At 56.9% G+C, this 65,244-nt stretch overlaps 7 protein-coding genes and 2 long non-coding RNA genes across 13 annotated transcripts in view; 6 read left to right on the top strand and 3 right to left on the bottom strand.

Moving 5' to 3' along the window:
• The window catches only part of LOC121023773 (aldehyde dehydrogenase family 3 member B2-like), an 8,106-nt gene extending 5,461 nt beyond the window's left edge, over positions 1-2,645 (top strand). Inside the window, exons 7-10 of the mRNA XM_040465855.1 lie at positions 1-55; positions 615-781; positions 1,360-1,459; positions 1,732-2,645. The exon at positions 1-55 is cut by the window's left edge and continues 332 nt beyond it. Coding sequence (XP_040321789.1) covers positions 1-55; positions 615-781; positions 1,360-1,459; positions 1,732-1,916 — 507 coding nt within the window. The 3' untranslated portion in view covers positions 1,917-2,645. The remainder of the gene's footprint in view (positions 56-614; positions 782-1,359; positions 1,460-1,731) is intronic.
• LOC121023774 (uncharacterized) lies at positions 41-607 on the bottom strand. The gene is made up of 3 exons (XR_005787499.1): positions 379-607; positions 241-312; positions 41-115 (listed from the first exon to the last, which is right to left on the bottom strand). It is a non-coding gene; the product is annotated as an uncharacterized LOC121023774 (long non-coding RNA).
• Positions 2,646-8,947: 6,302 nt separating the features above from the next.
• ACY3 (aminoacylase 3) lies at positions 8,948-14,028 on the top strand. The gene is given in 9 exon segments (XM_040465797.1): positions 8,948-9,184; positions 9,945-10,097; positions 10,099-10,131; positions 10,388-10,472; positions 10,613-10,648; positions 10,651-10,707; positions 11,408-11,499; positions 12,849-12,986; positions 13,804-14,028. Coding segments are annotated over 9 exon segments (1,056 nt in total).
• A 2,154-nt stretch (positions 14,029-16,182) lies between these two features.
• Positions 16,183-22,550, top strand: TBX10 (T-box transcription factor 10). The gene is made up of 8 exons (XM_040465795.1): positions 16,183-16,189; positions 19,157-19,409; positions 19,494-19,595; positions 19,994-20,165; positions 21,003-21,158; positions 21,459-21,526; positions 21,725-21,819; positions 22,261-22,550. The coding sequence occupies exons 1-8, from the start codon at positions 16,183-16,185 to the stop codon at positions 22,548-22,550; spliced, it is 1,143 nt and encodes a 380-aa protein (XP_040321729.1).
• Positions 22,551-23,909: 1,359 nt separating this feature from the next.
• On the top strand, positions 23,910-26,484 carry NUDT8 (nudix hydrolase 8). 3 transcript variants are annotated; one of them, XM_040466257.1, is made up of 5 exons: positions 23,910-24,298; positions 24,934-25,066; positions 25,593-25,670; positions 25,768-26,005; positions 26,379-26,484. In XM_040466257.1, the coding sequence occupies exons 1-4, from the start codon at positions 24,105-24,107 to the stop codon at positions 25,993-25,995; spliced, it is 633 nt and encodes a 210-aa protein (XP_040322191.1). In that variant the 5' UTR covers positions 23,910-24,104; the 3' UTR covers positions 25,996-26,005; positions 26,379-26,484. The 3 variants fall into 3 exon arrangements, with proteins under 3 accessions (XP_040322191.1, XP_040322190.1, XP_040322193.1); XM_040466256.1 differs by lacking the exon at positions 26,379-26,484 and having other exon boundaries at positions 23,911-24,298; positions 25,768-26,077; XM_040466259.1 differs by lacking the exons at positions 23,910-24,298; positions 26,379-26,484 and adding an exon at positions 24,325-24,550 and having other exon boundaries at positions 25,768-26,077.
• Positions 26,481-31,803, top strand: LOC121023970 (double C2-like domain-containing protein gamma). The gene is made up of 13 exons (XM_040466254.1): positions 26,481-26,594; positions 26,826-27,165; positions 27,884-27,954; positions 28,072-28,457; positions 28,630-28,709; positions 28,786-28,857; positions 29,073-29,182; positions 29,277-29,412; positions 29,539-29,592; positions 30,792-30,943; positions 31,038-31,119; positions 31,294-31,390; positions 31,491-31,803. The coding sequence occupies exons 2-13, from the start codon at positions 26,977-26,979 to the stop codon at positions 31,619-31,621; spliced, it is 1,560 nt and encodes a 519-aa protein (XP_040322188.1). The 5' UTR covers positions 26,481-26,594; positions 26,826-26,976; the 3' UTR covers positions 31,622-31,803.
• A 381-nt stretch (positions 31,804-32,184) lies between these two features.
• NDUFV1 (NADH:ubiquinone oxidoreductase core subunit V1) lies at positions 32,185-37,670 on the bottom strand. Its single transcript, XM_040466255.1, has 10 exons — positions 37,506-37,670; positions 36,340-36,422; positions 36,097-36,267; positions 35,187-35,370; positions 34,171-34,360; positions 33,559-33,771; positions 33,221-33,387; positions 32,820-32,901; positions 32,446-32,591; positions 32,185-32,342 (listed from the first exon to the last, which is right to left on the bottom strand). The coding sequence occupies exons 1-10, from the start codon at positions 37,575-37,577 to the stop codon at positions 32,256-32,258; spliced, it is 1,395 nt and encodes a 464-aa protein (XP_040322189.1). The 5' UTR covers positions 37,578-37,670; the 3' UTR covers positions 32,185-32,255.
• A 129-nt stretch (positions 37,671-37,799) lies between these two features.
• Positions 37,800-40,260, top strand: LOC121023819 (uncharacterized). The gene is made up of 2 exons (XR_005787507.1): positions 37,800-37,953; positions 38,874-40,260. It is a non-coding gene; the product is annotated as an uncharacterized LOC121023819 (long non-coding RNA).
• A 9,774-nt stretch (positions 40,261-50,034) lies between these two features.
• Positions 50,035-53,107, bottom strand: LOC121023699 (glutathione S-transferase P). 3 transcript variants are annotated; one of them, XM_040465739.1, is made up of 8 exons: positions 53,023-53,107; positions 52,605-52,640; positions 52,189-52,295; positions 51,990-52,077; positions 51,553-51,656; positions 50,797-50,904; positions 50,406-50,619; positions 50,035-50,045 (listed from the first exon to the last, which is right to left on the bottom strand). In XM_040465739.1, coding segments are annotated over exons 1-7 (633 nt in total). In that variant the 5' UTR covers positions 53,024-53,107; the 3' UTR covers positions 50,035-50,045; positions 50,406-50,430. The 3 variants fall into 3 exon arrangements, with proteins under 3 accessions (XP_040321673.1, XP_040321671.1, XP_040321672.1); XM_040465737.1 differs by lacking the exon at positions 50,035-50,045 and adding an exon at positions 50,153-50,331 and having other exon boundaries at positions 50,386-50,619; positions 53,023-53,106; XM_040465738.1 differs by lacking the exon at positions 50,035-50,045 and adding an exon at positions 50,159-50,225.
• Positions 53,108-65,244: the final 12,137 nt, after the last annotated feature.

Here is a 65,244-nt window from a genome sequence, read left to right as displayed (position 1 = left end):
GGCTGTGGCCGCGTGGCCATTGGCGGCCAGAGCGACGAGAGCGAGCGCTACATCGGTGAGCCTGCCATCCTGCCATGACCCCCGTGGGAAGGCCCGTCCATGAGGCGGGTCCTGCCTGGGCCGTGAGTCTGGGCCAGGAGGCTCCCACCTGGGCCACGAGTCTGGGCCGCGAGTCTGGGCCAGGAGGCTCCCACCTGGGCCGTGAGTCTGGGCCGCGAGTCTGGGCCAGGAGGCTCCCACCTGGGCCGCGAGTCTGGGCCGCGAGTCTGGGCCGCGAGGCTCCCACCTGGGCCGCGAGTCTGGGCTGCGAGTCTGGGCCAGGAGGCTCCCACCTGGGCCGTGAGTCTGGGCCGCGAGTCTGGGCCAGGAGGCTCCCACCTGGGCCGCGAGTCTGGGCTGCGAGTCTCCCACGGCTGCACTGGCTGCGCCCAGCCTGGACCCCGGCTCTGGGAAGACCGTTGGGAGACACAGGCGCTCCGCCTCAGCCCTGGCCAGGCTGGAGAACCCCTCACGGTCCTTCCTGGGGGCCGTGGGGACACCGTCTTCCCCAGAAGGTCCCTGAGCCCTGCCCGAGGCCCCCCTCCCCAGGGCTGAGCCGCCCCCTGTGCCCGCAGCCCCCACGGTGCTGGTGGACGTGGAGGAGACGGAACCCGTGATGCAGGAGGAGATCTTCGGACCCATCCTGCCCATCGTGAACGTGAGGAGCCTGGACGAGGCCATCGACTTCATCAACCGTCGGGAGAAGCCCCTGGCCCTGTACGCCTTCTCCAACAACAAACAGGTGGGGGCTCGGGTGGGGCTGGGACAAGAAAGGGGTTTAAAAAAGGTGCAGACTGGTGACCTCCCCCCATCACAGCCCACCCTGGGAGGGTTAGGGCAGCACCACTTGGCCAACGGTTCCCTGCACAAGGTTCCTGGCAGGGAGGGCTTGGGCAGGGCCGAAAACCTGCCAGATGCATGGCTGGCCAGCCGTCTGCCCTGGCCGGGTGAGCCTCCAGCTAGACGATGGGGTGCCTTTTTCTATCTGGCCTGCTCAGAGAGCCCCTTCTTCCTAAAGTGCACGAAGGCTCTGTGTGGGCAAGCAGAGGCCCTGAAGGGGGAACGGGGCAGAGCTCCGGGGGACCTGACAGGCAGAGGGACATGCCTGCCGGCGCATGGCTGGTGCTTCCTACCCTTCCGGCCGCCCCTCACGGTCACGGGCCCCCTCCACGTGGAAGGGGCTCAGAGGCTCAGAGGGGAGATGTCTCAGCAGAGGACGGGAACAAAGGGGGCTCCTCTGCTCCCAGTGGAACGGTTGAGGGCCCAAGCCCTCTTCCCGGATCACAAGCCCACCGCCGGCCGCCCCCCTCCTCCCCCCAGGTAGTGAACCAGATACTGGATCGGACCAGCAGCGGGAGTTTCGGAGGCAATGAAGGCTTTGTCTACCTGACTCTGACGTCCCTGCCGCTGGGGGGAGTCGGTGAGCCCTGCCCTCCTCTACCCTCCGGCCCCCACTCCCAGGGAAGCCCGGGTTGGAACTCCGAGCCCCGGAAGGCCCAGTTTCGCCTTCACTCTCTTGCTCCTGGCCCCGGGTCTCTCAAGGCCTCAGTTTCCCTATCCGCACAATGGCTTTTTGAGTGGCTCAGCTTTCCCTGAGCTCCGTGCCAGCTCTGGGCTCCCACTTGGGCAGGAGGCTGCTGCTGAGGCTGGGTGGGCTGCCGGCCTCAGCCCCTCCCCTCCACGCCCACGCAGGGAACAGCGGGATGGGAAGATACCACGGCAAGTTCTCCTTCGACACCTTCTCCCACCACCGCGCCTGTCTGCTCTCCCACCCCGGCCTGGAGAAGCTCAATGAAATCCGCTACCCTCCCTACACTAACAGCAAAGAGCAGCTGGTCAGCTGGGCCTTGGGGTCCCAAAGCTGCACCCTTCTGTGAACACCCTGTACCCCTCCAGGGCCTTACCCCCACGATCCCTCTGTCCTGCCGCTGCCCAGGTGTTCAGTGTGGGGCTCGGAAGGAGGGGATCCTGTCCAGGAGTGCAAAGATCGTCTTCTTGGGCCTTTGTCTCAACAGACCCCTGGCTGGGCAGGACCTCTGGGCCTTTGGTCTGGCTGTTTTCAGGGCCAAAGTCCTTGCCTGTGGTCTCCTGATTCAGCTTGGCTATGCCTGGTGATGGAATTCTTGTGGTTAGAAAGGACTCCCTTGTATCAGATCTATAATTAGGCCCCCCAAATACAGGGCGATTTCTAACAGCGCCACTCACACCTGGTTTGGGGAGCTGACATAATCTGATCTTGAGCCCGGACCTGGCTAGTTGCCGAAGTCACCCGAAAGGGTGTCCCTGGCAAGGACTCTGATGCTGTGGGTAGGTGGAATCAACAGGAAAGAGTACAAGGGGTGATTAGTCACATCTCCTCTGGGCACAGGAGGGGGTGTGCACATTCTGGACATGTCTATCATCCGGCCGCAGACTCCCAGGAGGAGATCGTGGTCGGCAGAGTCTAAACCTAGCCACTCCATCCGACACATGGGGAAACTGAGGTCTAGAGACAGCAGGGCGCCGAACCGAGTTTATACAGGAAAGCAGGGCAGAGCTGAATGATGGCGGGTTTCTGGAGAAATTTGGAGGGGGGGGGGGCGTCAGTAAACAGAATATATCTAGTGCATCGTGACCTGCCTCTTACTCTTCCCCAAATCCTCATCCTGGGAGCTCACTTCCAACCCCCACCCCACTCTTCATGGGGCTCCTCACCCCTCAGAGCCATGGGCAGACAGGGGGTGTGGCCTCCGGTTGAGGGAAAAGGAGGAGGATGGCCGTCTTGCACACCACGATCTCTGAAATGTGGCCCCCAGTGACCATGGTGTTCAGATTCTCTAGTCCCCTGATGATGGCAGCCTGGTCTGCACGGTGGCGGGGGACAGCTTGGCTTAGGCCACATGCCGTGTCCACACATATTTAGAAGCCTCGCCCAGAGGAAGGGACTGATACAATCAAGTTGCTGGTCCCTCCGCGGCCGGGAGCTCCAGTGGGTGGCCCCAGCTTCTTTCGCAATTGTCTTGGGTATTGTTTAGAACACACAGGACGTGGAATTATGTCACTGACCGAGTCACTGTACTCGGAGGGCAGTCCGGCCTCCTTGGCAAGATGCCATCCTGCTGGGGCACTGGGGTGGCCCCGCTCTCTACGCACCCGATCTAGTCAGTATCTCGGGCTCGGGTTCCAGGGAGGGCATCAGCTTCCCAACTGCCCGGGGTTGTGCCATGTGAACGGAGATGAAAACCGGGGAGGGAGGAGTAGCTCAGGCTCTTGCAGGTGAATCCAAAGGTCTTTCCACATCCGCTGCCCCCACAGAGGCGTGGGCACGAGCTTCCACCCCTCAGCTTCCCCTGCTCAGAGCTGCCAGGTTAATCCCTTTAAAACAGCCCAGCTGTCGTTGCCAAGGGCTAAAGGCCACGGCTCGCTCACGAGCAATCACTGGCCAGATGACTTAGAGCTCAGCCCGCTGGTTGCTGCACTGGCCGCCGTGCGAGAGGTCGTACCCGGACTATGCCAGGTGAGTATTAGAAGTCATCCCAAACCCCCAAATCCCTACAAAGGCTCACACTTCTCTCACCTTCTTAAGGGTTGCACCTTATCAATCACGGCTTTGGGGACAGCGCGAGTCTTACCAGACAATCCCCCAAACCTCCCAACGGCGCCTGGGCTTCGGGTTTTCTGTAGATAAATCCGTCTTTTCCTTTGCAGGTGCGTCAGGAAAGCCCATGCAGCAGAGGCAGACCTTTGCTTGTTAACATTGTATCAGCAATGCCTTGGGTCCGGGTCACTGATGTGGGGAAGGAGAACGGGGACAGGTCCCCAGCCACCACCCCACGACAGAGGGAGGGCGGGGCTGCGCAGGTAGCTTTGGGGGAGCCCTTGACACGTTCATCGCCGTCCCTCCCACACGAAGGCAAATCGATCTTAGCTGTCAGAAACCCGTATTGTCGGTCTTTTCTTCGAATCTCCTGGCGATGAGGTGCTTTTGTAGGCATGCATTTTTGCCAAACCACTAGGGTAAAACAGTAACTCTCTGTAAATGACGATAGACTTGACAATGGTCAGGGTTAGAGATCTGATGACAGTTTGTTATAGCACACGGGGCAAGGGAGCCTCTCCGGCAGTCCGTATTTTATTTGTTTTTATTTTTTTAAGTTTATTTATTTATTCTGAGAGAGAGGGAGAGAGGGGGAGAGAGAGAGAGAGAGAGAGAGAGAGAGAGAGAGAGAGAGATCGAGCCAGAGGGAGAGGGGCGGAGAATCCCAAGCTGTCAGCTCAGAGCCTGACGTGGGCTCGAACCCACGAGCCGTGAAATCATGACCTGAGCCGGTCACTCAACTGACCGAGCCACCCAGGCGCCCCCGCCAGTCTGTATTTTAAAAGTCTCTTGGGGGGCGCCTGGGTGGCGCAGTCGGTTAAGCGTCCGACTTCAGCCAGGTCACGATCTCGCGGTCCGTGGGTCCGAGCCCCGCGTCGGGCTCTGGGCTGATGGCTCAGAGCCTGGAGCCTGTTTCCGATTCTGTGTCTCCCTCTCTCTCTGCCCCTCGCCCGTTCATGCTCTGTCTCTCTCTGTCCCAAAAATAAATAAAAAACGTTGAAAAAAAAAATTTTTAAAGTCTCTTGGGGCGCCTGGGTGGCTCAGTCTGTTAAGCCTCCGACTTCAGCTCAGGTCACGATCTCACAGTCCGTGAGTTCGAGCCCTGCGTCGGGCTCTGGGCTGATGGCTCGGAGCCCGGAGCCTGCTTCCGATTCTGTGTCCCCCTCTCTCTCTCTGCCCCTCCCCTGTTCATGCTCTGTCTCTGTCTCAAAAATAAATAAACGTTAAAAAAAAAATTTAAAAAGTCTCTTGCCTCCTTTTTGCCTTCAGTCTCTGTGGGCAACGTTTGGGTTATCTCCCGGGATGTTTTACATTTACAGACCAGACTTAACAACCTCCAGGGACAAAGAAAGAACGCAAGTTGTCTCTTAGGACTTTTGGGGTAACTGCTATTTAAAAATTTTCCGTAAAGGGGCACCTGAGTGGCTCAGTCGGTAAAGCGGCCGACTTCAGCTCAGGTCACGATCTCGCGGTCTGTGAGTTCGAGCCCCGCGTCGGGCTCTGGGCTGACCGCTCAGAGCCTGGAGCCTGTTTCAGATTCTGTGTCTCCCTCTCTCTCTGCCCCTCCCCTGTTCATGCTTTGTCTCTCTCTGCCTCAAAAATAAATAAATGTTTGGAAAATAAAATAAAATAAATTAAAAAATAAAAATAAAAAATAAAAATTTTCCGTAAGTTAGGGGTCAGAAAGCAGGGCGCATTTTGTCTGTTTCCTCATCATTTGCTGCAGCATCACCCTCTCCAACTTCATCGGTTTCTCAGAGATTCCGCCTCTTAGTGTCCCAGTCCGGCTGTGTCACAGTGCCGGGGTCTTAACCTTAACCAGCTTGCACCCTCCCTGGGTTGCAGACGGCAGGCCGAGGCCTCTAGTTCATCACCCTGGTCTCCCTCCCAGCTCGTCTGCCAGCCTGAGGCCGACAGAGCAATGGACACCACGCATCTTTCTCTAACCTCGGCAATTCTAACTTGCTTCCCTTTTTTTTTTTTCTTTAGTTTACTTATCTTGAGTGTGAGCTTTAGTTTACTTATTTGAGTGTGAGACACTATGAGCAGGGGAGGGGCGGGGAGCAAGAGAGAAAGAGAGCGAGAATCCGAAGCAGGCTCCACGCTTAGCGCAGAGCCCCCCACGCGGGGCTCGATCCCACGCCCCGGCGATCATGACCTGAGCCGAAGTCAAGAGTCTGACGCTTAACCGACTGAGCCACCCAGGCGCCCAGGCCATTCTAACTTTCTAACTGGAGCTGCAGCCTCGGGGCCCGCGGAACTGCTCGCGGCAGAGGTCGGCCCACCGGGGCCCCCGTGGCTTCCCTCCTCTTCCGCAGGGCACCACGTGCCGCTCTGCCGAGGAGCACGGACGACGGCTGGCGTCTTAAGGTGTCCCCTGTGTTCACACGGCAGTCCGCAGTCATCTGACACAGGCCGCCGCTCCTCTCACAGAGGCTGATGGCCAAGTTGGGATATCCGCACCCACCCACCCCCACCCTGAAGATGCCTCCTTCCCAAGGTCCATTTCTTTGGTCTCCTGGCTGGCTCACCAGGGGTTGGTCTGAACCCCTCTCGGGAGCTTCCCAGGTGTTACCTAAAACCGGCCCCCATCTGCAGAGGGCGGGGACTGATCAAGGAAGAGGCAGGTCATTCTAGGTTGGTAAGTGGCAGTGTTAATAAGCCAAAGGAACTTACATACGAGGCCCGGCCCGTCTGGGGCAGCAGCAAGACGAGTGGGTCCCCTCGCTGCCCGCCAGATCTTATAAGTTTACACAGAAAGAGGCCTTAACCGGGTACAGTCACGTATACCGCGCAGGGCTACAGCTTTGGAGCAGCCTCCGGGAGCGGGAAAGGCACGCTTCAGAGAGCCTTGAACTCCTCCAGGCCCCGGCTCAGCCCTTCTCTCTTCCCGGGACGCCCTCCCTCTACCTCTCACCCACCCCTGCCTCCCCTCGGGCACTGCCTGTCTCGCCCTCTTGCAGTAGCCGGGGTCCCCGTCACTCCGCTGCCACACCGGTACCGGGTCCCTCAGCGTGTCTGGGCCTCCGCTCCCTTATCTTGCAGAACGGGGCTCCCACTTCTGTCTTAGAATCGCTGTCGGGGTTAAAAGGGACCACGCGTGTCCGAGGCGCAGGGGCCCCCAGACTCCTACAGAAGCTGTGCCCTCCCAGAGCTTCCCGGGGCTCTGTCACAACCGTGAGGTTTGTGCCAGAAGCCTCTCCTTGTCCTGCTGCCCTGAGGCTTGGGTGTGGCCCAGGTGTAGGAGTGCACACGACAGGGATCCAGCTGTGGCCCTCCGTCTCGCTCACGTTCGCTCGACGACCCCTCATGGGGTCGCGCGTTCGGGGCCCCTTGGAGACCAGTATGCGTGCCTGAGAGATACCCACCAAGGCCCGGATCCCCGGGAGACTTGCCCCGGCCTCCCGGGAACCTGTCAGAGATAACACAGTCTTCCCCCTCCTGCCGCACAGGCGACTGAGCCACAAGATCTAATTAAAGGCTAGCTGTCGGGGCGCCTGGTGGCTCAGTGGGTGTCGGGCTCTTGATTTCAGCTCAGGTCGTGACCTCGCGGTTCGCAGGCTGGGGACCCGAGGTGCAGAACCTGCTTGGGATCCTCTCCCTCTCTCTCTCTGCCCCTCCCCTGCTTCTGCTCTCTCTCTCTCTCAAAATAAATAAACATGAAAAAAAAGAAGAGGTTAGCTGTCAGGTGCACGCAAGCCCTTTGATGGCACTGATCACCTCGCTGTGTAAGTAAGGTCTGCAGACGAAAGTTCCCGACTTCACGGAGAATAACCACCCAGTTAGGTCATCGTCAGCTCCACCCGCCGTCAGTGGGTCGCCCTGAGCAGAGCTGCGTAAAGCTTATGGAGTGGCCTCCTTCGCTTCCCGGTCTGAAAGGGCCTTCTCAGCCCGGGGGATACTTTACTGTCCCTCCTCCACCTTCCAAACCGGGGTGTGGGAGGCCCAAACTCAGGGCCCTGGAGTCTCGCCCAGTGTAGGTGACTCACTGCCTGGTTCTGCCTCTCTCCTCGGTGACCTCCGGACTGTCCTTAGCTCTTCCCTGACAGCTCGACCTGGAGGCCGCCAGGGCCGGGTGTGGGGGAACTTCCCCCTCATCCTAGCCCCCTTGACCCTTGAGAGCAGCAAGGAAGGGTGGGCTCAGATCGGACCCCCCCCCCTCCGGGTTCCGACTCCAGCTCTGCCCCTAATGCCCTGTGTTCCCTTGGCATTTTGTCTGAGCCTCGGTTTCCACATCCGTAAAATGGGTCTGAGGGTCATTTCCCAAAACAGAGCAAACCGATTCCTTTGCGTCACGCCTGTCCCTGAAAATGACCGAAAATACTGGACAAAACATTCCGAAACTTTGTTTAAGGCATCAAAAAGCTGGAAAAGTGGGACCGCACAGATCATAGCCCTTTAGGGTAAAGGTGACCTGGGAGAGACGCTGGCCCTCTGGGGTTACAAGCACAGAAGCATGTGGCTGAGGGGGTAAAGGCAGGGGGGGGTGTTCCTCATCTGGGCATCTGCCAAAGCACAGACCTCTTGGGTGGGGGGGGAGGTTGTCTTTATCTCAGGCCTTAGAGAGTCCTCGCAAGTAATCTTCCAAGTGTGCGTGCAGCTTCCCTTCCTGGCCCTGGGAGGGAGGGCTGGCCCCACTCCCAGAGGAGGGATAGAGGGCACGGACAGGAGCCTGGCCACGGGACCTGGGCTCTATGTGGCCGCAGCAAGTAAGAGTGTGGGGTGGAGCCAGGTGAGGAAACAGCAGCTCTGACCCCTGGGGGGACCTGGGCCAGCTCTCGGCAGGCTCGGCACAAACACTGCCCTGGGGATCTCTGGGCCCATAAACATCCGCTGGCCCAGCAGGCGCACACCCAGCCCCGGAGGCCCTGGAAACCCAGACCACCTCTGCACGTAATCACCCCCTCCCTGAGGCCTCTGCACCGGCCCAGAGGGGACGGCAGGAGCTGCCTGGAACCCAGACACCCCCCAGCTAATCAGGTGACACTCCCCATGCTGCGCCCTGGTTCCCCCACCTACAAAATGGGAGCGTAGTCCTCTTGCTAAAGGGAGCCTGCCTTGGGGTCCATCTCCCCCACGGGAACGGGCCCCTCTTCCCAACATAGGCACCGGGCGAGAGAAGCCCTGAGCTGCACCCCCAGAGGCACAAACGGGGCGGGGCTGAGCTGCGTCCCACCACAACTTTTGACACACAACCTCCTTGCCCAGCTGGGATCCCTCGGGCCTCAGGGAGCTCACCACTCTGCCACTCCAGCTCTGACCACTGGGCCCCGTGTCCGTGCCGGGGTCACCTAAGCAGGTCCGCCACCAGGTTCTCCACCCCACATGTGGATGTGCTTGCTGCCTGTGCCCCGAGGGCCCCTGCGCCACGCGGCAGTGACTGGGGGCACCCAGTGCCGTGACACGTCTGGTGTCTACCTGGCCCAGCACCGGCTGCGGGCCCCGGGGGAGCTACAGAGACCCAGCTTCGCCACACCTGGGCTGGCCAAGCCGGTGGCCACAGCTGCCGGCCGTCGCTGCATGGGCCGGGACCCCAACCGCACCTTCACCAGCGACTTCCTCACACGAGTGTCCTCCAGGCTGGCCCAGCCCCTCGGCCTGGCACTGAGTCCCCGCCTCAGACGGTCGCGGTAGACTTCAAGCTGATCAGGGCTTCCTCTGCGTTCCCCAGACCCACGGTTTGCCTCCGACCAGCCCCATAGGCTGCGTTTACCAGTCCAGCACCCCAACAGCTCTTCCTCCTCCAGTAGATGCTCGCTGGGCCCCATCTCCGAGCTGGGCTTTGGTCAGCTCAGGTGAAAAAATGGGGAATAAGACTGAGGTGTTGTCCTTAGCCCACTGGGGGACACAGAGGAAACCCGCAGCAACCACAACCCAAGAGGCTAAATGTAGGGGAGGGGGCAACATGAAGCATCTAACATGGCCAAGGGCAGCCATGGAGGGCTTCCTGGAGGAGGTTATATCTCAGCCGAGCCCCAAAGGGTGAGTAGAGGTTAACTAGGAAAAGAGAGGAGAGGAGATCCCGGGAAAGGGTCCGGCAGGTGCAAAGGCCTGGAGGTGCGGCTGCAGTGAAAACTGATGAAGCAGGTGGGGCCGGGCTGAGGGTTTGGATTTTATGGGGCCAGTGGGGAGCCGGTGGGGGTCCTAAGCAGGGCAGGGACGGCCACAGTGGCACAGAGAAGAGGCTTTGAGCTGCTCTGTCTCTCCTGCAGGATCTCGGAGGCCTCACCCTTCCTTGCAGCATGAGGCCGTCATCCCATTAAGCCTCTGATCACTGACTGAGACTGTTAGGGGGCTGACACCCCATTCCTGCTCCTGCAGTGCCAAGGCCAACCTGGATGACCCGTGCAAGGTGACAAGGGCCCCAGAACTGAACCAGCTGCCGGGGCCCCAGGCCCCAGGCCGGGCCTTCGGCTTTGTCCTTGACCTGCACAGCAGCACGGCCAACACGGGCACCTGCCGCCTCGCAGAAGCTGCCCACAGAGGGTCTTGCCATGCACCTGTGCCACCACCAGGTGGCCCTGGCCCCTCGGGGACAGTGGGGAAGGGGACAGCTGGGATGGTGCCAGTGCCTCCCCTGGCCCTCTCCTTGGGCTCCAGTCAGGGCCTGCCACCCTCTGGTCCCTTCCTTCCCCCCTTCCTGCCAGAGGGTGGAGGGAGGCTGGGCTGGGGTGGGTAGTGCCCCGTGCTCCCTCCATGCTCTCCCCACGCCTCAGTTTCCCCTTCTTGGGGGTCTGACCCACCCCTCCTTTCCCTCCACCCCCACTGCAGAGCCCCAAGGTGCCCTGCCCAGCCCTGTACCAGCTGCCGGGGTGGGGGAGTTATAGCCTGGACCCCTTGGCCAAGAACGGAATGGGTAAGCTGCCACCTCAGGAGAAATGGGTGAGGGGGCGGGGCTTGGAAGGGCGGGGCCGCGTGATAGGCAGGGTCAAGGACCTGGGGTTAGAGCACTCCTCTCTGGGGCACCCGCCTGACCCCTCTCCTCCTGGTCCCCAGTCCTGGAGCTGGGCCTCCAGCCTCAGGATGTGCTGCGAGCAGGATGAGGACCCTGGTGGCCAAAGTCCTGGACTTCATCAAGCTCTTCACCCAGGGTGAGATCTGCAAGGACTTGCTGGGAAACTGAGACCCAGAGAGGCGAGGGCCCGACCCGGGGACCCTGGAGCCAGGCTCACGGGTGGGCTGGGGACCAGCCTTGGGTGGCCCCCACGGCCCACTGTGTCCTGGGCCTGGAGGAAGGGACAGGCTCACACACCCAGCCTTTGGCCCAGGCACAGCCTCTCCTGCTTTAAGCACATGGAACGGGCAGCGTGGACCGGCCACGCACGGAGGCCGGGGCCTGGGCATCCTCAGCTGCAGGTGCGTGTGTGTTGTTGTGGGGAGATTCCTGGGTCACAGCTTTGGTGGCAGAGGCAACTGAGGCCCAGAGGCAGGGACCACGGGTGCCTCCCACAGGGTCATCAGGACCTCAGAATCAGGATCAGAACACGAGGCTGCCCCCTCCCCCCACCAATGCCCTGCCCCTACAGCCTCCCTGGAACCCCACGGACAGGCCTGGCATTCAGGGCCGCAGTGATCTGCCCGGCGCCTGCAGAGGCCAGGAGGGGCTCCTCACAGCCTGGCCACAGAAGGCAGAGGGAGGTGATACGGAGCGGGCACCACCCAATCCACCTGCTTGCAGGTGCAAACACGGAGCCTGTCTTTATTTTCCAAGTACTTCCCCAAGCGTCCCTCTGCACGTTAGGAGGGAATCCGGCATTCCTTCGGCAGGCCTTCCCTTCCTGAATGTCACAGGAGTCTGGCCTCCCCGCTTCTGCGCCTGGCCTGGCGGGGAGGAGATTGGGAAGATTGCGCCGCTCACCGGCTACCGCTCTGCCCGCTGCCACGTGGGGTCGCTGTCACACTAGGTGCACGCCCTCCGTGGCCTTCGAGTCCTGCCGTGTCCAGGCCACAGGCCTCCCCACGCTGGGTGCCCAGCCCTAGCCTCCTTAGTAACCGTTCTCCAAGTGTCCCAACTGGCCTTCGGGGGGCGGGACGGGCTTCAGAGGGGGCCACATGCTCTGTTGGCACCAGCCCTCCCCCTGCCACGGCAAAGATCTGTCCCCCAGCCCAGTAAGCAGCCACAGCCCCCTCCTTCAGTGGTGAGTCCCAGCGGGACAGCATCAGAGTGGCCCAGCAGACAGACCTGGTACGCACCGGGGGCGCAGCAGAGGCTGGGCACAAAAAAGAAAGAAATATCGGAAAGAATTTGACATTTCAAAAATTGTTTAAAGAACCAGAGTAACAGGGCACCTGGGTGGCTCAGTCAGTTGAATGTCTGACTTCAGTTCAGGTCATGATCTCGCGGTTTGTGAGTTCGAGCCCCGCGTCCGGCTCTGTGCTGACAGCTCCGAGCCTGGAGCCTGCTTCAGATTCTGTGTCTCCCTCTCTCCCTGCCCCTCCTCTGCTCATGCTCTCTCTCTCTCGCTCAAAAACAAATAAACATTAAAACATTTTTTTTAAAAGAACCAAAGTAACAATTGTAGGAAAAATCAGCCATTGGTTGGGGTTTTTTTGCTGTTGTTAAAGCTTCATGTTTGATTTTGAGGTGTTCTCTTACTTATAACAACACCATAGTGGAGGGGCAACATCTTTTCGGCGTTTAGGGCCGGGGGCCCATCCATTGTCCTTACAGATGCGGAGCCATGACAGTTATTTCGAGTGATTTCTCCCACAATTTAAAAATTTATTTGATAGGCCATTATATTATGTTTCCTCTGTGTCAGACGCTGTTAAGCACTATTAGCCATTTAACTTAAACCTCAGGAGGATAGGAGAAGACACCATAATTCCTATTTTACAGAGGAGGAAGCTGAGCTCAAGGTCACCCGGCTAGCAAGGATTTGAACCTCTACTATCTGTGCCCTTAACCACGAGGCTACACTTCCACAATGACAACTGTCTTTCTAAGGCAACTTGTGTCTCCATTCTAAACACAGAGCCAGGGGCATCTCGGCACACACCCTGTCACATTGGTTGAGAAAGTGAAGCAGTGACTGGATGAGGCCATCGGTGAAGGGCATCTCTTGGGCACTGCCTGCTGGGGTTGCCCCCACAGGGGCCAGGGCAGAGGTCGGCCCCAGCAACCTTGGCCAGAGGCTCTCTTCCCAGGACTGAGGCTTCCAGACCCTACAGCCCGGTATAGCCATCCTCCAGGGGGCGGGGGTGAGGGTGTGCGCGGGGGGGGGGGGGGGGGTCTGCCGTGTACCCCATGGTCATCAACAAGGCCGCCTACTATGAAAAGGGCATTGCCTCCATTCAGGCGGAGAAGCTCACGTTCTCCGTGCCTGCCCTACCGCGCTGGCCCTCACCCCCACCCCAGCCCCTGACCCAGGTCAGACCCGCACAGCCTCAGCCCTCCCATCTGAACAATGGGTCCCGAGCCACAGTCTTGCTCCCAGGGCACCCCTTTGCCTTCTGCTGTATACCATGTTTCTGGCCACACCCCCATGCCTCCGTACCTCAGTTTCCCATCTATAAAATGGAAGATGTCCAGGGGTTAATGGTTCGTGTCCTCTGTCCTTCATGGTCCCTCTCTGTGACCTCAGGATCTGGCGCAGGTCTGGCCCAGGGTGGTCTTGGACATGCTGTGTGTCCTGGGGCCAGTGATGGCTGTCTCTGTACAGCCTATCGGTGCCCAGGGGGAAGGTCCCACTTGGAGTCAACAGAGGGCCTTCCAGAAGAGGCCACGACCCAGAGGGGTTCTCCCAACCTGCCTACACTCCTGGGGCTGGAGAATCAGTCTGAGACAGCAGAAGCCCATGCACGTGCCTACCCAGGCACTGTGTGTGTGTGTGTGTGTGTGTGAGTGCACACACATGTGTTTCCAAGAACTTCAATACCTTGGGTGTCCTTCTGAGGAGGTCTTTATGTGGCTGGGCACATAGCCCAGATGTGCATTTCCAATGTATAATGAGCCTGGTGCCCATGGGGACTCAGGGGGAGTCAGGGCTGGGGAAGGGGTGCAGTTCGACAAGGCTGTCCCCACCCAGGACAGCCGCCCGGGGGCAGGGACGCAGGGAAGAGGTACCTTGGCCTGGGGTAGGGGGAGTCTTACCAGGGGGGCTGGAGTTCCTCAGCACCCCAAGAGGGAGCGGGCGCGGGGTCTGCTGCTGGGGTCCCCTCGGTCCTGACCCAGGCCCTCTCTGCAGGGCGTCCACACAGGCCAGACTGGACACAGCCCGCAGCTTCTGCGCCCACGTGAGCCTGACAGGCCGCGGCTCCTGCCTGACAGCGGGGCCGGGGGGCCCAGAGCGCCATCCTCGGGAGGCGTCTCCCCCCGGCCCCTCTGCACCCTCGCCTGGCCCATCCATCTCCCCGCGGCCACAGCTGCCACGCGGCCTCCTGCTATTGAGCAGCGAGATGAGAAGGTGTGAAGGATACGGGGGCGCCAGGGACGGGCTGGCAGGCGAGATGGATGAGGGGGCAGGGGGGCCAGCAGGCGCCTCCGGCGGGAAGGGCAGGCCGGCCGGGGAGGAGGCTGTGCAGAGAGGCGCGCCTGTGTGCGAGGCGTGTGTGAGAGAGAGCGCGCGTGCACCCATGCACACGGCAGCTTGTGCACGTGTGCACACGAGTGGGTGTGGGGCGTGGGGCCTGGGGTTCATCTGTGTGCAAGTGGGCTGGCCCATCAGTGTCCTCACCTACATGCGTGGAGGGGGCGTTTCCCATCACACAGAGCAGAGCTGCGTGCAGGTGCACGCGCACCTGTGCGCGCGCACACACACACACACACACACACACACCAGTGGCCAACAGGACCCTGGGCTGGCCCACTCCTGGGAGTCCAGGCTGAGGGGGAGCCAGGAGGTTTGGTGGGAATCTCCCAAGACCATCATCTCTCCCCTCTCCCTCCTCCCCACCCCCCCCGCCCCACTGTGGATCCTGGGACAGCGTGGCGTGGCCGGTCACACACCTCACTGGGTGGCCCCTGATAGCCGCTGGGACCCCCCCAAGCATGGAGAACCGCCCCCCTCATCCTGCCCCACAGCAAACCCCAGAGCTGGGCATGGGCCTACCTCTCCCAGCTTGGCAGGCAGGGATCTGGGTTACAGGAGACCAAAGCAGGAGGCACCCCTAAGCGGAGGGAGGAGAGGTCTGCCCCCGGGCATCAGGCTCTGGGAGGAGTTGGGTGTCATTCTTGGAGAGAAGCAGTCCTTCCGTCCCGCGGTCCCTCCATGCCCACTGCCAGGCATGGGCCTCCGCCTCCCCCACGTCCCCAGTGCCACACTCTGGAGGAGGTGTGTTGGGGTGGGGGGGGTCTAGTCTGCCTTGGGGACCCCAGTCAAGCGGGCCCAGCCCAGCCTGAGGTGCTGTCCCCTAGTGCCGGCCTGGGGGCTGGCCTGGAACACTCCCTCCCAGAGTGAGCTCTCCTGGGGTCTAGCCCGATGACCCTCCCTGGGCAATCGGGCGGCAACGAGATGGCCAAGCAGCACTCTCATCTGACAGCAACCAGCTTTGTGCCTTCCTGTGCCTTCCTGACCGGTGATCCAGGTGTCCCTGAATGCCGGGCCTGGATGGACGTGGGCAGCCTGGAGAAGGCGCCTGATCGGGCTGGAGAGAACAGGCTGACCTGTGTGCAGAGCAGACACACGCCCCAGAGACCTGTGACCTGGGCCAGCCTCCCACCCCGTGGGGACTACTTAGGCACCGTCAATCAGGATGGGAACAGTTTACTGCTGTCCATCCCAGAGAGAAGAGATTATGCGCGCAGTTGGGGAAACTGAGGCACGGGGGCTGTCGGGAATCCACCAGCATCGCACAGCTCCTCGGGCCCCAGCCATCAGCCAGACCCGGCTTCCTGCCATCCGGTCCAGGAGCTCTGCCTCTTCCAGCACTTGCTGAGGCTGCCCCCTTGTGATTCCCAGTTTCCCAGGCGATGCCACACCAGCAGCAGCCCCAGGTCAGGGGTCGAGGTCCTGGTGAGAGGGCATCACCTCTGCCATCAGCCCTCACGCTCCTGCGGCTACTGCGGCCTCCCCGGCCTCCGCCAGGCCTTTTCAGTGCCCAGCCCTCCAGTCACCGGGCCTGGGCCCCTGTGGACCGCCCAGCCGGGTCCTCCAAAAGGGCCCCCACTCTGCGCCTGGGTCCATTGATCAGGAGTGGCTGAGGGGCTCCTAGCTGGGAAAGGGAGGGAGCCGGGAGGGGCGATCGGGGAGGGGGGGAGGAGGCTTTGCAACGTCAGAGCCTTCCCACCTGCCCTCCTCCCACACAGCACCACTCCTGGAGCTGGACAAGCCCGGCCAGCAGCCTGGTGCAGTCTGAGGGTGGTTTGGAGACGGGGGCCCTGCGTACCACAGGGCCAGAGTAGCCTGCCTGCAGAGACCAGGTGCCTGACTCCGGTGGAGAACCAAGACGTGAGTGATCGCTTGGAGGGAAGGACGGTCCCGCAGAGCTGAGCTGTGCCGCTGAATGGGCCGGGAGACCAGGAGCGTCTGACCACCAACCCAGCAGGCAGGGACTCCTCAGGTGACAGCTGCAGCTGGCCCGCACTGAGCAGGACTTCTCCAGGAGCCAACGTCCAGGCCGTCCCCATGGCAGGTACGGTGTAGGCAGCCGAGGTGGCCCCATGACTGGGCTCAGGCTCCAGGGTGAATGGGGCGGGGCAGGGACTGGGTGGGGGGACCAAAGAAACCCTTCTGGATCCAGGTCTTGGGCAAGAGGGTGGGGCAGGGGCACCCCACGCTAAGGCCTCAGATCCCACCAAGGCAAGGTTGATGGGCTCACAGCCGCCCATGTACAAATATGGGGGTGCTGATGGGCCGGGGTACAGAACCATTTCTGGGAAGGGAGAGCCTTCTCAGGCATGAGTGACCTTGGACCTGTCCCTTCCTCTCTCTGGGCCTCACCCATTGAGTATCAAGGTCTAACTTCCCCTCCAGACCTGGCTCCATGCTTGTGGGAAATTGTCAACTCCTGACCCCAAGGGATGCCAGCTTTTAGAGGAACCAGACAGAGAAGGGGCCCCTCCTGAGTTTCTGAGAGCACTCAGGGGTGGCACTTTGACCAAGATGGGCAGGGGGTGAGCTCATAGAAGACTTGGGAGCCAGTGACCAGCCCGTGAAGGCCCCAGACCCAGGGAAGCCATGAGCCTCTCCCCTGGGGACCCATGGACCCTTGGGGTTGTCATCAGTTACCCAGACGATAGACCTGCCTCAGCAGGGCAGCTGAACAACGGGCAGTGGCCCATGTGGTGGCCTGGTCCAGGTGGTGGGGACATCAGCCCGTCTACGCTTCATGCCCCTCTGGGAGATGCAGACCTGATGCGGTCCATCCCTCTCGGAAAGACCCCCACCCACTCCCGGGGCTTTTCATACGTGGCCCTCGGGGCTGAGAAATATGGGACCACAGGCCCTGAGCCCCACACTCCAATGAAGCACCTACTATGTGCCAGCTCTGGCCAGGCGCTGCCCACCTGTTAGCTCATTACACGTAGACCACCCCGGGAACCTCCCTCCACCCATCCCTCTATCCGTCCGTCCATCCATCCATCCAACACCAAAATCCACCTCTGCCCAGGGGATCTCAGTTCCACCAGGCTCTTGGCCACTTAGGGGGCTGCTAGAAACTAATAGTCCATTTTTCAGGATTTTTTTTTCTAGTTTTAATGTTTAACTTGTAAAACATACATAACATAAAAATTACCATTTGGGCCATTAAAAAAATATTTTTTTGTCTATTTATTTTTGAGAGAGAGAGAGAGACAGACAGCACGTGCAAGGGAGGGGCAGAGAGAGAAGGAGACACAGAATCTGAAGCAATCTCTAGGCTCCGAGCCCAACGCGGGGCTCGAACCCACGAACCGCGAGATCACGACCCGAGCCAAAGACGGATGCCTAACCAACTGAGCCACCCAGGGCCCCCACCCCCCATTTGAGCCATTTTTAAGTGTACAATTCGGTGACGTTAGGTACGTTCACAAGGCAGCCGTCGCCACCATCCGTCTCCAGAACTTTTGCATCTGGCAAAACTGAACCTCTGTCTCCATTAGACGCTCACTCCCTGTCCCCCTCCCTCCATCCCTGGCACCCACCGTTCTTCTTTCTGTCTCTGAAGCTGACTGTCGTAGGGACCTCTCACCCACGGAAGCACACGGGATTTGTCCTTTTGTGTCCGCCTGGCTTATTTCACTTAGCGTGACGTCCTCAAGGTCCACCCAAGTCACAGCACGCTGCAGAAGCCCCTTCGTGTTTGAAGCCGAAGACGGTTCCATTGTCTGGCTAGACCACGCCTTGCTTATCCATTCCTCCATCAGTAGACGCTTGGGTTGCTGTCACCTTCGGGCTGTCGGGAATCGTGCTGCTGTGAACACTCACGCACATGTCCCTGTTCAGGTTCCTGCTCTCGGTTCCTTTAGTGCATTTCTCCAGTTCTAGGTAACTCCCCAGAAGTGGCCTGGCCGGATCCTACACTCATTGTGTTTTTCACAGCAGAGGCTCCGTCTTGTACCCCATCAGCGATGCAGAGGGTTCCAATTTCCACACGCCTCCACCAACACTTGTAATTCCTTTCCTTTCCTTTCCGTTTCCCTTTTCTTTTTGGTAATAGCCATCCTCATGGGCGTAAGGTAGTGTCTTATTTTAGGTAGAATTTGCTTATTTTTATTTTTTATTACAAAAAATTTTTTTATATTTATTTATTTTTGAGACAGAGAGAGAGAGAGAGAGAGAGAGAGACAGAGCAGGAGTGGGGGAGGGGCAGAGAGAGAAGGAGACGTAGAATCCGAAGCCGGCTCCAGGCCTCGAGCGGTCAGCACAGAGCCCGATGTGGGGCTCCAACCCATAACCGTGAGATCACGACCCGAGCCGAAGTCGGATGTTCAACCGACTAAGCCATCCAGGCCCCCCAGGGTTTGTGGTTTGTTGTTTTTTTTTTTTTTTAAGGAGGGGAGAGGGTGGCAACATTTTTGGTCAAGGCTCGTGCCAGGATGGCACGTCAAGAAATGGAATGTTTATGGGGCGCAAGGTCAGACATGGGTGGGAGTCCTTGGTGGTGATTCGAGGATGGCCTCTCAGCTCAACTCTCCCAGAGCAGGACCAGGCACCAGGGTCTCTGCGGAGTGAAGACGCTCATTCCCGAACCCCCACGACCTCACATGTCCTACCATCGTAACAGGTGTCGTTTTTGAAGGGTGTGCCGGGCACCGTGTATGTCCTCGCAAATCCTCCCATCAGCCCTGCGAAGCGCGTATCAAGAACCCCTTGGGGCAGATATAGAAACTGAGGCTCTGAGAGACGGAACAATTTTGTTGCTCAAGGCCACAAGGCCACGTGACTTGATGGCTCGAAGATTCCCTGAGGAGCCAGGCAGTTCCTGTCTCTGGCCTCCAGGAGACTTAAGTCGGCATTTGCCTCGTGAAGTGATGCCCCGTCAGGGATACTATGGGAACACAGGCCTGGCAGTCAGGGAGGGCTCCCTGGAGGAAGAGGCACCTAGGTGCAGCCGGAAGGACGAGAGCCGGCTTGGTGGCACGGGGGTGAGGCTCACGCTTTCCTCCTCTCTCCCCAGCCTTCCTCTCTGCCGGCCTCGGGGTACTCGCAACCTCGGAGCCCTACACCCTGACCAGCTCCAGCTGGGAGCCCCGGCTGGACTCCCCATTCCCGTCAGACCCTCCCACCGGGGCCCAAGTCGTGGCCGAGCCCGGCAAGCAGGGCCCCAAGAACCCGCGTGTGTCCAGCGTGACGGTTCAGCTGGAGATGAAGGCTCTGTGGGAGGAATTCTACCAGCTGGGCACGGAGATGATTGTCACCAAGGCAGGCCGGTGCGAGCAGCGGGCGTGTGCGTGGGGGGGACAGGGGGCCACGGTGGGGCCGCCCTTGGGCTGCTGAGCGCCGCCCTCCTGCAGGAGGATGTTTCCCACCTTCCAGGTGAAGATTCTGGGCATGGACACGCTGGCTGACTATGCACTGCTCATGGACTTCGTGCCTCTGGACGACAAAAGATACAGGTCTGGGGGCCGGCCAGGGGAGGCAGTTGGGACAGCGGGGCGGGGGGGGGGGGGGGGGCGGGGCCAGGAAGTCGACCCCTACCTGCACCCTGGGGTGAGCCAGGGGCCCGTCGGAGCCGTGAGCGGGGAGGCCTCCCCTGGGGCAACGGCGGAAGCCTGAGGCGGGCAGTGGGCTAGCCTGGGCAGGGAGAGCGGGCTAGCCCACTGCGGCCACCGGGCGCTCGAGGCCAGACAGCGTCCTTGGGGTCTCTGGTTCCTCGCGTGTGAGATGGGGGTGGAGCAAGGGCCGCGATGGAGACGGCGAGAGCCCCTTGGCCCCGCCGGTCTTCAGGGCAGGGGCAGCAGATGCGGGGCCGTGGGGGCGGACGGGGCGCCCTTCCCACTCGCTCTGTCCCCAGGTACGCCTTTCACAGCTCAGCCTGGCTGGTGGCGGGCAGAGCAGACCCGGCCACGCCCGGCCGGGTGCACTTCCACCCGGACTCGCCGGCCAAAGGGGCACAGTGGATGCGCCAGATTGTGTCCTTTGACAAGCTCAAGCTGACCAACAATCTGCTGGACGACAATGGCCACGTGAGGCCCCGGCCACAGCGGGGAGGGGGCAGGGCAGGGCTGGGGACACTGGGGCCTGATTATAACGAAGCCTGGAGCCAGGGCCGGCTGTGACTTTGGCGCCCAGCGTCCCCACCTGCTACTGGCGGCTAACGCTGGGGGCCAAGTTCACCCGGCCAGGGGTTGGGCAGCAGAGGGGACTGCCCGAGCAGGGGGCGGGAAGTGAGAATGTTCCAGCAAACACTATCCTCCTCGTAGACAGTGTGTATGGAACGCCGTTGCAGGGGAAGGAACAAGTGCAAAGGCCCTGGGGCTGCAGAATGTTAGGCCCGTTGGGAGAAGTGCAAGGAGGCTCCCCACGTGGCGGAAGTGGGGTGTGTAGGGGAGATGGGAGGAGAGAGACCCTAGAGGCTGCCAGGGCTGGTCTGCGGGGCCAGTCGGCTGCGGAGAGAGTTCCGGCTTCTACTCTGTGTGGTGGCCACAGGAGGGTTTTGAGCAGGGGGTGGCACGCCGCAGCTCGCTGGGGCTGCGGTGTGGAGAATAGACAGCACAGCTGGACGGGAGCAGGGACGCTGGCCAGGAGGCAGTGGGGTGGGAGAGGTGATCAGATTCTGGATATTTCTGAAGGCGGAGCTGACGGCGGGATGTGGGTGTGAGAGAAGGCAAAGTGGCAAAATGCTCAGACGCCACAGGGCCTTTGATGCAGAACCGTGGGCCCTCGGGACCAGACTCTGCGCCCCCGTTATAAGAAAGACAGCTGTTCTGCCCCGGAGAGAAAGGCTTAGCCCAAGGGAAGGTTTGCTGCTGCTCCGCCACACCCCCGAACACTGCCTTCCGCACCCCGCCCCCCCCCCCCAGATCATTCTCAACTCCATGCACCGCTACCAGCCCCGATTCCATGTGGTCTTTGTGGACCCACGCAAGGACAGCGAGCGCTACGCCCAGGAGAACTTCAAGTCCTTCGTCTTCACGGAGACCCAGTTCACGGCCGTGACAGCCTATCAGAACCACCGGGTGGGTTGGGACCACAGCTCACGAGGCAGCTGCCAGCCCATTTCACAGGGATGGAGACTGAGGCCCAAAGCTCTGAGCTCAGAGCCTTGCCCTTCTCTCCTTCCCTACGACTCAGCAGACTTCTGCCCTCGGTCATTCCCCTGCCTTCACGCCCACTGACTCTGTGGCTCCTGGGCTGAGGGCCCGGGTCCCAGGGCCTCCTGACTGGGGGGTTCAGGGAAGACAGGGTGGCTGAACCTGGGACCCCACAGCCTCGCCCTGGCTCAGGGTTGGCCCATAACTGCACTTTCTCCTCTGCAGATCACCCAGCTGAAAATCGCCAGCAACCCTTTTGCCAAGGGCTTTAGGGAGAGTGACTCAGACTCCTGGTACTGTGTGAGCCCAGCTGCCCCAACCCAGCCCCTCACCCCCATCTGCACTGTCTCCTAAGGCCTCGGGTCCTGCCCTTCTCTCTGCTTCCTGCCCACTGACTGGTCCTGGGGTCCCACGGCCTGACTGATCATGATCCTTGACCTGGGCTCTCCCCTGTGACCCTCTGCCTCCATTCCTGTTCGTCCCGTCTCCAGGACTGTCCCTCCACGAGCCCTGCTCAGCATCCCGACCCGGAGTCACAGCGGCCTCGGCCCCTGCCTGCTGAAGGGCTCCACAGAGGAGGGAGCAGGTCAGCCTCCAGGCTTACAGACACAGTGGGACCAGAGCCTGCATGATGGGCAGGAAGCGAGGACACAGGGCCACACGGCCTCCGGGAAGGGGCTTCAGCACGTCCAGCAAGCCCACTGGGCACCTGTGTGGACAAAGAGGAGGAGGCAGAGAATTCTGAGGCAGTTTGGGGCCAAGGGCACAGAGAACAGGATGGGGACAAGGTGCTAAGAGCAGGGGTGGGAGGTGTCAGACGGGCTTCCTGGAGGAAGTGGCTCCTGAGCTGGGCCTTGAAGAACTGGGAAGGGTTTGGACGGCAAGAGATGGCAGGGAAGAGCGAACGAAGAGAGAACAAGAGTGAAGGCTGAGGGGGGGCAGCTTGGGATGGGAGCAGGGGAGGAGGAGGGGAGGCTGAGGCTGTGAGGGAAGGTCCGGGGTCCACGCAGACCATGTCCTCCCTCAGACTCCCACAAAGCTCCAGTCTCCAACTCCAGGACCTCCGCCCGGCTGCAACATCAGCTGCTGGCCCCCCCTGAGGCTCTGCTGGCCCCAGCCACCTACCAGCCCCTCGCCTACCAGGGCCTGTACCCTGGAGCCTCAAGCCCCCTCAGAATCCCAAGGGCCCGACCAACACCATACCCCCTCCCCAATGTCCAGAACGACAGAGATCGGGAGAGCCTGCCCCTCCCAGCTAGGCTGGGGCTCCTGTCCCCCACGGCCATGTGCTTGGGGACTGTCCAGGACCCTCAGTGATGATGACGGCCCTGTGCACAGACTCCTCTTACCCTGAATACTACCCCTGCTGCCTCACCTCTGCGGAGGCCCTCTTCCCTCAAGGATAGAAGGGCAGGTGGAAGCCCAGAGAGACAGGCTACCTGCCCAGAGTCACAGCAAGGCCGAGAAGATGCCAGGCTTGGAACCAGCCGCCCCCCCCCCCCCATACATGTCCCCTTCTGCCTTGGGGGTAACTCCTCTCAACCCTGCTTTACCTCTCCTTTTCCCCCAACATTAAACCATTTGGCATGAGTAGTCAGAGCACTTCTGTCCTCGGGGGTCGGGGTGGAAGGACTCAGGAACACCCAGACCCCAGAGACGGCTGCAGACATTCCAGAGCTCTGCCCGGTGCCGGTGGTATCGCTGGGAGCACAGTGATGGTAAAGATGCCAACACCGGCCAAGGGGCAGCGCTGTGAGTGAGGCTGCAGGCTCTGCTCCCGGCCTTAGCGTGCCCAGCTGAGGACTGAAACTGCAGCTCGAAGAGGCACCTGCTCAAAGTCAATGCAAAGCATTGGCGACACCGGCCATTCCACTATAGGTGCTGTGCACAACTGGGGTGGTCTGGTCCGCGAGAAGCCAGGGTCTGGAGGGATGCAGAATCGTGATGGGCAGTGACCACACGGGCCAGGCCAAGTGGGGGGTAGAGGGAGGGGCTTGAGCATCCAATCAAGACTCGACGCAGGACAGCTTCCACAGAAGAGTGACATTTAAACCTACACCTAAAGGAGTAGAAATTGAGAGCGAGAGGGAAGGGGAGGAGGGAAGACAAGCTCCCAGCGGTGGGAAAAGCAGGGCAAAGGCCTGGGGCTGGAGTGGGTCCCTTGGAGCGGGAGGGCACGGCGCGCGCCACCCAGAAGAACCAGGAGAGGGGCCCAGAGCGGGGCCGGGCTAGGCACTCCTCCCGCAGCCCCTGATGTCCCCGGCCTCCGGGAGGCGCGCTCCGTGGACCCCCTAAATGCCGACTCCGAACATCCTGGAGCACTGCGCGTGAGGTGCTTAGGAAAGGGACGGGCACACGCGGGCGTGGAGGGACGCGGGGTCCGGCGAAGCCTCGAAGCCTGACGCCCGGGATCTCGAACCCAGCTGTCACAGAGCTGGGTCCGGAAGCCGCCGAGACTCGAGTACCGCGAGCTACCGACTCCAGGCTCTCTGACACCCTCCCTCGAAACCACCAATGCCAGCTCCGCCCTCGGCCCAGGCCCGCCCCTTCTGCCGGAAGCCCGAGACAGGGGGCCCCGCCCCTTCCGGACCCGCCCCACCAACTCGCGTCGAGGCCGCTCCCTCGGGCCCCGCCCACGGCCCTCTGGCCCCCAGAGCCCCGCCCCCTCCCGCCGAGGCCCCGCCTCTTGTGCGGGTCTCGCCCCCAAGGGCACAGCTGACGCCGCTTCGGAGCCCCGCGGGGCGGGGCGGGGCGACTCCTCCCGCGGCCCCGCCCAGCTTCCCCGGAGACCCCGAGGGCGAGTGCTGCCTGCCCCGCCCCTTCCTTCGCCCGGCGTGGCGCCCTCGGTGTCCCGGGTGCGCCCGGCCCGACATGCCGCCCCACTGCCTGTCAGCGGAGGACGAGCAGCGCTGCCGGCGGCTGCTGGCAGGGGCCACTGCCCGACTCCGCGCGCGGCCCGCGGCGGCCGCCGTGCTCGTGCCGCTGTGCTCGGTGCGCGGGATCCCAGCGCTGCTCTACACGCTGCGGTCCAGCCGCCTGGCCGGGAGGCACAAGGGCGACGTCAGGTACACGGCCGGGAGCTCCTCGCTCTACTGAGAGGAGGCCGCCGAGTCCCGGAGACCGCAGGGACCTGAGCGAGGCGCTTCGCCTGTCCGAGTCTGGGTTTCCGCCTCTATGGAATGGGTCTGGGGAGAGCCGCGCCCCGAGTCTGGCGCCGTGGGTGCCAGCCCGGACGCCACGCCGGACCCCTCGAAGCGCGTCCCGCACCAGCTCAGGACGGGGACACTTCTCGGAGCTGTGCCCGTGTTTCTAAAAAGGCGGGACCCCGCCCCCTGCCGGCGACTCTGGGGAGATTCGGGTCCCGGAGCCGACGAAGCTCGCGGGTGGGGTGAACTGCCTGGCTTCCCGCCCTGGCCCCGCCCCTGTCCCGTCGGGAATTAGGGACACGCTAGGGTCATAGCGCCACTGGGGCCACCATAAGCAAAATTGGCGTGTGTGAGCCCCAGGGCCTCTCCCTTACCCCTATCGTTTAGGGAGGTAAACCGAACCTGGAGAGGTCACGTGGCTTGCGGGAGGCCCACGACAAACTAGGGGCAGAGACAAAAGATGCTTAGGTGGGTGATCAGCTCTCCGCACAGCCGTCACCCTCACCCGCCATGGCCCCAACAGACCAAGGACCGGGCCACCTGTGCTTGTTCAGTTTCCCAGGTGGCAAGTGGGACCCCACTGACCAGGACGTGGTGCACACAGCCCTGAGGGAGACCCGTGAGGAGCTGGGCCTTACTGTGCCTGAAGAGCATGTGTGGGGCATCCTGCAGCCTGTGTATGACCAGGTAAGGCTGCCAGGCCCTGAGGCCACCGCCAGGGGCAAGGAGAGCGGGCCTGGCCTCTGGTGGAGCTCCAGACACCTGCATCCCCGCACAACCTTTCAGAGAGGGGTATCTTAGCCCCTTATCGTGGGAGATACTGAGGCTCAGGTCCTGGGCCGGAGGTGGCCCCAGGATAAGCCAGCTCTGCCCAGCTTGCTGGAGGAGGGTGGGGGAAGGCTTCACAGGGTAGGCAGGGATTGAATGACAAGTGGGAGATTTCAGGGTAGTAAAGGTCAGGGAAGGTTATTCTAAGCAGAGGGAACAGTCTGCAAAGGCCCAGAGGACTGAATGGCTCCAGTGAGTTTGAGGGGCCAGTAGCTAGTCGGCGTGGCTGGAGTGAGCTCGAGGGCAGGGGCCAGGTGCACCCGACCTCCAATACTGAAGGCCTCTGGATGGCGAGGTGGAGTCTTCCTCTCGGGCTCCCCTCCCCCGCCCCAGAGCCCCGCCAAGGCCGCGCCTCCCCTGACTGCCTGCCACCTTCCTGCCCCAGCAAAAGACCACCGTGGTGCCAGTGCTTGCCGGTGTGGGCCCCCTGGATCCCCAGAGCCTCAGGCCCAACCCCGAGGAGGTGAGTGGGGAGAGACGGTGGGGGCCAGGTTGTTCCACGCAGGGGAGGCTGCGGCAGCAGGTCCCGGGTCTACCCTCTCGCTGCCTCCCGCCCACAGGTGGACAAGGTGTTTGCCCTACCCCTGGCCCACCTGCTGCAGGAGCAGAACCAAGGCTATACCCACTTCTGCCAGCGTGGCCACTTCCGCTACACTCTGCCCGTCTTCCTGCACGGGCCACACCGTGTCTGGGGTCTCACGGCCATCATCACAGAGTTCACCCTGCAGCTGCTGGCGCCCGGTGCCTACCAGCCCCGCCTGGCCCTCCCTAAGTGGTCCACGGGCTGAAGGCCTGGCCGTAAGCAGCACCCTTCCTCCCCCCTGCTAGGCCAGCTCCATTCCGGGACTGAATAAAGAGCCTTGACCCATTCTGTGGCCACTGCATCTCGTGCGCTGACCTTGAGCAGACCCCGTGGGACAGCTGGCTCCTGGCTGGGGTGCCTCTGTCCAATCACAGTGTTACCCCCTGGACAGTGGGCACTTAACACTTGGCCCTTACCACAGCCCTGAGGCGGGGCAGTGCTGGCCCTGGCTGGTGAGACTGGGGCTCAGAGAGAAGAGACACCTTGCCCCAGGTCACCCCGAGCTAGGATCTGAACCAAGCCCTCCCTGGCTCCAGCGCCCAGACCCAGCCACTCCCCTGCAGCTCCTGTTCTCTGCTCTGCGTCTAGCTGACCCCGTGCCAGCCCGCAGGAATCCAAAGAGGAGCCCTGTGTCACTACAGAGTTCCAACACGCCGAACTCCTGCCATGCGCCGGGCACTGTGCTGGGGCCATAGCTTCGGACCAGCCAGAGGCTGCCCTGGCCTCTGGGGGTGACTCAGTCCAGGGAAGACCTCAGAGCAGGCCACAGAGATAATCATGTGATTGTACGTTAACTAATCACAGGTAATAGTGGAATTAATGATACATCAGTTATGTAGAGCAGAGAGAGCGAGGATAAAGCAGTCTGACCCTGTCACGGTGGACTCGGCAGTAGTATTAGCCGGGACAGGTGACAGGAAACTCCCCTCACCAGCTGCCTTCACCAAAAGAGGCTAGCTTCAGGCATGGCTGGATCCAGGGGCTCAGGGGCTCTCCCTCTTACTGTGCTTTCTACTGTGCTGGCCTCACCTTTAGAGGATCTCTACTCTGCCGGGATGAGAAGTGAGGAGAGGGCAACGGCTCTCGGACGGCACAGCATTAGCCTCCCATCAACAGAAAACAGAGCTTCTGTCTCTGGCCATCCAACCCAGAATTGTACTTCGTTGGGCCTCCCCGAGCCTGTCACATGGCCTGCTGTCTTTGGAATTCCCTAGGCGGCAGGGTCTGGGGGCACAGTCCCAGGGAGGAGGAAGAGCCTCCCAGACTGACTATGGAAAGGGCAGTCCCCGCAGGACTGCTGGGAAGAGAGAGAAGGGAAGGTGGAGCAGGTAAAAAAGCAGCCAGGTTCCCCTACAGAGTGACCTTGAAACCAAAGGCGAGCAAGAACAGGCCGCGTCAAAGGGCACAGGGGGGGAGTGGGGGCAGAGGGAGCAGCACACGCACAAAGTTTGGGGTCCTTGAGGAAACAAGATGAACAGGGCGGAGAGTCGGGGAGGGGCCCCGCCACTCAGGGGCCACCATAGTGTGCCAAGGGGACGTTCTTCAGTGGTGACTTAGGATTTTGTTCGGGGGGGGGGGGGGGGGGGAAGGGGAGAAAGGTGTGAAGTGATGTGATTCCTGTCTTAAAAAGCTTGAACTTGAGCTGCAGAGAACCAGACTGCGGGTGCCCCCCCTCCTCCTCCCCTCCTCCTCCTCCCCCTCCCCTCCTCCTCTTCCCCTCGGCCCCCTCCCCACTCCACCCCTCCCAAAGTGTCCCCCACACTGCTACCCACTCCTGCCCACCTCCCCCTACATCCCTCCCTCCCTCCCTCCTCACCTATCCCTTCCTTCACAAGCCCCTCCCATTGCCCCTCCCACTTCACACCCCCTGTGTCGCCTCTGGCCCTCCAGACTCCTCAGATGACAGCAGGGCGCATGATGGTGGTAAAAATAACTCATGGTGTGAAGGGGGAATGAGGAAGGAGGGAGGCTGAGCCCCAAGGGACCCCTGGGGTTGAGGGCAGAGGAGTGCCAGCCTCCTGAGCCCAGGAGATGGACTCTGACCCCGCCCCTTCCCCCTCCCTCACTGCTTCTGGGAGGCTCTTTGCTCACAGTCTTGCTCGAGGGTCATCCCAGTCTGGCTTATACTCAGCGAACCAAACCAAGTGGACGAGCTCACGGAGCGGTGAGTAGCCCAGCCGGCCTGACTGCCAGCCCACAGGCGCCCTCCTTCGGGCCGGAGCCCCCCACTTCTCCCCCACCCCACCTACTTGGACCCTGCATTCTGTCCTTCTGTCCTCAGGTCCTGGCTGCCACCCAAGATTCCCCCCCATGCTCTCAGGGATGCCTCTTCACCCTGGCTCCTTGGCCCGCTGCGTTCCCCCCGTCTCCAGTTCGTGGGGGCTTCTCTGAGTCCCCGCCCCCACGTCCAAGCCCCCATGGCAGGCGCAGCAGCAGGGAGCCGGGGGCGGCCACAGCGGGTGAACATGCAGGAGCACATGGCCATCGACGTGAGCCCCGGCCCCATCCGGCCCATCCACCTCATTTCCGACTATTTCCCACACTTCTACCCCTTCGCTAAGCACACTCTAAGCGCCCCAGACCCACACCCTGCAGTGATCCCTGCCATTCGCTCTGCACCCCGGCAGCGGGCCGATCCAGAGCCAGAGGGAGATTCAGATGACAGCAGTGAGTGGGGACGGGGGACGAGGGGAACGCTCCTGGCCCAGCCCAGCCAGGGTAGGGTTTGGGGCCTCCCAGGCATCTGACCAGGGAGGGGCAGGGCGGGAGGCATAGTGCCATTTGGGGGGTGGGGAGGGGGTCGAGGCAGGAGCTGACCCTGCCTACCACCTCCTGTTAGCTGCCCTGGGCACCCTCGAGTTCACGCTTCTTTTTGATGCGGACAACAGCGCCCTGCACTGCACGGCTCACCGGGCCAAGGTGAGGATGAGGGCAAGGGTCTACGGGCGGAGGGCCTGGGCCACAGACCTGCCCCACATTCGTGGTCTCTTCTTAGGGTCTCAAGCCACCAGCCTCAGGCTCTGTGGACACCTATGTCAAAGCCAATCTGCTGCCAGGAGCCAGCAAGGTGAGGGTGAGACCCAGACCCCTATCGATGCTCTTTGGCCGCACCCCAGCCTGGAACACCCACCTGGCCCTGCAGTGCCCCGCCCCCCAAAGCCTGGACATCAGGCATGGAGCTTCCCATTGTAGGGATGTGCAACTGGGGGCCCACCAGGCAGGTGAGCCAGGGTGGGGCCCTGGGGCCCAAGGAGGTCCTGATCCCCCCTCCCTGGCCCCTAGGCCAGCCAGCTGCGGACTCGCACAGTTCGGGGCACAAGGGGGCCTGTCTGGGAGGAGACGCTCACCTATCACGGCTTCACCCGCCAGGATGCTGGGCGAAAGACACTGCGGTGAGGACAGGGCCGGGCCTGGGCTGCGAGGGGGCAGGGCCGAGGTGGGGGGGGCGGGGCTTGCTCGGCCAGGTTTGACCAGGGCGGCCCCCAGGCTGTGTGTGTGTGAGGACCCGCGGCTGCGGCGACGGCGGGGGGCGCCTCCCCTGGGGGAGCTGCGGGTGCCCCTGAGGAAGCTGGTGCCCAACCGAGCCAGGAGCTTCGATGTGTGTCTGGAGAAGCGGAAGCTGGTGAGTGGGGCTGACACAGATTGGGGTGGGGATCAGGATCCTTGTGGTGGGGAAGCTGGAAAGGGGACAAAGAGGGAGACCCTGGGCGGTGTCTGGCCAAGGTGACCAAGCTCTCTGCTCTTTCAGACCAAGAGGCCCAAGAGTCTGGACACCGCCCGTGGCATGTCCCTGTATGAGGAGGTGGGTAGGACGGTGGGACCAAGCAGGGATGGGAGGCCCTGGGCCCCATAGCCCTAGGGAACAGCCAGGCCCCAGTGGCTGGGCAGGGGTGTGACTCCCCCCCCCCCCCCCACCCCTCTCCACCAAGGCAGCCCAGAACAGCTATTGGGCACTGGGACAATCAAGGCCCTCAGGGGGCAGAGATAAAGCCCGGCTTGAAGCAGAGGCTGAAACTGATGGGATCCACCCATAGCCCAAGTTGGGAGGGCAGGTCAAGGTCCAGGAGAGAATGGACAGCAGGATAGGGCATTGTGGACGCCACTCCTGGGGCTTGTAGCCCTAGATAAGCTCTTGTCAGCAGGCAGAGGTGCTTGCAGGGGGCCCCAAGCCAATGACCAAAGACCTCCGGCTCCGCTCCGCCTCCGCTCCCGGCGGATGGAAGGGCCACATGCTACTGCCCTGCCCCCTGGTGGAGCCACAAGTTGCCGCGCCTGCCACTTAGCCAAGGCCAGGCTGGCGAGTCCTACCCAGGTGGGGCAGGCACCCCGAGACGGGCACTTCCTGTCCCAGACCCCACACGCGGCCGCACCGCTGCGCATGGCAGGTGCTTACCGAACCCTCCCTTACTGAGGAGCCGGTGAGAAAGGTGGCTGGGCTTTCTGTAAACGGAATCCTCCGTGAGGTGTGGGAGAAGCGCGTTCTTCCTGAACATCCTCCCAAGCCCTTTGCAAGCACCAGGGGCTGAGGGTGGCAAAGGACATTCAGAATCTGGTCCCTTGGGTGGTGCGGGGTGAAGAGGGTGGTTTTTGTAGCTTTAGTGACCTGTATGTCATCGGGTAGAGGAGCACAGCCTCTCGGAGCTGCTTCTGTGACACAGGGGGAGGGTGGTGATGGGCGCTTAGTGAGACGCCACTCGGGAAGCTCCTCGCATGTTTGTGGCCTTCAGACACCAGCACCCTTCCCCTCCGTGACGAAGACGCACTGTGCTCACCAGTCACGTGGCCTGAGCAAGCCCCTCGCCTTCTCAGGCCCTGGAGGCTACAGCTGACCGGAAAGTTCCCTTCCAGGGCACCGGGCCAGGGACTGTTTTGGGAAACTCATGACATGAAGTTGTTGGTCCTCGGTTGCTTTGCAGCCAGCTCGAGTTGTCACATCCGGGCTAACACCGGTGGGTGGGTGGGCTTTGGGCTGCAGTTGGCTGACCACAGCCTACCCCGCAGGAGGAGACGGAGGCAGCAGGGGACGAACGCGGGCGCATCCTGCTGTCACTGTGCTACAGCTCCCGGCAGGGCGGCTTGCTGGTGGGTGTCCTGCGCTGTGCCCACCTGGCCCCCATGGATGCCAATGGCTATTCGGACCCCTTCGTCCGCCTGTGAGTGAAGGGGGGACAGGTAGGTGAGCCGTGGGGGCTCCCCAGAGCCCCTCTCCAGGGCCATCCCTAACCTGACCCCATCCTTCCCAACCAGTTTCCTGCATCCGACCGTGGGGAAGAGACGTAAATACAAGACCAGTGTTCGGAAAAAGACCCTGAACCCCGAGTTCAATGAGGTAGGCCGGGGTCCGGTGGAGGCGGTCCCGGCTGCCCCGGGGCGGGGAAGGTCAGCGTTCTGCCTCAGTCAGAAAGCGCAGGTCCCACCTGACCTCACCTGCCTGAGCCTGTTTCTGAACCTGTAAAGGACCTGAGGCGCCCCCCTTCCTGCATTTCTGCCCCCTCCCCTGCAGGAATTCTTTTATGCAGGCCCAAGGGAGGAGCTGGCCCAGAAGACACTGCTAGTGTCTGTATGGGACTATGACCTGGGCACAGCTGACGACTTCATTGGTGAGTGAGAATGCAGGGGAGCGGGCTGGCGGGGGCGGGGGGCGGTGGGAGGGGGGCAGCGGGTTCCGACGTGGCTCCTGATTTCTGCTCCCCAACCCAGGCGGGGTGCAGCTGAGTAGCCACGCCAGCGGGGAACGCCAGCGGCACTGGTGCGAGTGCCTGGGCCGCAGTGACTGCCGACTGGAGCTGTGGCACCCGCTGGACGGTGCGCCCCCCCAGCTCAGCGACTAGAAGGGGTACCCGGCCCGGCCCCGCTCACCACCCTCCCCCAAACTGACCCACAGAGCCGGGAGGACCTGGAGCTGCCTCACCCACCATGCCCAGCCCCACGTCAAACTGTTTGTTCCCTTACCCCCGCGTCCAAGTTCACCCCTCTGCCAACCATGAAGAATAAACTTCCAAACCAGGCCAGACAGAGCCTGTTCCCTTCGCTGCCCGTCGCCTCACCGGGCAGACTGGGCCCCGTTCTTGCTCCCATCCTCCAGATGCCCACAGAGGGCCAGGCCCAGGGCTGGACCCCAGGCCACCGCTTCCCCCTCATCACGCTGGGAAGGCCCGCCCCCGCCCCCGCCCCCTGCACTGAGGGAAGGGCGCTCAGGATGGTCTAGGGCAGACTGACCCACCGGAAGCCAAGCTGTGGGCTCATGACATGACCTTGAGCTGACCTATCCCCCCTCCCCACAAGAGACCCACGTGGCGTATGGGAAGCCTCCCGCTCTGGGACACAGACCTCCCCGAGTAATGGGCCACAGTGGCAGAGCGACGAGAAAGACCACAGAAAAGACGCAGCAGGAGACTGGGCAGCACTCGCTTTATTGTTCAGCCATCTGGACGGACAGACAGACGTCAGCCCAGGGCAGCGGGATCAGGAGGCAGCTTGCCTGGCCTGGTGCTGCCGGGCAAACCTCTGCATCCGCTCCTCGAGCTCTGGCCGGAAGTGGCGGATCAGGCCCTGGGGGAGGGTGGGGGGCACCGTGTGAAGCGGAGCTGAAAATCCCAACGCCCTAGGCTCTCAGCACCCCCACCCTAGTGCCCCATGGCAGGGCAGGGAGTACCTGCACGGGCCAGGCAGCTCCATCACCCAGGGCGCAGATGGTATGGCCCTCTATCTGCTTGCTGATCTCCCAGAGGGAGTCGATCTCGGCCGGCCGGGCATCCCCCTTCACGAAGCGGGCCATCACCTTGTTCATCCAGTCCACACCTGCAGCCGTGGCAGCAAGAGAAGGCCCAATGACGCCAGCCAGGGTGCACCCCTGTGGCCCTCGAGGGGTGCAGGCCACAGAGAGGGTGGGGCCGGGAGAGGCCAGAGCCGGCTGGGAAGCAGCAGCTGCACACTGAGTGTCTGGAGCCCAACCAACCTCCATCCTCTGCCTGACCCAGGCCTAGGGTGAGCCTCAGAGGAAGCCCCCGCCCTGCCCAGGGTGCGTACCCTCGCGGCATGGGGTGCACTGGCCACAGCTCTCGTGCTTGTAGAACTCAATAAGGCGGGCGATAGCTTTCACAATATCCGTCTGGGGTGACAAGAGACAGTGAGGAGTCACCCGGGGCCAGAGCCTCAGCCCGCCCAGAGCAGCGCCCCGTCCCCCCACCCCAATTCCAGCAAACCCCCTCCCCAATTCCAGCAGCATTCTGGCCACCTCCTCCCCTGTCCCTGGGCATGCGGCACTGCCCAGACCCCTCTCTAGGCATTCTCTCCAGGGAAATTCTCTCCCACCTGACTGTATCTCAGGTCACACGAACTGGGATCCAAGAGCTGGGATCCAGGGAGGAGTACTGACCGGGTGGACACGAGGAGGCAGGGACTGGGTGGGGAGCGTGGGCAGCCCTTACCGAGCGGTCCATGACAATCACAGCAGCCGTGCCCAGGCCCGTCTGCGCCTGCACCAGCGCGTCAAAGTCCATCAGCACCGTCTCACACACGGACTTGGGGATCAGTGGTGTGGATGAGCCGCCGGGGATCACAGCAAGGAGGTTGTCCCAGCCACCTGTGACACCTCCTGGGGCCCCGGTCCATCCCCAAAAGGATGGATGGTCAGGGCTGGGACCGCCACACCTGAGTAGTCCTGAGCCCAGGCCCTCTGTCAGCCCCCGCCCAGCGCGGCCTCCCACCCTGGCTCTCTTCACGGACATCCTGCCCCACTCCGGCCCCGGTTGGCCCCTTGGCTCACCCGCATGCTTTTCAATCAGTTCCTTCAGTGGTACAGACATCTCTTCCTCCACAGTACAAGGGTGGTTGACGTGGCCAGAGATATTGAACAGTTTGGTGCCCGAGTTGCGCTCACGACCAAAGCTGGCAAACCACGCACCCCCACGACGGCAGATGGTGGGGGACACAGCCACCGTCTCCACGTTGGCCACGGTTGTGGGGCAGCCAAACACTCCTGTAAAGGAATGGGATGAGACCAGTGGCTGCCAGAGGGTGGGGACAGGGTAGATCAGGTTTCCCAGCAGTGGGGTCTGTCCCAGGGTCGTGCTCTGTGGCACAGCCCCCCTTCACCCTTTGGTCATTCCCATCCCCCTGTGGACCCCAAACTCTAGCAGGCGCTGCATTGCCTTTTCACCCCTCTACTCTTAGTCCCTGGGGGGGCTAGAGAGGACCTGAGGACTGGGACAGGGAAAGGGACTACAGATGGAACCTCTACATTGTCACCCACCCTACTCTGTGTCTGGCCCCCAGTCCAGAAGGAACTCAGAAATCCCCTAAGAATGACCAATGGGGACCGGAAGACATGAGGTTCCACAGGATGCAGCACAAGGCCCAGGACCGGGCCGGGTCTTACCCACATCGGCAGGGAAGGGCGGCTTCAGGCGGGGCTTGCCCTGTTTGCCCTCGATGGACTCAATGAGCGCCGTCTCCTCCCCACAGATGTAGGCCCCGGCCCCACGCACAACAAACACATCAAAATCGTAGCCGGAGCCACAGGCGTTCTTGCCAATCAGACCAGCCTCATAGGCCTCTCGGATGGCCACCTGTGGGACAGAAACGTGAGGGTACCATCCCCCCAGCCTGGGAACACGGTGTGCTGGGGAGGGGTACAGGCCCACTGAGCCCATGTTCACCAAAACCCAGGGATAAAGCTCCCTTTGGACATAACCAGAGGATGCTCTGGGAGAGGGGTGGGATTTTTACGTTTATGCTACTTTTGTAATAACAACACTGAACAAATTCTTCACCTATATGCATTTTTAGAAGACTAAGGGAATAATGAAAATTTTCATAAGCACTTTCCTACAGGTGGTGGATCTGTGGGAGGTTTTTCTGCGTGTTGTGTACACGTGCAGTTTCCTATCTTTACAATGAGCAAGTCCTACTTCTGCAGGAAAGGAAAAGACCCCAGGGGTTTGTTTCTAAATACGTAGTAATAACACTTATACACAAAGCTACGATGTGCCAGGCGCCGTCCCAGGTGCCGTTTCCATTTCCCTTGTCGCTGCCGTACAGGAGCCTAACAGAAAGGTGTGAGACTCTGGCCCTGGACCAGTCACTACAGGCATCACTGAGCTGAGAACCGCTGAAATGACCCCTTGGCCCTTCTGCGGGAAAAATGCCTGTAAGCCCACCCCTGCCCCAGGAATCAGAGAGCCCGGAAAGCCTCCCGAGTTGAGGCTTCGGAACGTGTCCAAAGAGCCCAGAGGAGGCTCTGGGGGCCACGTTCCATTAACAATGCATGCAGCAGGGGTAACTACTCTTCCGGGTCGAGCCCAGACAGATCAGGGGCTACAATCGAAGAACCGTGCCAGGAAGCCAGCATGTGAGCGCACCCTCTCCTCTATTGAGTCTCCTCCCCTTTCCCACCTGCAGATTGGAGGCCTCGTTGTAGAATTCCCCTCGGATGTAGATGTAGGCAGCACGGGCGCCCATGGCCCGGCCCCCAACTAGGCAGCCTTCCACCAGCTTGTGGGGATCGTGGCGAATGATCTCCCGGTCCTTGCAGGTGCCCGGCTCCCCTTCATCTGCGTTCACGACTAGATACTTGGGCCTGTAGGTTCCAGCAGATCCGTAAGGCCACAGGGCCACCAGGGCTGGGCCTTCAGCTACATGCCACCCCACTCCGCCCAAGGAAGCCTCAAAGATGTCTCCTCCGAGAGCCAATCCCTCCCTGTTCTCCCAACACATTCCTAGCGGCTCTGCTGGCTCACAGTCAATGACATCGAGCTCACTGCCTATTACGCCTTTGGGTGGCTAAGACCACAGGAAAGGTCTTTGTTATGCTCAGTCCAAACGTCTCCTTGTGCTTTCCAAGAGCCCAAATCCTGCTCTTGGTCACAAAGAACCTTCCTGAACCTCTGCCATATCTCTGGGGCCAAAAGGAGGTGAAATAGCTGACATTTATCATTTGCTTTCTATGTGCTGACCAATGTGAGGGGCAAAAGCTTTGTGAACACTCTCTTTAATCCCTGCACAATGTAACGTCCACTTACAAAAAAGAAAACTGAGGTTCAAAGAAACCAGGAGACTGCCCAAGGCTACATAATTAGAAGACAGAATTGACCAATGAGTCTGCTTAAGTCAAAATCTTGTGTTGATTCTTATACCCCTCAAGTCTCCCCCGAGGAAGCCCGGAGAGAACAGAGTCCCACCTACTTAAGCTCTGGCGATGTTTCCTTCACTCTTGGTTTCCAAGGAAACAGCCCCAAGGCCCAGGTAAGCCACAGCCACCCCCAAGGTTTCTCCTGCAACCCCATCTCTACCTCCCTACACACACCTGCCATCTGAGGGCTTATTCATGAAGCTCCATTTGAGGCCAGTGGGGAAGCCAGCACCGCCACGGCCCCGCAAGCCGGATGTCTTGACCTCACCCAGGATCCAGTCAGGCCCCTTCAGCAAGATCTCCTTTGTCTTGTACCAGTCACCTCGGCTCTGAGCACCTTTCAGCCTGGACAGAGTGGGGAAGACATTGAAGGCGAGGCTCTGCTCCAGGACCACCGAGCTAAGGGCAGCATCTCACCTCCAGTCATGGCGGCCATACAGGTTGGTGAAGATCCGGTCTTCATCTTTCAGCGAGCCAAATGAGGTTTTCTTGGGTGCTGTCTGAGGACACAAAGGGTCAGGAGGCCCGACCCAGTTCTGCGGTCACAAAGGGCCAGGCCAGATGTTACAGATTCTCGGGTCCCCGTGATTAGACGGGGCTGGGCTGAAGACAGGGTAAGGGCCTACGCCTCAGAAGCCTTCGTGGCAACACAGCTACCACCATCACTTTAGTGAGCACTTCCTGCTTAGCAGGCATCAGGCTAAGCACTTTCCAACCCAAACCCCATTTCGTCCTCATAACCCCGAGACAAGAATGATTTCCTCCATTTGACAAGGGAGGAAACTGAGGCCAAGAACAAACAGCACTCATGGAAGGGCACACAACCAAAAGCTGCTGGGATCTGAACTCAGATGTGCAGGTGGTCAAAGCCCACACCTGAACCACAGCGCCATATGAACTCCCTGACCCCGGTGTGAAGTGTCCATTCATTTGCCCGGCTGCCCTGCTGGCCCAAAATTTGGTCAAACCAAGGCCTGGTACAACTAACTCTGCTGGGAACAAAATGTGTTTACTGATGCAAAAGAAGCATTTCACCGGGGCTGGGATACAAAGCTGATGGGAGACCCACTTGGGATAAAAGTGATGAAAGGCGGGGTCTGGGATTCCACATGACCCAGTGGTCAGCACCTCAGCTGAGAGCTAAGGGTACCAGGCTTCCAGACTCCCAACCCCCTAAAAGGCACTACAAGGAGCAGAGCGCTAGATGGGGCGTCAGGAGAGGCACATCCGCTCCAAAGCTTTCCTGCATCTGTAAAATGGGGCAGAGGCACCTTCAAGCTCTACAAAGCTCGGGCACGGAAACAACGAGACAGGGATGCTTCGCCACCTGCAAAATTTCCCGCTATGTCGCCCGGCTGTTAACTAAGACAAGCCAAGGAACCGGAGGGCTGGGGGAGTCAGCCTCCCACTGGGGCCGGTTCCCTTCTACATCCAGGCCGGAGCGGCAACCTTCCTGTCGGGCTGGGGAAATGAGGAGGGTTCTCTAGAAGGCACTACAGACCCAAGGGACGGCCGGCGCAGAGGCGCTGCACAGAGAGACCCGGCCCGCAGACACCCTTGGCCCGAGCCAGGCCGGGCCTCACCGTGTCGCCGCTGAAACGCACAGACACCCGCGCAGGGAGCGACCCGCTGAGCAGCCGCCGTGCCGCCAGCATCGCGGGAGACGGCTCAGTCACCTCCCACTGTCACCTTCACGGTTCCGAGCCTGAAGAACCGGCGCGACCGAGGCGCTGGGCGGCGCACAGGAAAAACGTCACGCGCCCTGGCCCGGGCTGCGCGCCCAAGGTCCCCTGCGCCGCTCTCGCCCCGCCCTCGGCCGCCCTCCCTCGCAGGAGGGCGGAGAGGCTGCTGGGAAATGTAGTCCCGTGGGCCTCGGAGCCCACCTTTCCACCGGTGCAGGTGGCGCTTACTCTCGCGCTCCTCGGCTCCGATTGTTCGCATTCGCCTCCGGACTCGAGACTTTCAAACCCTAAGTAACCAAACGTCGCGTGTCACCGTTTGCTGGGTTCTGGTGTTTCCCACTTTCTACGGGTTCTGCATTTAGTGTGCACTTGTATGTCTGGGTGTACGGCGGGAGGAGGAGAAATCAGGCAGGTTGCAGCCCGACGACCCTAATGACCGCGTTGTAATTATTCTGCCCTGGTCCAAGCCTGATGATCTCTCCCCGACCCCACTCTGGGCACCCCTGGGCTCAGGGAAGTATTGCTTATTAGCGGCAGAGAGCAGGGACCGCTCCAGAGCCAGGCAGGGGATTGTTGGTGGAGGTCTTAGGTTGGGGTGAGACCGAGAGAGTGGAAATGGTGAAGATGGGCCGGGGAGTGGCACGTCCTCTTGCCGGCGCTGCTAAGCTCGCGCGGCCATCCCTTCCTTAGCCCGTCAGTAGAGCCCGGGCCTTGGCACTCCTGCTCAAAATCTTGGGGTGGCCCCTGAGTGCCTTCACAGTCACGCCCTGGCCTAGCATTTAAGGACTCCGCCCCTCCCTCCGCAGGGTCATCAGGCCCACACCCCATCACGCACGCACCCCCTGCCCAGGACCCCTTCTTCTTGGGACCTCAGGGCCGTTTATGTGGCTGTGCTCCTCCGCCCTGAGGAGGTCACGTGTCGTTTGCCTTCCCCTCGAAGTCGCGGAAGCCTGATTAACTCTTGTCTGTATCCGTTCTCTGGGACCCTTTGGCTCTGAGACCTTGCCCTGCCCCTGTGACAAGCATGTCCTTTTTGCTCTGTCCAGCTCCTCTATTCTCTTTTCCTGTTATCATCCCTTCTGGTCTCTCCTGCTGTTTAGAAACTCATTTGCCCTTATTTTCAAAGATACTCCCCACAGCAGCCTTGGAGAGAGTTAACGTTACACGTGAAAAAAATTGAGGCCCATGCAGGTCTTCCCTCTCGTCCATGGGCATGAGGGTGCCGAGTGGTAGGGCTGGAATCAAATCAAAGCCTTTCTTTCTTTCCAGAGTGCCCCCTCCCCCCCCTCCAGCAAACGCACAGAACAACCACACGCGTGTGACCTTGACCTTCATTGAAGATGGCAGTGGTATTCCCAATAAAGGTACTAAAGCATCAGCACCTTGTCTGAGGTCTCACAGATGGGTAGGGCAGTACCAGGCCCAGGGCCCAGCGGTCCCGGCTCCCAGCCGGGGGACCCCCACTCCTGGGCAGGGAAAGAGATTGCCCAGACAGAGCTGGGGATTACACAGCTAATCCCAGCCTCCGCGACCTGAGTCCATGGATCCCTCCCTATGGGGCAGGAGAAGGGGGGCAGGATGGAGCCAGAGGGTGGATTCCTTCCCCATCCCTAACTGGGTCAAGGGAACACAAGGCCACGGGGAGAAGGCCGCCTGGGGATGCCGTGGACGGGAGATGGTGGGGCATGGGATGATGAGAAACTGAGAGTGAGGAGCAGGGTCTCCTGTTCATCCAGCACCAGGCTCTGTGCCAAGCACTTGCCATGTGTTATCTCCTTAATCCTCCCACAACCCAGAGCGTAGGAATGATGAACCCCTGTTTGCAAAAGAGGACACAATGTATTAACAACGCACAGTGGCCTGCCCCGGGCAGCACAGCTGCCAGAACTCAGCCTGAGGGTTCCTGACCTGAGATCCCCCACTCAGTCCCCACCCATCCAGAGCACCTACTTGCCAGGCTCCCGTCAGTGTCACCTCCCAGAGAGCCCTCCTCTGAGGCATCCCAGGCCCCGGCCGTCCCCTCTCCCTCCGCACCTGTCCCGTCCTATGCCACTTTCTCGCATCTGCCTCCCCAACCAGCCTCCAAACCAGAAGCCATTGCTGTGTTGGGCTAACTTTGCCTTCCAAATGCTCCTTGTTCCTGTGCCCTCCTGCCCATCCCATGTCCATGAGCGGGGTTCGCTTTATAGCCGGAATTTTGCAAAGCTTCCTTGAGGTCTCCCAGCCTCCCATCTCGACCCCTCCGATTCCTTCTCTGCACCACGGGGTGAGTGGGATTGAACCTCAGATCCATGTTGCCTCTCCTTTGCCTGAGACCACCGAGGGGTGGTTCCCCGGTGTCCTCAGGACAAAGCCCAAGCCTCCTGGCCTGGCATTCAAGATCAGGTGCTGACTTCTCCGGCTCCAGCCCAGATTCTCCCCACACAGAGGATCTCTCTGATTTCCACCAGAGGATCCGTCTTCCTTGCGTTCTCCTCCTGAGGAGCCCTTTGAATGTCACCTCCCACCATCTCTAGGAACCTTGCCACAGGTCCTTTGTGACAACGGCACGATCAGATCTTCTCTCTTCTCCACCCCACAGCACAGAGCTTCTCAAGGGAGGTGCTTACTCCATATTGTAATCCAGTTTTGTAATTGGAAAATGAAAAAAAAAAAATCAACGTCTTTCCTGTTGGGAATTTAACATGGAAAAGCAAAAAGAAAGGAGTAATATGTTTTCACCACCCTGACTTAAAACCCACTATCGTGTTTCCTTATTTGTTCCCACTCTGTTTTCTAGGTGATTTGAAAACACTTCACAAGCATTTGATCCTTAAAAATGGGGGCGCCTGGGTGGCGCAGTCGGTTAAGCGTCCGACTTCAGCCAGGTCACGATCTCGCGGTCCGTGAGTTCGAGCCCCGCGTCGGGCTCTGGGCTGATGGCTCGGAGCCTGGAGCCTGTTTCCGATTCTGTGTCTCCCTCTCTCTCTGCCCCTCCCCCGTTCATGCTCTGTCTCTCTCTGTCCCAAAAATAAATAAACGTTGAAAAAAAAAATTTTTTTAAATGTAGACCTTAACAGGAAAAAAAAAAACAAACAAACCCACAAAAGTCCTTCCGCCTCAGAGCTAAATGTTTGAGTCCAATAATATCTTCCAATCCTTTAAAGAAAAAAAAATGCCTTGGGGCGCCTGGGTGGCTCAGTCAGTTAAGCAACTGACTTCGGCTCAGGTCATGATCTCACGGTTCATGGGTTCAAGCCCTGCATCAGGCTCTGTGCTGACAGCTCGGAGCCTGGAGCCTGCTTCCGATTCTGTGTCTCCCTCTCTCTCGGCCCCTCCCCCATTTGTGCTCTGTCTCTGTCTCTCTCTCTCTCAAAAATAAATAAAATGTAAAAAAAGAAAAATTAAAAAAAAAAAGAAAAAGAAAAAAATGCCTTTACTTGTATATGCATTTACCTACAGGAACAATACGAGTGTTTCGTGCTTTCGTACATGTAGTCATGAATCTTGCTAGATCACGGTTTTTCACCTTGCTTTTTTGCATTCAAGACGCTATGTTTTTGAGATTAATCCATATGGATACAAATAGGTTTAGAAACATGATTACCTACAGGTAACACCAGAGCTTCAAGGTTAAGGACCTGGATTCAAAATCCTGCTTTCGCCACTTACTACCTGTGTGATTTTATGACCCGTGCCTCAGTTTCCCCTAACGGGAAATTAGGAGAAGCTGTGCCCTCAAGGAGCATCTGTTGGAATGGAGAACAGCAAATGAGCAGCGCCTGACACACAGCAAATGCCCGAAGAACGTTTAACTAAATGCCCTGGATTATAGATTCATTTGGACAAGATCCCCATCCTTACAATACTGGGTCTCCCCACCCAGGAGTGTGAGGTCCCTCCTCATTTTTTCAGATCTTGTAGGTTCCTTGCTAAACGTATGGCACTTTTTCTTTAAAAACGGTGCACATTTTTTAACATAGGAATTCTATGTGATGTCTTGCACTTTTACGTTTTGTGACCTCTGTTTTAATAACATTTTCTCATTGGTGTGAATAGAGCACCATCAATTTGCCTGATTAGTGCTGATCTGGACCCCTTAATGGACTCTCCTGTTATATAAAAGTTTGTCCGGGGGCGCCTGGGTGGCTCAGGCGGTTAAGTGTCCGACTCGATTTCGGCTCAGGTCACGATCTCACGGTCGGTGAGTTCAAGCCCCATATCGGGTTCCGTGCTGACAATGTGGAGCCTGCTTGGGTTTCTCTCTCTCTCCCTCTCTCTGCCCCTCCCTGGCTTGTGCCCTCTCCACCCTCACTCTTGCTCTTAAAATAAATAAATACATAAGCTTAAAAAAAAAAAAAACAGTCTCAGATAAAGCTGGAGGCTCAAAACCTTCACAAGAGTATCTGCCTAGGCTTTTCTCTGATATTTGTATTGCCTTCTACTTACAACGTCTTCTTCTCCAAACAATGGAAGGGGTCTTTCTGCGGCAGGCAGAGGAATGACCTTTAACCTCCAAGTAGCTTGCTAACACACTAAGGGTATGGAATGTCCAGGCAATAAAATTTGAGTTGCCCTCCCAGATCTGGGCGTGGCTTGGTTTGTTGCCCAGGGGCACCTTGGAAATGGGCTGCCCTCCCATCAGGCAGGAAGGGAAAACATCCAGAGGACTCTGGCCTATTTATCTTGAGACAGCGCCTAAGTGTGACGATTGTCATGGCACCCTGTAAGTAGGAGGTTTGCCAAGGCCTTTGGTGGAGTCCTTGAGCATATTAAGAAAACTCCCTTGCAAGGCCCAGTTTTATCATGCATGAATGGGGTGCTCGGTTTCACTGAATACTTCTACATCTCAGATGTTATATTGTTTTTCTTCCTTCTGCATTGCATCAATCCTTTTTCTAATCTGTTAAACTATGTTTGACCTAAAGGTGTGGTGGAGTGAGGCAGCTAGAACAGATTGTAGCCACTTGGGATTAAATCTTGGGCTCTCCTGCCTACCAGCTGTGTGGCCTTGGGCAAGTTCCTTGACATCTCTGTACCTCATAGTATCATTGTAATGGTTACATGTTTTAATCTCCATAAAACCTTACGTGGTGCTGTGTGTCTACTGTTCTCGTGCTTTTATTACTCCAGGGACAAACCTTTTGGTCATGCGTTCTGTTCTTTCACTGTAATGCTGGCTCGGGTTTTACATCAGTGCTCATAAAGGAGGGTGGCCTATAGTTACATTTCCTCCAGGAAATCTTGTCCAGTTCTCTTAAAAGTGGATCGCTTTCGGGGCACCTGGCTGGCTCAGTTAGTTAAGTGTCCGACTTTGGCTCAGGTCATGATCTTGCAGTTCGTGGGTTCAAGTCCCCTGTCAGGCTCTGTGCTGACAGCTCAGAGCCTGGAGCCTGCTTCAGATTCTGTGTCTCCCTCTTTTTCTGCCCCTCCTCTGCTAGCTCTCTCTCTCTCTCTCTCTCTCTCTCTCTCTCTCTCTCAAAAATAAACATTTTTTAAAAACATCTAATTAAATTTCATTTTGTTTTATTTTAACCCAATTAGCCTCTGCCTTTTAAAAAGTTTGACCCATTTACGTTTATTGGTATTACAATATTATATTGTGTTTTCTACTTAGCATTCTTTCTCTTTATTTCTTTTTCACTCTCTTTTTTGGTTTTCTGCTGAATTAACTGTGTTTTCTTTGTGCCATTTCCTTCTCCACTCTTGTTTTGGAAGTTACGCATTTTGTTTCTATTTTTAGCAGTTCCCCTTGCATTTTTAACAGTCATACATAAATTTCTTTTTCAGGAAATGCTAATTAAGAGTCTATCCTGCTGAGTATGAAACTAAAACAAAAACAGAGTATACTGCCTCCCTCTGTGCATGCCTCCCTCCCAAATTCTGTCCTTCTGTTTTCTGGGTTGGCTCCATTTGTGACCTGGCGTTATGGGTCCCCTGCTTTGTGCTGCCAGTGGAGACCTGGCCTCAGTCATGGGGACCTCTAAGCTTTGTTCTCCAGGGCTGAGTACAGACTGAGGACCTGGCCCCAAGCCCTGTGCGTTCAGCCTGCTGTATTCCTGGCTGAGATACAAGCCTTCAGCCCCCCCACCCCCACCCCCCCCGCTAGACTACACGCTTCTTCTTGTTCATTTGTTGTTTTTGTTGCTTTTCCTTCAGAGGTTTACTTCAAGCCTACACAGAATTCCCTTTTTGTATCTGTGTGGCGTTCAACTATTAACATTTTTTTTCTCCTCTGATTTTAATGCGTTTGAGAAGGACACGATGGATTTCTGGTTGTAGTCTGCTACCTTGAACTGGCTACCTTCCTATTTTTTTCCCATTCACTTAAACTTTAGAAAGTAAAGTCGATCGGTCATGGTCAGGGGGGTACACACAGGACCAGGTCAGTGCATTTGAGGCAAGCAGCACAATTGACGACGCGTCTAACGCGGGTCTCTCTCCCTGTGCCCCAGCGTAGGATGCCTCGCATACCCTGTAGACTCTAGTTCTGACGTGAGCGAGAGCCACTCCCTGTCAGCCTGCCAATGTGTCAGGGCCCCTCTTTGGCTTCTGCTGGTTCTGAAGCACTGGACACTGCGGTCTCCCCTGTGGGGGACCCGTCAGCTCTCAGTTGGGCACAGGTCCCAAGCACCAGTACAAGCCCACCCCTCCCGGCCCCCCCCTCACAGCACACCCACGGTCAGATGCCCAGCACATAAGGTCTAGGAGTCTGGAACATCTCCATGTTGGTCGTTTGCCCACTCCACATCATCCCTTGGAGTCCTGCCTACAGCCCCTTTGTCCCCTCGCACAAAAGCTCTTGTCTCTGCTCTGCCCAGTGTAGCCCTTGATGGCTATTTGGGGTGACAGACACCAGGAAGAGTTCACACACCGCTCAAACAATCCCAAGCTTTTAGAAACATGAGACTCGTCTTCCCCATCCCTCAAGGGTTCGGTTTTTAGAAATGCTCTATCTTGTTCATCAGCAAAAAGAGAAAAAAAAAAAAAAAAAACGCCGGACATTTATTATTGGAAACAGGTTGAACCGTTCATCTTCTGTTACATGTTTTTCCTCCCGATACACAAAACTCTCGGCCACAAAGGACCTGTGGCAGGGGAGCCCTGTTGCTGCAACAGGTCGTGACACCATAGCCAGTATTTATGGTTTTTCTTCCTTCTTCGTGAATCCCACACGTTTGCCTCCAGCGAGCACCCCTGCTGCTCAGGGGGCTTTACCAGGTGGGGGGGGGGGGGCCGGACTTGATATCATGAAGATGTCATGTCTCTCCAAATTAATCTATGAAACCATTTGAATTCTAATCAAAATCCCGTCAAAGTTTTTCGTGGAACTGGGAAAACGGATGCTAAAATCTATATAGAAGAACGCAGGGTCGGGAATGGCCAGGCCAGGTTAGGAGAACAAGGCTGGGGGGAAGCTTCCCTACCAGACAGCAAGACTAATTATAAAGCTAGCAGAATCGAGAAGAGCCACCCAGTGTTTCTGAAATATGGTGCTTTATCACAGTTTGCTAGAAATTTTGCAATTTTGGTTTTGATTTCTTCTTTCACATGAGACATCTTAAGAGAGATTTATAAGGGTGCCTGGGTGGCTCGGTCGGTTAAGCGTCCAACTTCGGCTCAGATCATGATCTCACAGTTTGTGAGTTTGAGCCCCGCGTCAGACTCTGTGCTGACAGCTCAGAGCCTGGAGCCTGCTTCAGATTCTTTGTCTCCTCCTGTCTCTGCCCCTCCCATGCTCATGCTCTATCTCCCTCTCTGTCTCTCAATAATAAATAAACATTTAAAAAATTTTTTTAAAAATGTCATCGCAAGCCCGAGGTCATGGAGTCTCTTACTTTTTTTTTTTTTTCTGTTAATATTTTATTTTTCTCATCACATGTAGACAAACCCTACTTCAGGGTTTCTCATTCTTGACATTGAACATTTGGGACTGGATAATTATTTGCTGTGGGCACCTGTCCTGTGTGCATCATAGGACATTTGACAGCATCCCTAAGTGCCAGGAGCACCCCACAAGTTGTGACAACAAAAATGTCTCCAGACATTGTCAAATGTAACCTGGATGCAAAATCACACACACACACACACACACACACACACACATACACACACACATTGAGAACCACTGATCTATTTGGATGTTATTGTATATGGTGTGAGGTAAGGATCCAGTACTTTTCCTCAATACGATGTATTAGTTTTATTAATATTAAATAATTCTTCTTTTCAAACTTGTTTATGATGCCACTGCTACTACATGTCCACATCCTATACGTGCGTGCATCTGTGATTGTATATGGTAGACCCTGACTAGATTATCACAAACTCATTTCCTTTTCCTGGGCACAGAACCCCCTTGCATCTGAATGGGACAGAAGTGAAGAGTGTCACTTCCAGGTCTGGACAGCAGGGAGCAGGTGTGTCTTCATCATGCTCTCTCTCTCTCTCTCTCTCTCTCTCTCTCTCTCTCTCTCATCCCCTTCCAAGGACACCTTGTCAGAGTATGAATCTGGGGGTTGCATGGGCCTACCCAGTTCTCACTCAGGGTCTCGTGACCACAGTCAGATGGCACTTGTTGTTGGGGCCACTCTGAGGGCTTCTTCCCTCACCTAGTGGGGCTGAAGGAGGAGCCGGAGTCTGAAACAGCTGTGGCTCACTGTCTGGCTGGGGTGTCTCTCTCTCCCTCCTTCACTTGCCCCCCTCTACCCTCTCTGGTCTCTCCACGTGGGGTTCTTCCTGTGGCAGCCTCAGGGTAGCTGGATTTTTTACACAACGACTGAAGTCAGTTGTCCCCGAGGGAAACTGCAAAGCTGCATGACCTTTCCCGACTCAACCTAAGAAGCCCCACAATGTCTCTTCCACTGTCTTCATCCAGGCAGCCACAAGGAGGGCATAGAGACGCCAGAGCATAAAGTACTTGTGAACACGTGTCAAAATCACAAGCTATCTGATGCGGTTCCAGATTCCTTATCCCCTGGGTGTGGTGTTTGTTTCTCCCTCTGGAAGGTTGCAGGCAGGGTCTTCATTTCCTTCCCGACGACTCTGGAATTTTATGATCTGCTTTGTGGTTCTTTCGTCAACATGCTCGGCGCTCATTGTGCCTTTCAGCTTGAAAGCCCATCTTTGGGGCGCCTGGGTGGCGCAGTCGGTTAAGCGTCCGACTTCAGCCAGGTCATGATCTCGCGGTCTGTGAGTTCAAGCCCCGCGTCAGGCTCTGGGCTGACGGCTCAGAGCCTGGAGCCTGTTTCCGATTCTGTGTCTCCCTCTCTCTCTGCCCCTCCCCCGTTCATGCTCTGTCTCTCTCTGTCCCAAAAATAAATAAAAAACGTTGAAAAAAAATTAAAAAAAAAAAGAAAGCCCATCTTCCGTCCTGGGAAAACTTACTGCGTTATTTTTATTTTACTATTTTTTTCCTACCCTCTTCTTTCTCCCTCTCTCTGGACCTCCTGGAATAATACTGTTATTCTTATCTTTCCATGCCTTTATCTTTTTTTTTTAATTTATTTTCATGCGTATTTTTCAACTCTATCTTGAGATTTTTCATTTCTGCAATCTCATTTTTAATTTCCAAGAGTTCCTGAGTATTCTTTATAATAGCCTCCCTTTTGGGGTGCCTGGGTGGCTCAGTCGGTTAAGTGTCCGACGTCGGCTCAGGTCATGAGCTCGCGGTCCGTGGGTTCGAGCCCCGCATCGGGCTCTGGGCTGTCAGCTCAAAGCCTGGAGCCTGCTTCGGGTTCTGTGTCTCCCTCTCTCTCTGCCCCTCCCCCGTTCATGCTCTGTCTCTCTCTGTCTCAAAAATAAATAAACATTACAATAGCCTCCCTTTCTTACCTCCTGGATGTAACATCTTTGGTTTTGTCCCTGAAGATAATGATTAAAGCTGATTTGAATTTTTCTGATACCACCTGCACGGCCCCTATCTTTTCTGAGTTCTTTTTCTTTCCCCGTTTATTGCTGTCTCTCTTTTACGTGAGAGAGTTCTCTCAACTGTCTGGCAATTATCTGTTGTCCCTTGATATCTGTCGTGTCAGGGGTGAGCGGGAAAGCTGAGGGTTTATCAAACACAGACCCTGTCACCGGGGCCCCTAAATGTCAGTTTCCGCTTCTCCCAGAGGATTCCTCCAGTCTTCCACTGGGCTGTGGGCCTCTGCCCAGGCTCCAGAAGCTGGGCTGGAGGGCTGTGCAGGGGGTCTTAAGGTTTGAGTATGAGCACCGTCCCCTGGCCCGCAGGCTACGCAGCCCCACCCACTGAATAGGGGCCAAGTGAAGACCTGCTGCTTTTGCTAGTTGCCACAGGTGCCTGAAGACCCACTTAACGGGCACTGGGTCTGCTGGGGAAGGGGGATGCAGCGACAGCCCCTGAGGGAGGTCACCAGCCCCAGCTGTGTGGCTTTTTCTGCAGCCAGATCCTCCGGACAGGCATTCCCACAGACCCACTCTTAAACCTCTTCGCCAACGCCCCCCGTGCCAGGCCCCCAGTCTTGGCCTCTTCCAAATTCCTGGGATCTCCCGGGGCCTCAGGGCCATCTCAGCGGGTCCTGAAGGAACTACGTGCCTGGGGACAGTGCCGTTTGGCACACCACCTCTGTCTTGGTGTTCCGATGGGCGACCCAGACCGGTCCTCGTGGTCAAGTGGCCGGGCTCCCCCAGGGCTCAGAATGGCCAGGAGCGGCTCCTCAAAAGGAGGATGTGTAGGCTCCTGTTTTCTCCCTGCAAGATGCTTCTCTGCTTGGCTTTAAGTGCCTGAGGAAGAGGCTTCCAGCTGGCTGGGGTCCCCCGTCTCCAGAAAGACGAGAGGCTGGGAACGCAACAGAGAGTGGCCAGACCACAGGGGAAAACAGAACTCTGACCCCGCGACCCGCCGCAGCCCGCCCAGAAAACCAACCTCTTGTCTGCAATAACCAGCCAGGAAGCCGGCGGCCGTGGGGCGCACCTGCGGGAAGTCAGACTGCTAGCTCTGGGGGACAACGCAGGAAGCCAGGCAGCGAGCCTGGTGACAATTGCCCGGAATGTCCAGGACTTCATTCACAAGTGATGGCTTCCCCAGTTTTTATTTTTTCCTACTTAAGACCGACCAGAAAAAGCCACCTCTGCTCCCCCCCCCACCCCAGTTCTACCGAGCCCGCTCACTGCTTCCCCAGGCCAGCAGCCTCCATTCAGGGCGCACCCGAAGCCTCCCTTTATCCCCGCACGAAGCCCTCCCTCTCCCCTGCCTGCCGAGTCTCTGCCAAACACAAGTGAGCAGCCAACCCCCTCGCCAGCAAGTCCGAGTGAAGAGCACTGCTCGCTCCCATTTGCTGCTCTAGAAGGCAGCTAGGCCCGTGGCTCCCAGAAGAGGAACGTAAGGTGCTGATGTGGAGGAAAAAGGAGGGGAGACCGGTCTCCGTCGGTCCACGGGGCAGGGCTCCTCGGGATGCAGAGGACAAGATGTGCGAGGGCAATGTGCTGTCCGAGGAAGGGCGGAAGGAGCGGGCCCGGCCTAGCTCTGAAATCCCCCTGGGCTCTCCCCCCACCGGGGCCCAAATCACCCCGCCGGGCCCAGGCGCTGCCCCGCAGGAGCACCATCAGTGTGCCCACGGTCCTCGGACAGGGCCCACCTATCTGTGCCACCTTCTGGCCTGCTGCCGAATGTCCGCGCCAAGGAGAGGGCTGGGCCCTTCAGCTTCCAGAGGCTTCCCTTAGCTCAGGGTCTTCCTCCACCACCAAATGAGGGGATTCTAGCTGACCGTCACTGACCGCTCTCAGGGTCCGGTCTGGGGGAGCCAGAGGGGCCTGGTCTCAGCGTGGGGCGGGCGGGGGGGAGGGGGGTAATCCCACGGCCCTCTCTCTCTGAACCCCTCCCCGATCCCCTGCAGAGGCAGGATGACGCTGGGAGTTGACCAGATTCCCTTAGCCTGAGAACAAAGGAGGGATCAGACGGGATGGGTCAGATTATGCTGTAGTAACAACAGGTCTAAAATGCCAGCAGCGTAAAACCGCAGGGTCATTGCTCAATCACATCACGTGTTCGCCACACTGTAGCGGGGGCTCTGCTCCACGTCGTCCTTACACGGGGCCCAGGCTGCCATCACCTGTCCTGGAGGCTGGGGAGGACAGCGCTGGGATCTCGCAGGGGCAGCGGCCGCCCCGGGACTGATTGGCCCACACTGCGCCCAGCCCACCGCCTACTGGAATGCGTCAGAGGCCCCTCCCCCTGGCAAGGGTCGTTTTCGCATGTCACTCTCTGCCCGGGGAATGTGGATGGTGAGACAAGGCGGTGGGAGAGCCAGCGGATCGCGCAGGGTTGCTCCTGTGTCCGAGACGCAGGGGGGAGCCAGGAGGGCCCCCCCCGGAACAGCAGTGACTGCCCCTCCTCCCACTGACCCAGCCGGGGCCGCACACAGCTACTCAGCTCCTACCCTCAGCCCCCTTCCCCAGGGGCCCCTCGGCTCCTGGGCTCCGCCGCCCCGGGTGGAGGCCCTGTGGCGGGTGGCCCTGCGGAAACCAGAAAGCATTTTATATTAAGTGAGCCTCTTCTCGCTCTCTAGACTGTGGGCATCTCCGGCACAGAAACCGTAGTTCATTTCTCTTACTGCTTTTTTTAATTTTTTCGGTCTCTTTATTCCTGTTCCTGGAGCTCAGCAGACTGGGTTGAAGGCCCCAAGAAGATACATCCATGTGTTTCAGGACTCAAGCGTCCTAGCCGGCTGCCCCATACCTCCCTCAAACCTGACTGTTGAGGATGTGAGAGCCCCTCCCCAGGAAACTGAATGCTCACAGCAATGCTTCTCGCTTGGAAATTTTATTGGTCCCCAGGAAAGGGAGGCAGGCAGCCCCCACCTCCCACCGAGGGTGCTGCAAACTCTCACTGCTTCCCGTTGCCGTTGATGGGACGGTTCACGTGCTCAGGGGAGGCCAGGAAGGCCTTGAGCTTGGGCCGGGCGCTGAGGCGCGCCACATAGGCCGAGAGCAGGGGGAGGGAGTCCAGGCAGCCGGGGGCCAGGACCTGGTGAATCAGCAGCAAGTCCAGCAGGTTGTAGTCCGCGAAGGTGATCTGCAGGGCAGGGGGCAAGGGACTCAGCAGGCGGGAGCGTGGGAGCCAAGGAGTCTGAGCCTTTCCCTAAGTCCGCCCCATTCTGCTGAGCCCCGGGTTCCTGAGTTCCCTCTGCACCTGTTTCCCCTCCACCAGAAGGGGATGGTGCAGAGGGGCAGGGCAGAGCCAGACGCTCACCTGGTCGCCCACGATGAAGGCCTGGCCCCCCTGGTTCTGGGACAGCAGCGTCTCGAAAGGCTTCAGGTGCCCCGGCAGTGCCTTCACATATTCCTTCTTGCCTGCCTCCTGCCAGAAAGATACCACCGCGTGTTACCCTCCTGACCCCCACGCTGCCGCCCACCCCAGCCTCTGCCCCAGCCCTGAGACGCCCCCTTCTTTTTGCCCTATTTCGTGAATCACCACCCGCCCAGGCCGGAGCCCCAGTGCCCCCCTGCTCACTCCCCATGCCCAGGGCCGCACCACATCCTGTCCAGCTCAGCCGTGGTTTCTTCTTTTCCCCCCCCCCCCCCCGCCTCTGCCGTGGTCTCCCACCAATCGACTCCAGAAGTCTTGGAAGATCCTTCTAGATCTCACATCCATACCCGGCCCTGCTTAAGATGCCTCGATGGCTCCCCACTGCCATCAGGGGACTATCCAGCCAGCCAGTTCGAGGCCCCGAGGATCTGGGCCTCTTGCCCCTCCAGTGCCAACTCCTGCCACGCTCCCTCTCCCTCCCCCACGGCCACACACACGCCTTGCGAAATTGGCCCCAGGTCCTCAGATGTGCTCCAAGTCAGGATACTTTCTGCACCTCAAAGGGCCAGTACCTGCTTCCAGAAGCTGGCTACAGATCCTTCCCCTCCCCCGCCACTAAGAAGCCCAGCCCTCCCAGGCCCGAGGGAGGCAAGCCTTTCTTTGTACTCCACTGTGCCCAGCCCTGGCGCCCGGGCTCACATAGTTGGTGTAGATAAGGGTGGCGTATTTGCAGCGAAGGTCCTCCACCCCGTCATTCACCACGTCCACCAGGGCTGCCTCGCGCTGGTCCTTCCCGTATAGCCCTGGGGAGAAAGTCAGCCAAAGCATGACTGGGTGTCTGACATGCCACTGGCAGGCCATGTGGCGGCCTGTGGGCACAGCCGTGGAGAAGGAAGGACGGAAGGCCGGTCCTGACGCACAGTAGGCGCTCAGAGCTCAGCAGGAGGCAGACCCAGGCTTGACTGGGGGCAAGTTAGATAACCTCCTCGTGCCTCTGTTTCCACCATCCCACAGGGCTCACCAGGCAGCTTGATTTAAACGGAGGAGGTTCAGAGGGGAGTAACAAGGAGATGTGTGGGAACACTGGCTGATGCTTGCCCCCCCCCCACCCTGCCACCTGCAGCCTCAAGACTCACCAAGGGTGCGCCCCAGGTGTCGCAGGATGGCATTGGACTGGTACAGAGTGAGGTCTCCGTCCTGGAACTTGGGGAGCTGCCCGTACAGCTGGGGGTGGGGGTGGGGGGCGGCACAGCTCCGTCAGAGATGCGGAGCTTGGCTGCCCCCCCCCCCAGCTGCCCAGCCCCTGGCCCCCCTCTGGGCACAGCAGCCACTCACACAGGAGGCCTTGAGCGGGCCCTGCATCCAGGTCTCCTTGGTCACCACCTCTTCCTTCCAGCTCTGGCCCTGGTCGGCCAGCAGCATGCGCATGGCCTCGCAGCGCCCTGGGGGAGGGGAGGACAGGGTGGGGGGGGATGCGGGGAGACCCCAGCCTCAGAGCACCCTGGGGAGGGGCCGTGGAGGCAGGGACTCCGATGACGACCCCGCTGGACACTAGGGAGGGGACGGGCCAAGGTGGAGAGAGCGGATATTCGGGCCTAGGGAGCGCAGGGGAGCAGGGAAGGAGGCCCCAGCTAGTACCCACATGAAGGAGGGGCGGGGTGGGGGTCTTGGGGTGCTCCCCAGGTGGGCGAGGGGCGTGGGCTGCAGCCCCAACCTCTGCCTCCCCCGGCTGCCAGTCACAGGGCACCTACCTCGGACCGGGAAGTAGACAATGGTGTAGGGCGGCACTGGGGCGGATGGAGAGAAGTCTGTTAGGGTCTGGGAGGAGGCGATTACGGACGGGAGAGAGCGCCAATCCGTCCTCCCTGGGGTCCCCCTGCCGGCTCTGGGCGCTCCCGGGACCGTGGGAGCAGGTCTCTGCGCTGGAGGCGCCGAGCCCCCCGCCCCCGCCCCGGAGAGCCAACCGCGCGCCGCTGGCGTCGTGGGTCCCCTGGATCCCCATCCCGGCGCGGGGGTGGCAAGGGGGGCGGGGGTGCAGGGCCTTCCAGGAACTCTGGTCCGAAGGGGGGGGGGGGGGGTGAGGGTCCGGCCTCCAGCCGGGAGCGCCCCGAGGCCTCTGGAAGCGCCCCCCCCTCCCCCGGAGGCCCAAGCGGGGGGGGGGGGACTCACTGGTTGCAGCGCGGACAGCGGCGGCTCAGGCGGCGGTGGAGCTCAGGCCCGGCCCGGCCTCCAGCCTTATAAGGGTTGTCCCGCCCATCCCCGTCCCGCTCCACCCCGATGCTGACTCACGGCGCCCCGGAAGCCCCGCTCCCGGTCCCGAGCCCCGCGGGTGCCCCCAGCCCACCGTCACACCGGCCGGAGGCCCTGCCAGCCCGCCCGCCGCCCCCTACAGGTGGCCCGAAGTTTGTGCTCAACAGCGGCCCGGGCGCTGATGACTCCCCGGCCAGCGCCAGCTTCTTCCAGAGCCCTTCGCGTTTGCCCACCGCAGCTGCTTTCCCCGCTTGGTTCACAGACCTCAGAGGCACAAAGCCTTTGTCGACCAGAAAAACAAAACAAGCGGTTATTTTACCAGCAAAATGGGTTTATTGGGGAACAGCAGAGAAGTGTTATTCGGGACAAGCAAGCTATGGGAAAACCACGGGCGAGTCCAGGGAACAAAGGACAGGAACTCTACTTTTTAGAGAAACAGGAGGGAGCGGAGAGGGGCTGCTTTCAAAGAAACTCTATTGGAAGAAAAGAGGGGGTGATGGATTTTCATTGGCTGGGCTGTTGGAGGAGGAGAGGAGAAAATGGTTATTTTCCTCCTGCCGGGAGAGTAAAAAAAAAAAAAAAAAGAGTCTTCCTGTGGGGTCTGCAACTGAGGAGGAGTGTTCTGGCAGAGAGGTCCCCCCCTCCCCTATTTTACATGAGGTTTTCTTTATTTAGTCTCACAAAAGGGGGAACCCTTTTGATCAAAATCTCCTTCCTCTCCCCACTCCAAAAGCATCCATGATCAAGAGTCCCATTTTCCAAATTCAGTGGGTTTTTTTGTGCCTTCCTGCCAGGAAGGACCCTTCCCGGGTGGCATGTCCCACATTGGAGGGAAAGTACACAGATGGGAAACCCCTGACGCCACATCTGTAACCAGGAGGGTAGAAGGGAGGACTCTCAGGCATTTCCTCTGTGGAGTCTGTATCTTTTCAAAGTCGTTCAGGTTGGAGATCATCTCAAAGCATTGAATGGCATCACCTTATTGGGTACATCATTTCTACAATGATTTGACATGCAACGGCTACAAAACTTAAAAGTAATGCTATGAAACATAAAACGTAATTAAAGGCAACATGATGATTCTAAACTGTATGATGGTTCTGAGTTGTGCCCCTAGGCCTGAAGGTGATGACGGAGCTTGGGGCAATCTGAGGATTAAACACAGGCTGGCGCACACACACACACACACACACACACACACACAAACCCCGGCAGAATATATGTGATATTCCTCGGACACTCCTGGCTACCCAAGAACAAAGGAGAGGGGTTTAAGTGCTTGCCATGGTAATGTGGGAAACTAAGGCAAATGAAAAATTAAATTCCCTTACTGCCTACAGCCCATTGACAAGTCCTTGAAACCTCCCTCTAGGACCTCAGTGGCCTCAATGATGACACTTTGCTGGGACAAGAGAAAACCCTAGCCTAACACTATCCTAACGTCCAGGATCCTGTCTTTTTTTTAAATCTCAGCTGCCCCAATATATATGCTGACAATCGTACTCCAAGCTTATGCCCCCCCCCCCCCCCCCACATAGCTAAAGGGTCTCATGACTGAGGTCTTATTAAATGGTAAGAAATGGTGTTTCCCTAGCAACAGCTAGCCCCTCAAGGCCCTGGAAACCTTGCTTCCAAAATTCCTTAGAGACTTATTCTATTCCTGACCCCCTCCCAACCTGAGGGGATATAATCAGTTACCCATCAGGACCCCAGCGCAGCTCTTCCTGCCCCTGGGTCCTATCCCCGTGCTTTAATAAAATCACCTTTTTGCACCAAAGACATCTTCAAGGACTCTCTGTTGGCCGTCAACTCTGGACCACCAATAAAGGGGAGATGGGACGGGAGGGCCAAAGGTAGCCAATAAAAAAAAAAAAAGGACCACGGAGAATCAGGTGCAATTTGCTGTAGCCCTAATTTTGTGCAATTGGGTTTCTACGTCCCCTGAGGCATGTATCTACATGCAGCCAGGAGATGGTGTTTGCTATCACACAGCTGCTTCCTTGTTCGGCAAGGAGATAATCAAGGGCTATGCAATCGTCTTAGACAACGAGTTAAGTGCTCGTTAACCGGCTGCTCCTGTATTTGCTGTGGAATTGGCCTGCTCTCTTGACGTTAGGGAGAGATTTCCAATCACGTTCTCATTCGCACTTACTCCAACCCTGGGGAGAAAAGTTGCCTGGGGAGGCAAACTCGGAATCCTGTCCGTCTCCTGGGAGCTCCTGTTCAAGGCAGCCGTGGAGAAGAAATGGCACAGATCAATGAGGGGTTTCTGATTTGTTACGAAAAGAAAATAGACTCGTAAACACGGCAAGAGCACGTTGCCCTTTTCGCCTCCAGCTGTCAAGACAAGGCGTTGCCCCAGCCCGGGCATCATTGTCAGAAACCCCACATTTAGAGGAGTAGCCGGGGGGTGTGCATAAAGCTCCCTCACAAGCACCGTCTATGGACCCCTTGACCTGTATACAGAATTAGCACTCTTCAGCCAAGACTTCGATGCTGCATTATTACGTGTTTAAAGAGTACCTAGATGTATGGGTGTGTCAGTAAGCTGACAAATGGCCCTATTTATATTGGCTGCCCCACAATAGATACAGTTGGAGATAGATAGATAGATGATAGATAGATGGCAGACAGATATTATTTATATTTATATATATTTGAGAGATCTTGCTTTCACATCCCAGGGAAGGGTTAAATTGAAGCAAGGAATGGGGTTTGGTGGGTTCAGTACTCTAACCTTATAAAAGGGACCTCAGGAACAATCTAGGCACACAGTGGAACTTGGGATTCTGGTGAATTCACTTAAAGAGTGAATTAAGGGATCGCTGTTGTCATAAACAGATGGAGGTTTCTGGTGACAAATCCGGCGATCAGAGAGGTTTCCCCTTTTTGCAGTAGATTGGGAAATCAGATGGGAGTCTTATCTGTCTGGAGAAAACATAGTAAGACACAACAGTGGGACAGGGGCACACAGGCCTGGCCCACTCATCTTGGGAAAGCTGTCTCCGCTGGATGTCGTCTGCTTCAATTACTGGAAATCCTTACGTTCAGGTCACCAATCCATGTGCAGGTCTGACTGGGCCTTGGTGCTTTCTTTATTTATTAAGTTTATTTATCTGATTTGAAAAAGAGAGCACAAGTGGGAGAGGGGCAGAGAGAGAATCCCGAGTAGGCTCCACACTGTCAGCACTGAGCATGATGTGGGGCTCGAACTCACGAACCACGAGATCATGACCCAAGCCAAAGTCAGCCGCTTAACCGACTGAGGCACCCAGGCACCCTGGTGCTTTCTTTAGATGTAACACGTGAATCAGGAGTCAATCCCCTGATGTTTGGAAACACTAGGGTTAGCTAACAGTACCTGGTAGGAGGCCTCCCAACGAAGTTGAAGAGAATCGTTGTGGACGTGTCTTTTCCGATAGAGGAAACAATCTCGGTGTTGCAAGGTGTGAGGGTTAATATCCTCATCTCCCTGGAGTGTGCTGTAAAAAGGTTGCTCTACCTGGGGCGCCTGGGTGGCTCAGTTGGTTGGGCATCCGACTTCGGCTTGGGTCATGATCTCATGGTCTGTGGGTTCGAGCCCCACATCGGGCTCTGTGCCGATGGCTCTGACCCTGGAGCCTGCTTTGGATTCTGTGTCTCTCTCTGTTCTTCCCCCACTCACGCTCTGTCTCTCTCAAATAAATAGATGTTAAAAAAATAAATAAACAAATAAAAAAAGGTTGTTCTACCAAAGCATGATTGCTTTCAATAGAAGCAATTGGGCCTTTAGAATATTGACATATATCTCCTTTTACTAGCTGTGGATCAAAGGAGGCAGGGGCAAAGCACATTGGGCACCTTGTGACTACCTCAAAGGATGAAAGTCTATGAGTTCCAAAGGGGGCAGATCCAAGATTTAGAAGGACCAAGGGCAATGTTCTGGGCTAAGATAGTTGAGGGGTCTCTATAAATTTTGCCAATGAGGTTTTAAAAAAATTTTGTTAATGTTTACTTATTTTTGAGAGAGAGAAAGAGAGCATAAGTAGGGGAGGGGCAGAGAGAGAGGGAGACACAGAATCGGAAGCAGGCTCCAGGCTCTGAGCTGTCAGCACAGAGCCCAATGTGGGGCTCGAATCCATGAACCTCGAGATCATGACCTGAGCTGAAGTCGGGCGCGTAACCAACTGAGCCACCCAGGCGCCCTCCAATTGAGTCTTGATGATGCGTTAGTGTGTTGATTAGCCCTGAGGACTAAAGTTGATATTGCATGGTCAAAGTGTAGAACTGCCTGAACAGCACAACCCTCTCAGGGCACCTGACCGGTGAAATAAGTTCCCTGACCATTGTGAAGCATGGGAGGGGTTCCCCAAGCAGGAAAAAACTTTTTAATGGGATTTTGGCAACAAAAGAGGCCTTAGCCTATCTACAAGGAAAACTTCTGTCCAGTGAGAAAACATGCAAACCATAACTGAAACGTATTTATATCCATGAGATGGGGCATTCTAGATAAAGTCCATCTGCCAAGCCTGGAAAGGTCCATTGGGCAATTTTAAACACCCAGAGTTGGTATGGATGGCCATCCCAGGATTGTATTTTGGAAGGTGTGAGGTATGACAAGTGAGGCGAGCATTTTTTTTTTTTTTTTTTTTGGTGACCTTATTAATACTTCCTTACCAGTGTTGGTTCAAACAGGCTATCATTTTATCAGTAGACCAACGATTTGAAGTAGGTACTATGGTCAATAATGGGAATTTTAGAGTCTGGCAGGACTACATCGTATTTGGCCCAGGCTATAGTCGTCTCTTCTTAACCAACAATGATTAGATTTTCAATATTGTTTTCCCCTCTCTGGGGCCAATTCTTAGGCATCTCTTGTCAAATTTTTCTAGATGGTCATTTGGAAGAACATCCCTTTGGACCATGACAGAGGTTTGGCTCTTGGTTTCCTTGAGCATTTTTGGTAGAAATATCAGCAAGATGGTTTCCTTTGGCCTCCAGGAAGTTGAGTCTGGCATGCACAGGAACCTTACTAACAGCCAGGCTGGACACAAGCATGTGGCCTCTAACCATAAATGGGGCTTAGTTTGGGGTTTGGGGGAGGTCAGGATGCCATGAACCCTCTCTAGATCTCAGTGTAGCCCCTGTTCCAAGATCAGGTGCCCTAAATATTGAACCTGGTCTTGAGCAAACTGCAATTTTCTTAGAGAGAGAATTTAATGTCCCTTTTGGCTTAAAGTTTTAGCAAGTGGACGCTGTCTTCCTTTGAAGAGGTTTGAGGAAAGCAGAGAAGTAAATTATGTACATATGGTAACAAAGTAGGGTGTACAGAAAACCTTTTTTTTTTTTTTTAATCAGAGAGAGAGAGAACAGAAAACTTTCTATCATCCAAATCAGCCTTTAAGTTGCGTGGAGGGGCGCCTGGGTGGCTCAGTCGGTTAAGCGTCCGACTTCGGCTCGGGTCACGATCTCACGGTCCGTGAGTTCAAGCCCCGCGTCGGGCTCTGGGCTGATGGCTCAGAGCCTGGAGCCTGCTTCGGATTCTGTGTCTCCCTCACTCTCTGCTCCCCCCCCGTTTTTGTTCTCTCTCTCTCTTTCTCTAAAAAAAAAAAAAAAAAAAGTTGCGTGGAAAGTACGGACCTTCTGCGAAACCCTGGGGCATCACTGTCCGGGTGTATTGTTCTCCTTCCCAAGTGAAGGCAAAAAGATCCTGGTTGGCCTTATCCACAGGGCTTCTGAAGCACGTGCTACATAAATTGATCACAGTGAACAATTTGCTTTCAGTGGGGATGGAGGCCTCTAAAGTATGGGGATTGGAAACAGCAGGGTGCTGAGAGACAACATTATTGTTTATGGCTCACAGGTCTTGGACAAACTTCCATCCTTGACCACTGGGGCTTCAGGTAAAACAGGGGTATGACAGGGACCAGTGCAGGGGATAGTGAGGCCCTGAGCCTTATAATATTTTATCATGGGCCTGATGCCTTGAAGGGATTTTTCTTTTCATAGGATTGATTCATTCTGGGGGAAGGTTTGAAGGATCTATTTGAATCTTAATGGGAGATACACGGTGGATTCTGTCAATATGAGTCGAAGACTTGACTGGTGGTAGAGGGTGGTGACTGATTAGTGTCCTTGGAGTTAGCTCCAGTGCCATCAGCAAAGGGGCAAATAAAATATGTTGAAGGGTCAGGGCACCTGAGTGGCTCAATCAGTTAAGCGTCTGACTCTTGATTTCAGCTTAGATCATGAGATCGAGCCTCAGGTTGGGCTCTGAGCTAGCAGCATGGAGCCTGCCTGGGATTCTCTCTGTGTCTCTCTGTCTCTGTCTCTGTCTCCCTCCCTCTCTGCCTCTCCCCTGTGCTCTCTGTCTCTCAAAATAAATAAATACACATTTAAAAAAATGATGTTGAAGGGTCATTTGATTCACCTGTTTGGCTACTTTGATTGCTACTGTCAAATTCTAGAATTGTTTCTCCTTTGAAGAGAAGGAAACTCCAGCCTGATACTTTTTTTCCCAAGAAACCTCAGCCCAATGACTGAATCAGGGTGGAGGAACTAAGGGGAAAGGGGCAGATACCTCTTAGAGGATCTAAACAGAAGGGAAAAGGTTTAGAGACAGAAATCTGCTGAGGTTTGTTAGAAACCCCCACTATAATGGGAGCACCTGGGTGGCTCAGTGGTTAAGAACCCCCCACTAGGGGCGCCTGGGTGGCGCAGTCGGTTAAGCGTCTGACTTCAGCCAGGTCACGATCTCGCGGTCCGTGAGTTCGAGCCCCGCGTCAGGCTCTGGGCTGATGGCTCAGAGCCTGGAGCCTGCTTCCGATTCTGTGTCTCCCTCTCTCTCTGCCCCTCCCCCGTTCATGCTCTGTCTCTCTCTCTGTCCCAAAAATAAATAAACGTTGAAAAAAAAAATTAAAAAAAAAAAAAGAAACCCCCACTATATAAATCATTAAAAAAGTTTAAGTTTGTTTATTTATTTATTTATTTATTTATTTATTTATTTATTTAGATTAACTGGATTCGGAGGGGACATGGTTTCCCATTCCATCTGGTCCTTTGAAAGAGAAGAGAATGATCCTGATTCAGCCTATTAACAAACAGAATCAAAGCTACCCGAGTGGATTCGACCTCCAAAGGAAGACCAGAATTCTCAAAAACAATCTGCAGTTGGGGGCGCCTGGGTGGCTCAGTCAGTTAAGCATCTGACTTTGGCTCAGTTCAGGATCTCGCGGTTCGTGGGTTCGAGCCCCGCATCAGGCCCTGTGCTGACAGCTCAGAGCCCAGAGCCTGCTTCGGATTCAGCTTCTCCCTCTCTCTCTGCCCCTCTCCTGCTTGCACTCCCTCATTCTCTCAAAAATAAACATTAAAAAAAAATTGAAGACAACAAGCTGCGGTTGATTGTAATAGTTGTGAACAGGTTTATCACGTTTTTGCGTGCAAGTCTGAATTTTGTTCCAAACAACGGGCTTAGGAAAAGCTACTGTAATTGCTTGGTGGAAATTTCCAGTGAGTGTTCAGACATCTTGCCAAAAGTTAGGCGTCTGATTCTCTAAATCTCTTTTAGGATTTCCCATTGGGCAAGTTTCAGCCAATGTCGGACCCGACCCTCGTCAACAAGCATGTGGACTAATTGATACAATCTCAGAAACTAAGTTGGAAAGTTGAGCGTCTTTTCATGTGTCTGTTGCACATCTGTATGTTTTCTTTGGGAAAATATCTACTCATGCCTTCTACCCATTTTTAATTGGATTATTTGTCTTTTTTCATATTGAGTTGTGTAAGTTCTTTATGTATTTTGGATATTAGCCCCTTGTCAGGTGTATCATTTGCGAGTATCTCCTGCCATTCAGTGGATTGTCTTTTTGTTTTGTTGATGGTTTCCTTCCCTGTGGGGGAAAAAAAAAAAAAACTTTGTATTTTGGTGTAGTCCCAATAATTTAGTTTTGCTTTTATCTGCCAAAGGAAATATATCTAGAAAAATGTTTCTATGGCTGATGTGAAAGAAATTACTACCTATGTTCTAGAGATTTTATGGTTTCAGGTCTCACATTTAGGTCTTTAATCCATTTTGAGTCTATTTTTGTGTATGGTATAAGAAAACAATCCAGTTTCATTCTTTTGCACATTGCTGTCCAGTTTTCCCAACACCATTTTTTTGGAAAAGTCTGCCTTTTTCCCATTGTCGTATTCTTTGTCAAGGATTAATTGACCATATAATTGTGGGTTTATTTCTGGGCTCTCTATTCTGTTTCATTGACAAATGTATCTATTTTTATGCTAGTACCACACTGTTGTTTTTTTTTTTTAATGTTTTTGTGTATTTTTGAGACAGAGAGAGACAGAGCATGAGCAGGGGAGGGTCAGACAGAGAGGGAGACACAGAATCCAAAGCAGGTTCCAGGCTCTGAGCTGTCAGCACAGAGCCTGACACGGGGCTCGAACTCACAGACTGTGAGATCATGACCTGAGCCGACGTCAGACGCTCAACCGACTGAGCCACCCAGGCGCCCCGATACCACACTGTTTTGATTACCACAGCTTTGTGGTATATCTTGAAATATGGAATGGCGATACCTCCAGTTTTGGTTTTCTTTTTCCAGATTGCTTTGGCTATTAAGCGTCTTTTGTGGTTCCATGCACATTTTAAGATTATCCCAGTTCTGTGAAGCGTGCTGTTGGTGTTTTGGTAGGGATTGCATTAAATCTGTACATTGCTTTGGGTAGTGTGGACATTTGAACAATATTTCATTCTTCCAATCCATGAGCATGGTATATCTTCCCATTTGTTTGTGCCATCTTCAGTTTCTTTCATCAGTGTTTAATAGTTTTTGGTGCGCAGGTCTTCACCTCCTTGGTTACGTTCATTCCTAGATATTTTATTATTTTTGGTGTGATTGTAAGTGGGATTGTTTTCTTTTCTTTTTGGGGGTTGTTTCCTTTTTTTAATGTTTTCAAGAGAGAGAGAGACAGAGCATGAGTGGGGGAGGGGCAGAGAGAGAGGGAGACACAGAATCTGAAGCAGGCTCCAGGCTCCGAGCTGTCAGCACAGAGCTGACACGTGGAGCTCCAAACCACGCATCGTGAAATCATGACTTGTGCCAAAGTTGGACTCTTACCCGGCTCAGCCCCCCAGGCACCGCTGGATTGTTTTCTTAATGGCCCTTTCTGTTACTTCCTATTGGTGTAGAGGAATGCAACAGATTTCTGTATGTTGATTTCGACTCCTGCAACTTTACTGAATTCATTTATCAGTTCTACTAGTTTTTGGTGGAGACTTTAGGGTTTTCTTTATATAGTATCACGGCATCTGCAAGTAGTGAAAATGTTATTCGTCATTGCCAGTTTGGATGCCTCTTATTTCTTTTCCTTGTCTGATTGCTGTGGCTAGGACTTCCAGTACCATATTGAGTGAAAGTGGTGAGAGTGAACATCCGTGTCTTGTTCCTGATCTTAGGGGAAAAGCTCTCGGTTTGTCACCACTGAGTATGATAGCTGTGGGTTTTTCGTATATGGTCCTTATTATGTTGAGGTGTGATCCCTCTAAATCTACTTTGATGAGGGTTTTTATCATCAGTCGATGTACCTGGTCAAATGCTTTTTCTATTGAAATGAGCATATGGTTTTTATCCTTTCTCTTGTTGATGTGATGTATCGTGTTGATTGTGAATATTGAACCACCCTTGCATCCCTGGAATAAATCTCAATTGATCATGGTAAATAATGTCTTTAAACTATGTTGCTGGATTCGATTTGCTAATATTTTGTTATGGATTTTTGCATCTACGTTCATCAGAGATATTGGCCTGTTGTTTTCTTTTTGGTAGTGTCTTTGTCTGGTTTTGGTATCGGGGTAATGCTGGCCTTGTAGAATGAGTTTGGAAGCTGTCTTTCCTCTTCCACTTTTACTCTGGGAAACTCTTTAACTATGGCTTGCAGTTCAGCTTTAGTCCAGGGAAAATTAGAAATTTGAGGTTTATTTGGATCCTTGGAAGACTTAATTTTAAAAGGATGGGTTTTGGGGGGCCTGGTTGGCTCAGTTGGTTAACCACCCGAGTCTTGATTTTGGCTCAGGTCATGATCTCACGGTTCATGAGATCGAGCCCCACGTTGGGCTCCGCACTGACAGGGTAGAGCCTTCTTGGGATTCTCTCTCTCTCCCTCTCTCTCCGCCCCTCCCACACTCACAGGCACGCTCTCTCTTTCGCTCTCTAAACAAACAAACAACCAAACAAACTTGAAAAGGACAGGTTTTAATAGGTTCAGAAGAGGAAATGGGAAGGGGTTCAGAGGAAAAAAGCAGTTCAGTGAAAGGATTAGAATCAGGGAGGGGGTGCAGAGGAGACAGAGGAATGATCCCACAGGTGGGGCCTCAGCACAAGGTGGCTGTCATTGTCTCCAGAGACAAGGGGGGGGGGGGGGAGGCCTCAGAAGCCACTTGACTTCCTTCAATTGTTTGCTTACCCCAGTTAATTTAGAAATAGTATTTTGCAAAGAGGCAATTTTAGAATCTGGCAAACATTTGGAAGCCTCAAGGTACCAATTAAAAAAGCCATCCCATTCAGTTTGTTTAATTTTGGAGCTGTAGCTTTCTAATTTAGTTTTGAGAAAAAAAACAATTTGGGGAGATTGAAAGCTTCCCATAATGGCCACTGAACTTCTAAATTATCTTGAGCTAAGTGGGCCCATATAGTTGAAAATGCACAGTAGGAGGGAGCATGGTTTTCAAACATAAAGCTGGGGAGGGTCCAAACAGGAGGGCTCTCTCGAAAGAGTTTAGACAGCAGGGATCCCCTTACTCAAAACCAGAGGTTCAGAAAAGTGAGTACTCACCATATAGAAAAAGCCTTTAAACAGATGCTGAGTCAAGCCTGGAGAGCTCCAAGTGCAAAGGGAGTGGCGTTTGGACCCAGGAGAAGCTTACCCTCAATCTCCGCGGCAGGGAGCTCTGGGCTCCGCACCGGTTTGCTCACCAACCTTGGAGTTCTTGGGACTCTTCTCTGGATCCCACCTCTGATCACCAAGTAACATCAGCCTTAAAAATAAGACCGCCGGGGGCACCTGGGAGCCTCAGTCGGATAAGCATCCAACTTCCGGCTCCGGTCATGATCTCACGCTTCATGAGTTTGAGCCCCGAGTCGGGCTCTGGGCTGACAGCTCGGAGCCTGGAGCCTGCTTTAGATTCTGCGTCTCCCCCCTCTCTGCCCCTCCCCTGCTCATTCTCTCTCTCTTTCTCGTGCAAAAATAAATAAATATTTTTAAAAATTTAAAAAAATAAGCCAGTTATTTTACCATTAAAATGGATTTATTCAGGAATAGCAAAGAATTGCAATTTGGGATAAGCAAGCTACGGTAAACCACAGGTACGCCCGGAACAAAGGAGACGAATGCTACTCTATAGAGAAAAGGAAGGGGTTGGGAGGGGCTGCTTTGGAGGAAAGGAAAGTTCGGAGTGGTGGTGCTTTCCCGTTGGCTGGGCTGTTGCTGATTGAGGAGAAAAATCTCCAAGGTGCTGGAGGAGTAGGGTGTTAGCTTCTTCCTTCCAGAAATGTAAGGCCCCTCTCTTCCTCCAGGGTTGCAATTGATGGCCAGTGGTGGGGGCATGACAGCGCCCCCTTGTGGCCTCCCAACTCCATTTAAAACGAGGTGCCCCTGGGGGCGCCTGGGTGGCTCAAGGGGTTAAGCGCCCGACTCTGGATTCTGGCCCAGGTCATGATCTCATGGGATGGTGAGCTCGAGCCCCACCTCCGGGGCTCTGCACTGACAGGGTGGAGACTGCTGGGGATTCTCTCTCTCCCTGCCCCTCTTCTCGCTCGCGCACAGGTGCGTGAACGCCCTGCACTCTCTCTCTCAAAATAAATAGACTTTGAAAAATAAAATAAAATGAGGTGTTCTTGGGGTGCCTGGCTGGCTCAGCCATTAGAGCGTGGGACTCGATCTCGGGGGTTGCGAGTTCGACCTCCACCTCGGGCATAGAGATTACTTAAAAATAATACATTTTTTTAAGTAGGTTCACACCCAGCGAAAACTAAAACCTTTAAATGAGGTGTTCTTTATGCACGTAGACCTTGCGTGTACACACTTGTTGCCACAATGGTCTCTTCACAAAGACAGGCACTCCCTCCTTCCCTGCACGCAACACACGCTCAGGCTCTCACACCC

The sequence above is a fragment of the Herpailurus yagouaroundi genome, unplaced genomic scaffold (genome assembly GCF_014898765.1).
Source record: "Herpailurus yagouaroundi ecotype Mexico unplaced genomic scaffold, PumYag 569, whole genome shotgun sequence".
Lineage (NCBI taxonomy): Eukaryota > Metazoa > Chordata > Mammalia > Carnivora > Felidae > Herpailurus > Herpailurus yagouaroundi.
The sequence above is the reverse complement of the archived record's forward strand: the minus strand, read 5'-3'. Positions and strand labels throughout refer to the sequence as shown.

What these genes read in the sequence shown, in the direction of transcription:
- TBX10 (XM_040465795.1), top strand. An exon ending in ATTGTCACCAAGGCAGGCCG is followed by an intron (nt 19,410 to 19,493) that starts GTGCGAGCAGCG and finishes GCCCTCCTGCAG; the next exon opens with GAGGATGTTTCCCACCTTCC. An exon ending in CTCCACAGAGGAGGGAGCAG is followed by an intron (nt 21,820 to 22,260) that starts GTCAGCCTCCAG and finishes GTCCTCCCTCAG; the next exon opens with ACTCCCACAAAGCTCCAGTC.
- NUDT8 (XM_040466257.1), top strand. Translation starts at nt 24,105, where the DNA reads ATGCCGCCCCACTGCCTGTCAGCGGAGGACGAGCAGCGCTGCCGGCGG. An exon ending in AGGCACAAGGGCGACGTCAG is followed by an intron (nt 24,299 to 24,933) that starts GTACACGGCCGG and finishes GTGCTTGTTCAG; the next exon opens with TTTCCCAGGTGGCAAGTGGG. An exon ending in TCAGGCCCAACCCCGAGGAG is followed by an intron (nt 25,671 to 25,767) that starts GTGAGTGGGGAG and finishes TCCCGCCCACAG; the next exon opens with GTGGACAAGGTGTTTGCCCT.
- LOC121023970 (XM_040466254.1), top strand. Translation starts at nt 26,977, where the DNA reads ATGGCCTGCTGTCTTTGGAATTCCCTAGGCGGCAGGGTCTGGGGGCAC. An exon ending in TGCTGCCAGGAGCCAGCAAG is followed by an intron (nt 28,858 to 29,072) that starts GTGAGGGTGAGA and finishes CCTGGCCCCTAG; the next exon opens with GCCAGCCAGCTGCGGACTCG. An exon ending in CACAGCTGACGACTTCATTG is followed by an intron (nt 31,391 to 31,490) that starts GTGAGTGAGAAT and finishes TCCCCAACCCAG; the next exon opens with GCGGGGTGCAGCTGAGTAGC.
- NDUFV1 (XM_040466255.1), bottom strand. Translation starts at nt 37,577, where the DNA reads ATGCTGGCGGCACGGCGGCTGCTCAGCGGGTCGCTCCCTGCGCGGGTG. An exon ending in TATGGCCGCCATGACTGGAG is followed by an intron (nt 36,268 to 36,339) that starts GTGAGATGCTGC and finishes CACTCTGTCCAG; the next exon opens with GCTGAAAGGTGCTCAGAGCC. An exon ending in TGATTGTCATGGACCGCTCG is followed by an intron (nt 32,902 to 33,220) that starts GTAAGGGCTGCC and finishes TTGTCACCCCAG; the next exon opens with ACGGATATTGTGAAAGCTAT.
- LOC121023699 (XM_040465739.1), bottom strand. An exon ending in TGTCTACTTCCCGGTCCGAG is followed by an intron (nt 52,296 to 52,604) that starts GTAGGTGCCCTG and finishes CCCCTCCCCCAG; the next exon opens with GGCGCTGCGAGGCCATGCGC. An exon ending in ACACCTGGGGCGCACCCTTG is followed by an intron (nt 51,657 to 51,989) that starts GTGAGTCTTGAG and finishes CTTTCTCCCCAG; the next exon opens with GGCTATACGGGAAGGACCAG.